We start from the raw sequence: 72,089 nt of genomic DNA, 5'->3' as shown, positions 1-72,089 counted from the left end.
TGCGTTGTGGCTATTATCAGCTGCTAGTTATTGTTTTTTATATTGCAGCAGTGAAAAAAATTAAGCGTATTTCAGTCACACTTGCAATTTTTCGATGACTCTGTTATAATTGATGCCTGTGCTCCAAGTTCCAAACATTGTGGACATTGTCTTTGCACTGGGAAATGGGAAAAAATTGAAAATTAAAGAGCAAGTCAGTAAAATATCTCAGCTGTCATAGCTAGATCATAACGCTCCAAAATATTTAAATGTGAACTGTTACGGTTTAAGATGTCAGGTTGCCTCAGTAGCAAAGAACCTGGAGTACAAATGTCTGGAACTTTCGGGAGAGTACTGATGATTTGTATATATTTGTTTAGCCAAAGCTTTATCCACATTCAATCGCAGGGTTTGTTCAAATTGTTGGACATGACAACATAACCTTCTGGGACAGAGCGCTAGGACGATAAAACGACCCGCCGAGAGGTCTGAGGATAGAGGCGGGAAAACATCAAGGAGACGACACGAAGGACATCTAGAGTGAGCAAGCAAAATCGGGAAAGGCAGGGGAAGCGTGCTGGCTTGTCTTTGCTCCATGATTAATGGGTATGGTTCTGAGCCGTTGACCTTGAGCTCTCAGTCATTACAGGTGGCTGCTTATGGGAGAAAAGGCAGAGCAGATGGGAAACATCATGCCTTGCATACTAACATAGTGGGACATTTCACAGTATTAACACATTGGCTCAACTCAGTATTCAACATGTGCTGTTGTAGTCATTTAGAGACACCTGATGAACAATATGCGATTCGGTTGCGAGCTTACGAGCTTAGTTCCAGTGTTTGAACACTAGACAAATGCCCTGAATTTTTGGCAGCAAGGTTAATTTCTTCATTTACGAGAAAATAGCAGTTTGTAAATTTTCGAGACTTCTGTTATATGGCCACCCAATTCCCTTGCTTCATGTCTCCACCTCACTGTTAAAACTACGTATGTTTCTCGAGATACCTTTTAGAGATAAAAGATGATCTAGTTATCTTTTTAAAGCTGGAGGAGGAGCTCATTTCTTGGCCAGAAAAATGGGAATCCTAAAAGAGTCTAGTCATGTTTTTTTAATTGTGAATGAATGGACACTTTTAAAACGAGCTCAAGTACATTGCTCGGAAGGAACGAGGACTTTTTTCTAAATACGGAAACAGATACAGAAACGAACAGGAGGTATGTTACTGATGTTTTGAAAAGCTTGTCATAAAGGTTCACAAAACATCTGATTAAGACTAGAGGTGTGCATTGGGACTCGAATCCTGCGAATCAACAGAATTCAAATTCACATAAACAGGAATATTTTTACTTTCGTGAAGCTGCAGGACAGAAAAAGACCAAACCATGGAACAGAACAATGCATTTATTCATCCTTAGTAACTTCCTGGTCAGGGTCATGATGACTTTGATTTAGGCTACAATTAGGCGATAAACTAGCAGTTCATCTGCATTACAATCCAAAATATTAAGTCAAAGTATTATCAATTCAGTCAGTCAGTCAAGGTCGTAATGATAATTGTATCAAAATACTGTACATTCATCCAGAAAAAGCACATATGGTGTCATTTCTCCCATTTCCCACATGCTGTGACGTCGTCGTACATATTGTACTTGTTCTCTTTTTCACATTCAGGGTAGATTTACAGCATTAATGCAGTTCTATTTTCAGGGTTTTCCTTAGGATATGACATCATGATGCCACCTTTAGGAAACTTCATCATAATTATGCCTCTGAGTCCCCATCATGACCCTCATGACCTCCAGCACAGAACTCGTGGTTCTTTGTAGGTGACTTTGGGGCCTTAAGCAGCACTTTTGTTTCTTTTGTATTCTTTTTTTGTTTTTTTTTCTCCACACCAAATGCAGATGTATGACACGATTGGACAAACCATCCGCAAGATTGAAATTTATATAGTGGGATGTACCGGCGCTTGTACCTCATGTATTATTCAAGTGCTGGCCCCTGATCCTTGCTCGGATGCACTGCTAACGTGGCAGTTTATTTTCCGTGGTGCCCCCTTCAGATACGCTTCACCTTGATATCAGCATGAACAGTGGAAGGGGGGTGAAAAAAGAAAACGCAATGCCTTCTCTGCATAACAATCAGCATTTGAAATGCAAATCAGCCCTAGTTGATGATATAACATCTCATCCTATTTTACATTTCGGTTTTAAACCAGTGATTTTGTTAACTTGTGGGCTGTAAAGCAGCAGAGCTCTCTTGTCCTTCCTGTAATTCTGCGTGGGAGATGGCGACGCGTTCCATTTTTTCTGGCGTAAACACATCCTTGGTATATCATCTCTTTCAGTAACGCACAAGCCCTCTAGGTAAATACCCACCCACAGCCACTCATAGACACACCGTGACACATGGCAATCCTTCGATGTCTTAAATTACACACACTGGGTTTATATTAACAGCATCGATATTGCAGCAGGCGTGGCAGCCATCCATCAATGGGGCAATTTCATCACAAGCCGAGGCCCATTTCAGAAGAAATAAGCACAGCCATTTATCAAAGCGAGTATTGTGAAGTGAAGCCTGGTAGCCTTACGGACGCACATCTTTATTAAAAGTGCTGAAATGACTTGTACCTCCATCTATTGTAGTCAAAGCGAGGCTTTCAATAAAGCTTCAGGAGTTCTACTATGGCGGCACACAACATGAATGTTTCCTTAGACCCCTTTGAGTATAATAATAATAATAATAATAATAATAATAATAATAATAATAATAATAATAATAATAATAATAATAATAGTATGTGCTTGTATACACATGTTAGACTTCACCTGTATAAATCCATTTAAGTGTATTAGCTTTTTACACCCTTATAACCCCCTTAACATTAGTCATGAACTCAATGTTCTGAGTGAACTCAGTAACCCCAGTGAAACAAAATTATGATTCAGAGCTTTTTAGAAATGAAGCAACAGCCAGATATCATGAATGACTCATCTTAGTATGAAATGATTGACTCAGGTCCACTAAATTAGATAAATAAAATAATATGTTAGAATTAATACAATTCCAAACAAAGCATTTAACATCTTAGATGTGCATTATTGTACTATAATTACACTAAGATTTATTTGCTTCTTATTTTATTTGCCATTCCATTTTTTTTATATTATTTTCAATAGTAAGCGATTCATTTTTTCATTAATTTCATTTCTATTATCTGCAAAAAAAAGAGAAAAACCCAGAAATGCATCAGAACAAGTTTCTTTCTTTCTTTCTTTCTTTCTTTCTTTCTTTCTTTCTTTCTTTCTTTCTTTCTTTCTTTCTTTCTTGAAAAGCCTGGGAACAAGTATAACTATTTACTAAGTTATTTATTCATTCTGTTTCTCTATTGTCTGCAATAATAATTAAATATTCACTTTACTCTATTTTACTCAAACTAGCAACAAGACAAAAAAATTCAGAAGCCCTGAAAAACCATCCATTTTCCTCCAGCCCCATTCTGCTTCACCTGCTCACTACCATTTCTCAGTAGCCGGCAGTGAAGACCGTCCATCCCTATAATGCATGTGTAGTGCAATCACTGTCCTTTCTCCATCTGTCTTTGAGCACCTAATATCACCCACAAGGCACTGCAGCACAACCCCATTTCATCTGAGAGCTCTCAGAAAAATAGCTGACTGCGCTTTGGCTCTCATTTGGACAAACATTCGAACGCATTTGTGTTGTAAGTGCAGTGTTACATGAGAGGATGTTTAAAGAGGTTTGAAAATCTGCTCAGGCAGAAGAAACCTCACAAACCTTATTCAGACAAATATCCGCAGTAGGATTACATACTGATAATCTTTAAGACAAGACAAGATAAGACAAGACAAGATGTCATTAGCACTGTAAAAAGAAGTTCAGAATGAACTGCAAGCCAACAACTTAATATCTGTTCAATCCTTCCTCAAGAGAAAATAACATCATTCAGCTAAATCTGGTCTTAAATTGAACAAATCCTTTAAAACGATTTGCAATGAATGAAATTAATAAATTGTATTCTGTGGCTAATATTTGCAAACAAGGTTTCGAATTCGGTTTTATATAAACTCAGTGGCAGTGTGTAAAATCCTTTAGAACAATCTAAATAAGTAAACAGGAATGTAAACAGTGTCAAAATGGACCAAAAAACACAAGAAAGAGAAAATGGTCAGAATTTTGAAGCAAAATGAAATTACAAAACCTTGTGACATGCGAGCACGGTGGATCTTAGGCCAGTGGTGGCGATGGATGGAATTGGGTGGAGAAAATAATAAATAAATAAATAAATAAATAAATAAATAAATAAATAAATAAATAAATAAGTAAGTAAGTAAGTAAGTAAGTAAGTAAATAAATAAATAATAATAATAATAATAATAATAATAATAATAATAATAATAATAATAATAATAATAATAATTGCAGTTTTTGGTGGCACAGTCTTTTACAAAAGTTTACAAAAGTATTTGTAAAAACACTCTTCAAAGTGGCCACTATTTTAGCCAAATAATCTACTGTTTTGTAACTTTTTGTCTAAAATTTTCGAATTTAAAATTTTATTTATTTATTTTTTACAACAGATTATTGTAACATTTTTACAATTTAAATAAAAAAAACATTTGTAGATAACTTCAGATTGTAGTGTCATGTGTTTTGCTCCAGACTTGAACAATGTTTAGAGACCTTGCAGGAAATTTTGTCTTTCTATTCTAAAATTTGTTCATGTTCGTTCATTTCCTGCTTTAATTTAAATTTGGGTAAAAATCTGGAGATTTTCAGCAACACAGCATGCATGATCTCATCAGATCTGTCTTTAAGGTCGGCGGTAATTCTGAACAGAGTAATGAGCGATCTCTGAACATGCGAGATGGTTGAAAACTGCATTGTTTTATGTCTTTGTTGTCTACATATTGTTTCACTTTCTTTAGCTAATTTTTATCCTCCTGCCTGGTCACTGAGCAGAAATGCCAGTGTTGGGTCACACATTATTATCATTATCGATTGGGTTTCGGACAATATGTCGATTGTTGCAGGGGAAGAATTTAAAGCAGCGTCTATCTAATTTTCTTCTATTATGCTTTTTCATTAAAAAAGGTCAATACAATGAGTGCTACTGGTTTTATGGTTCTGGAGAGCTGGAGGTTATTTATGTCACAGTACAGCATTTAGCAGCAACATCAACCACAGCATGCGTCATTCAAGTGGAACAACCAAAATTTAATCACTTTGGGGAGCATAAAAAGGTCAGTAGTGGGATAGTTGAAGCAGATTTATTGAACCATGGACCCCACAGACCCAAATGGTGTCATAGAAAAGGTTAACTATGGGATCGAAACCCAAAATTGGACTATGAGATTTCACTGAGAACAACCCATACATACTCAAGGTAACAATCATTAAAGTGTCAGAGAATTTGCACAGATTTGTGGATTTATCAATTTAAGTCATACATAACATCGATCCTGATCTGGAGAGATCATTTGCAGTAAAATGTTCTTGGGTTTTAATTGTTCATGTCGAGGTCTAATCTTCAATTCATCCTTTGTTAACTCAAAGTGAATCATCAGGGATCTCCTGAAGAGACTTGACGTCACAGATTCTTGACTCAGGCATGTTCAATGTCATCTGGAGTAATGGTTTGTTTGAACATAAATAATTGAAGTCTTTTCACTTACCCAAAAATTAGATTGTAGATTCTGTTGAGTGCCAAAAAGATGTGATGAATTTCAGATGGTTTTGTCAGCGTGTCTTCTTGTTTGCGTGATATTTCAAGGACGAGCGGTTGGATGTTTGTTTGTTATCCAAGCATATCATTCCATTAAAGCAAGGTCAAGATCAAACATCTGAAATTTTGTTTTTTTCTTTAATAGAGCCTTTTCTATTCTCTTTATCTATCCTTTTATCCATCCATCTATCCATCCATTCTCCATTCACTCAATATTTATATTTCATTTTTCATTTTACATGGGAGTGCACACAGGGTGGAGATAGGAAGAGGACCCGAAACCCTGGAGGTAGGAGGTAAATCTTCTAATCAAGTATATTAAACAAGTATTTCAGGCATACAAATTATTCACAACAAGGACTAGACTTGGAAGATGAGGTCTTCACATCAAATTGTTGGCGAGGACGTCCTACCCCTTTCTCCCCAATTTGGTCACCTACCAATTCCCACAAGCTAACCGTCTACTATTGCTGACAGCTACCGAGCAAACGCTGTGAAGAACAACACATGCTCCCTCTGAGACGGTGAAGCCAGCCAGCTACATCTTCTCAAACTGCTGCTCATGCGTAACACATTTGGAGGAAAGCACTGTGAATCCCCCACACATATACAGTATGAGCTCAAAGACTCCTGTGATTGGTTAGTGTTGCTGTGATTGACAGGTGAGCAAGAAAATACCACCCTAACCGGCTGTCCACCGGAAGCTACGGCGTCATCGGGAACTCGTTCGATCTCATATCGGTAAGATGAACACTTTACACTTGCACCGTTTGGCAGCTGATTAGCATCTTACTAATAAACAAAAGTGTATTCTTACATTTTAGGAAATTAAGCTTAATGCTATAACGGATATTCTAAAGTTAATCTAAGTTAATGTGTGAATGGACAGGGGTTAATTTAGCCACTGATGCTCAAAGCAGGTGAGCAACATAAAGCCGGGGTAGAAAAGATGAAAAAGTACTTCAGCTTTGTGTATTTGGTGGAAAAAATACTGCTGAAAAAGAGAACGCTTTGTGATGAAGAGATCGAAATGAAATGGTTCCTCTAACAGAGCCAGAACAGTCACATAGATGCTAAGTTTGTTTTTTAAATCTTTTTTTTTTTGGGGGGGGTTTAAAATTTGGAATTTATTTATTTTTTTTTTAGATTTTCACTTTAATGCCTTATTAATGTTGAACAACCTACAGAAACACTTAAAAGTCAATGTGCATCTTTCACTAAACAACCTTGAGTTTAAATATGTTGTTTCTGTGATATTACTATGTGTTCGTATAAGCGGTAGAAAATGAATGAATGAATGAATGAATGAACGAACGAACGAATGAATATTACTATGTATGTGTTTTATGTTCTATTATGTGTTGTTGTTTGATATACAGTATTTTGAATGTATATGCACTCTGTGCTGAATTTGTGATGTCTTTTGTTTATGACTCCATCTTACAACCAAAATATCCTTTGTTTAAGACCAATGAGTTATTTGTTCTGTTTGAATAAAGAACATGCCAGGCACAGGAGCTCCATTGACAGCCCACCTGTAAAGACATCTAGGGTCTCCACCTCTGCTGACACCTTTAATGGCCATCGTTAATGCCTTTTGTTTCCAATGGACAACGCCTTTTTTTATCATCCCACTGTAGAGATCTCTACCACCACCTCTTTTGACAACTTTATTGCCCATTGCTACGTGCCTTTTCTTATCCATGTCTAACGGCTTTTGTTGCATATAATTTTTAGCTTAGTATATAAATACTCCCTGTCTGTCTTAATAAACTTTGAAGAGCATTGTTAGTCAAACCCTGACCCTGCGTGGTTCTTTTGGTAATTCTTCCCTGATCTCAGCTCAGCGTTAGAGGCAGCATCGAAATCAGACTTCTTTTACAAAGTGAACCCAAAAGAAAATGCTACCTTTGTGTCTTTAAATGTTGTTGTGTCAAGGGCTGCATTTCTTGTACAAAACATTTAATGAGTTTTGATAAGTTTTTATTGTTACTACTGCTTCAATAATTAAACCTATGTGTTCTTTTGTGATGGTCATTTGTGCCCTTACTGATATTTTCATGTTCACAAATTGGCATCTCTGTAAATTTGTCCGTAGTATGTGAGTGTGTGAGTGAATGAGAGTGTGTGTGCCCTGTGATGGGTTGGCACTCCGTCCAGGGTGTATCACTGCCTCGATGCCCGATGACGCCTGAGATAGGCACAGGCTCCACGTGACCCGAGGTAGTTCGGATAAGTGGTAGAAAATAAATGAATGAATGTAAAAGAAATGAAAAATAACACATTCTGTCTTAACCCATCTTAACAACCTTAAAGTATAATCACATTAAATGTCACAAATAGTTGTTATTAAAAACTCACCTCTTTAGTCAGGCGTACACACACATAATACATCCCATAAAATTATGCACCAATACTTTAGACTTGCACCTTTTTTATGAACAGCAGATATGTTAATCCCTCTACACTGCTTTTCTCTTTCTACCCATCCCGAGGCATCCAGACATTGTACAGTACCAGCTCCGATCGTCTTCCGTGCGATGAAGATTTTGGACCTCCACTGAGATGAGGCTGACTCTATGAGAATCCTGAGACATCTACAGATCTACCAGCTCCAGACTCTGTGATACCAAGAGGAGGTCTGAACTCCATGTGATCTTTACACCAATTCAACACTTGTTTGTCTGTATATTTGTAATCACACCCTCTAGTGTCACCCATATGAGGATAAGATTCCTCTTTGAGTCCGGTTCCTCTCAAGGTTTCTTCTTTACCAATTTAAGGGAGTTTTTCCTTGCCACTGCTGCCTGAGTCACCTCAGACTTGCTCATTGGGGATAAATAAATACATACATACATACATACACATTATGAACTATATATATATATATCTTAATTTCTTACTATATTAATTCTTTTTCTCCTTATGTTTACCTTCTGTTCTATGTTTATGTTCTGTAAAGCTGCTTTGAGACGAAGCCCATTGCAAAAAGCGCTATACATATAAACTTGAATTGAATTATTGAATGATTGATTGATTTATTTATTCCATTGAAAAACACATGCTTTTCCGTGAGTCATCCATTATGCGTTATTTTCTTTGTGTCCAACAAACTTGGGATGATTCTTGATGATTCATTACCTGAAGGTCCCTGGAAGAAATGATGAATGAAGGAAAACAAAGTTTCCTAATTTTTCCCTTTTATTTTCAGTAATATTTTGAGGCGGATGAAGTCACATCGAAAGTACAAGCCTGTTACACATATTATGATTGAAAGTAAATGATTAATTATACATCGTCCTCACGCCATAGGAGTGCATCCTAGTTAACCAGTAATGTCACCAGTAATGTGTTAACACACTTTAGGAACGGTTCAATGCATGTTTTCTGAGATTCAGTAGTGTAAATAATAATAAACAAATGATTGAACAACGTGATGAAATTGTACTAATGAGGATGAACAAATTGCTACATACTGAGCTCGCCACTAAACTGCTGTATCTGAATTCACAGTGTTTGGCAAACAGATGACAATTAACACAACAGGTAGATCAACAGAACTCCTCTAGATATGCGATAGGAGGCTGTTTGGGGTTTACAGATGATTAAACAGCATAATTTTGCATGACTTTCAGTCCAACAGCATTACGATAATAAAAGAAAAGGTTTGTGGTTCACTTTAAATTCATGTCTCCAGCTTTCGGGGTCTAAGTTTGGTGTCCCGTTTGTTCTAGGATTTTTATATAATAATTTTTATTAGCATGAAAGAAGGCATGCTTGCTAAGATTAGCGCCATAATCCACCTGAAAGAACTGGCATGTTAGCATAGCTGTCTCAAATCCACTTAAAACCCCACAGAAAAGACTTTATCATGCAGCCGGCCTCATATATAGGCCTTACACAAATGTGACAAATAGACTTACCCACTAACCCCCCTGTGTAATGAATATTTAGCATTTAGGGCGCATTTCAATTTGATCTATCATCATGTATCTCCTCTCATGGGAGCAGAGTGCAGCGATAAACTGCTGTTAAATATGGATGTTCTCCAGGACAGGCAGACAGAAAGAGTGAAAGAAAAGGGAGGGAAGGAGAGTCTCAGGTTTATCGAGACAGTGTTTAAGCAGGCCTGCTGTTCCGAGGAGATAAAGCCTCATGGTGGAGCTCGCTCTCAGAGCTCAGATGGGCTAGTCACTGCAAGTGGGTGACGGCTCAGAGCAGAACCGTCCCTCTGATCCAGAACCGGCTTTCCTTACCTACAGGACAAAGTGGCAAAAGGGCTCTCACAAGCTCTGATTCTCTACTTCTCTAGTTCCTGCATGTCTCAGATACGGATCGTTGTTGTTGGTAAAACCTGCAGTTTTTCAGTCTCATGCTGTAGGGAACGAGAGATTTTCCCAGACCAGGCTTTAGAGGCTTACAGTTCCTCGAGCACTAAAGCTCGCCGTCTGGGGTGAGAAATCAGAGCGGAACTGACATTCAAAAAGCAAATACATCCAGCATTCCACTTAAAGCTGAAATACTGTATAGTCTTGTCCTCATTTCCTGTGTCAGAGACTTAGGGGTTAAGGCTTTCCTGTAGTGATTTAAAAATTGGGAGCTGAAATCTCATACACTGTGTCCTTGAGCAAGACCTTTTACTGTAAGCTACCGTCAATCCACTCGCAGTTTGTTTCTTTTTGCAGATACTAAAGCTAACTCATTAATGCAAAATAATTAACAAGCTAATCAGTCTGAATACTGGTTGTGTGAGTTTTCTGAAGTGTGATAAGTGTTGCATCATCTCACTAGCAGATTACTAGATTTAACTAGAATTGACATTCAAGCACATACATTAAGTTTTCCTGTTAAATATGTAATACTATTAAATTCGTTTGCAAGCTAAAAGCATTTCCTGTGAAGTGGGGGTTTAAGGGTTTCCTGTAGTGACTGGAAGGTTAGCTAAATTCATGCGAAAATGTAACTGTGTGTACATTCTAACACTAGTAAGTCACTCATTTTGCTCGTTGAAATGACAGCTATTAAAGTTATGACTAGTTAAACCCAAAATAACTAAGACGCTAATCAGTATTGTGAAATACTTCGTATTTGGTCAAAAGCAGCTTACTAGATACTTGCACACAAAAGAGGCACCAACTGACATCTTTGCTTCTTTCTTCTGAGCTTTAATATAATAATTATGATTATTCATAAATTCAGGGGGCACGGTGGCTTAGTGGTTAGCACGTTCGCCTCACACTACAAGGGTTGGGGGTTCGATTCCCGCCTCCACCTTGTGTGTCTGGAGTTTGCATGTTCTCCCCATGCCTCGGGGGTTTCCTCCTGGGTACTCCGGTTTCCTCCCCCGGTCCAAAGACATACATGGTAGGTTGATTGGCATCTCTGGAAAATTGTCCGTTGTGTGTGTGTGTGTGTGTGTGTGTGTGTGTGTGTGTGTGTGTGTGTGTGTGTGTGTGTGTGTGTGTGTGAGTGAGAGTGTGTGTGTGCCCTGCGATGGCTTGGCACTCCGTCCAGGGTGTATCCTGCCTCGATGCCCGATGACGCCTGAGATAGGCACAGGCTCCCCGTGACCCGAGAAATTTGGATAAGCGGTAGAAAATGAATGAATGATTATTAATAAATTCTCTATTCAGGTTTATTGTGAGGTCTTAGTCGACAGGGTAATTACTGAGAAATTCAAATGTCACTTGTCACATGCTGTTGAAATTTTGGCTCATTGTCATTCATGTACATAAAACACGGCTCAGTGGAAATGGAAATACTAACAAGTTTCTCAGAGGAAAATGCTATTTGTTTATTACTAAACTTATCCTAATTAGGTTTATCTGCTCATACAGCTGCAGAACATGCTTAGAGAAACGTCTGGACTGTATACCTGAGGTAAGTGATGCTCAGGATTAGCAAGCATCGCTCTGATTAACAGCAATCAAGAGCTTTTTCCGTTCCATCCCCATTTGCTTTTCGGTCACTGAACAGTAGACGCTGTTCAAAATACAGTACGTGTAGCAAGTGGGCAATTTATGGGACATTCTGTAGCAAAATACACTCGCTTTTAAGAGGTAAGAGGTCTGGTTGAAAGGTGTGAGACACTGATTGGACCTCCTCAGAGGCTGAAGTGTGGCACACAGTAGCAGATGATCCCCAGGAGGCATGCGGCTGGGACAAATTGGCCCAGAGGTGGAAAGAGAGCATACATGCTGACTTGAGTAAAAGTGCTGCTACTTCTGGAGCAATAATTCACTTGAATGAAAGTAGGAGTAGAGAAGATAAGAAACAGATCAAAGACGATTAAATATGTTGCGTGTGGGATTTTTTTTAACACACCATCATTATAGACACTATATAAACCAAATGTAACGTAAGCCGACTAAAGCAGAATACCGGTGCAGTTTCAGTTACTTGATATTGATGCTAGCTGATGTTAATTCTTATATGTTACTAGCGATCAGCAAAGACGCCTTTTTCCTGTCAGGTATCTGTTCGGACGTTCTCTGTGGAAATATTAGGGGGCGCTTCGGCACCGTGTTGTGTCACGTGTTTCTCGCCTGGCCATTTTTACAACTCCATATTATACTTAGCAAACTATAGTCTGTAGCAGCATTCATTCATTCATTTTCTACCGCTTATCCGAACTACCTCGGGTCACGGGGAGCCTGTGCCTATCTCAGGCGTCATCGGGCATCGAGGCAAGATACACCCTGGATGGAGTGCCAACCCATCACAGGGCACACACACACTCTCATTCACTCACACACACACACACACACACACACACACACACACACACACACACACACACACACACACACACACACACTACGGACAATTTTCCAGAGATGCCAATCAACCTACCATGCATGTCTTTGGACCGGGGGAGGAAACCGGAGTACCCGGAGGAAACCCCCGAGGCACGGGGAGAATATGCAAACTCCACACACACAAGGTGGAGGCGGGAATCGAACCCCCAACCCTGGAGGTGTGAGGCGAATGTGCTAACCACTAAGCCCCCGTGCCTCCCTCTGTAGCAGCATATTTTAGCTACAGTATATTTAACAGCTGTTATTTGGTCAAACGTTGAGAGCTTTGGTTAGCTGACACTTTGTATATCTCATCTGACTGTATCTTTTGGAACTAAAAACTGCCCAAAATTACACACCCGCACTTTATTTATCACTCATTTACCACTCAGATAGATAAGATTAAAATGTACGAATCTCTACATCGTCATCTTTTTTCATTGGAATAGTTTAAAACCGAAGATATTTGAGAAATTGGAGGAGGTTACCTCATCGTACGTCACTCCCAGGCACTATTTATCCCTTGAATATTTACTATTTAACCCTATTTACCCCTTATTTAAAATGTGCACAGCTTTCAATCGGGTGTCAGATGCATTGTTGTTATTTTGCTTTGTAACATTAAAAAAAAAATACAGCCATGTTGAATAATTTTATTCTGGAAAAAAAAAATGATTTAAGTATACAGAAAAAAATTAGGATCCAATAAACCATGTTACAAGTAGAGTAAGTGGAATGATGGTTCTGTTGGTGATGTCTTTTAGGAACAGAGCACACGTTTTTACACAAAAACCAGATCATGACGCTTATTCCATACGCTTATTTAAGCTTTTATGTAAATTCCACCTACTAAACCTGCCGTAAAAATGCGGTGAGACATAAAGGAAAGTTTTCCTCCTTGTATATGCTGGAATTATGGGTTGCCAGATTGAATCGATGCTTGATTTAAGGTGAGGTGGAAGTACGGTGTGTACTGGTGGGTCGGGTCTCGAGAGTGTCTTTAAATTCAGCTCAGTTATGATGATGTGTGAAAGATGCGAGAGCCGTGTGTCAGGACTTCAAACGGATGGGTTGGATTCGCCCACACTGCTGAGGGAAAACGTGACCCATCAGCCTTTGATGACTCACGTACTCCTACGGTGAAGAGCCAAACACACACACACGACATTTTTATGCCATTCAGCATGAGAACACGTGGCTGATGTACGCAGTGCAGGTTCCAAACCAAACCCTCCATACTTTTTGTCATTCCACAGAAATAAAAAATCATTGTAATTCTCCACCCACCCACACCGCACTAATTTCAAGGTTTCTTTTTGAAATTTCGACTCGAGGAAATGTGTTTACTATTTTGCATATTTCTTTCTTTTTCTTTTGTTCTTTCTTTTTCTCCCTTTGTTTTTCTTTCTCCCTTTGTTTTCTTATATATCTTAATTTTTTACTATATTAATTCTCTATATTTCTCCTTCTGTTTACCTTCTGCTCTATGTTTATGTTCTGTAAAGCTGCTTTGAGACAAAGCCCATTGTAAAAAGTGCTATACAAATAAACTTGAATTGTTTTTCTCTTTCTTTCTTTCTTTCTTTCTTTCTCCCTTTGTTTTTCTTTCATTCATTCATTCTTTCTTTCTTTCTGTCTTTCTTTCTTTCTGTCTTTCCACATCACTCGACTGAACACTTCGCACCGTTTATAGACGATCAAACCATTCTCAGTAAGCGGTGGTTGCCTTTAATAACCAAGAGCTTGTGCGCAATTATCTCCTTCTAAACCACGTTTCTGATCAATCCTCAATACCGTTTCGGATTTATTCCTTACCTTCTTATCCCTAGCTAATTAAACCGACTGGTAGCCGAGCGAGGAAGCAATCACGCAAGGGCTGCAATTACGGCTGTAATTACCCTTTACGTTTGGGATAAAAGCCAAACGGCTTCGACTAATTATCGAGCGCAGATCGTATCTGCGCCGGGAACGTAAGAAATCCAGGCTTGTGATTGGTTAAAATCAGAGGAATGGAATTGACACAAAGATGAACAGTTAAGCGTACCGTTACAGCATTCTGAGCACATGATCGATCGACTCATTGGTCACTTAATTACACAGAAATACAGACACTGAACACGGTAACATTTGACACAGATACAAGTGACATTTTCCACAGGGTCGAAGCGGTCACTTTGTATTTTATACAATGGAGCTAGAAAACTAGAAGGCATTTTTTTTTCTATTCATTTCTTATTTCTTTCCATCGCTTCATTCATTTCATTTACCCAAAATAATTACTTAATTCCACAACGACACCATGACCAGCTGGATACTCAAGACTCGGTCGAGTGTCGACGTCTTCTCTCGAATGGGATGAAAAACAAACAAACAAACAAACAAACAAACAAACAAACAAACACTACAACTGTTCAGACACTGCAATCACATTTTTTTCAAACACATCACAGTCACCAAGATAAACAAAATAATAAAAAGAAACGAAAAGGAAAAATTCGACCAGGAATGAGTAGCATCGATGCTACGTAGAATTAAAGGAAGAAAAAAAAATGCTTTATTAAATTTCCGGTGCTGAAACATTTCCGGTTGAGCGCCTGCGATGTCTTTCGATCGGTCATTAAAGAGTTAGAGGATGCTTGATTTAACAGATAAAGGAGCACACGGGAACATGGGAATCCACCGAAGACGGCACAAGACGAGATTTTTTTGTCCTCCGATGAAGGATAAAATAAAAACAGAGAAGCAGAGAGAGAGTTTTTTTTTTTTTGAGGCGATACATAACCGAGATCCACCGGTCAAGTTTTTTTTTTGTTTTTTTTTACCTTACAGTAATTTAAAAGCCACAGCTTGGCAAATCAGTAGAACATGTTATTGCATTGATTCTGGATCTTAGCGTTAATGTTAATGTTAGAAAAGTTCTGGTAGTGCAGAATGATGATCCACTGCGCTTGTAAATGGTACACGACCTGTCCTTCTGTTTGTGAGGAATTATTTACTTTCAGACAGAAGAATCAATCTTCAACGATTTCTACAAAAGGAGGAAGTTAGAACTCCTTCTGCTATCACACAATATACCGAGTAGGAGACAGAGTGCAAAATGAAACTGCCAGCGTCGTGGATGGTGGTAATCGTGACCAGAACGCTCATCCACGAGGAAGATGTTTGACTCTTCCTCAGGCTTCCTGAAGCCCCACCATGGCACAGCTCTTGGTCCACAGCTTTTCCTGCAGCCGCTTATCGTAGGAGCTCGCAGAGGAGATCTTCTTCTGGCCGTTGTACAGGTACAGGCCGCCGACTCCCTCCAGCTCAGACGCGACGGCTGCGTACACGGTCGTGGATGCTCCTTCGGCCGGGGTCTGTGCGAGAGAGAGAGAGAGAGAGAGAGAGAGAGAGAGAGAGAGAGAGAGAGAGAGAGAGAGAGAGAGAGAGATGCTTTTTTAAGAGCCAGCTTTTTTTCCTTTGAAAGGAACACCCACAGACACGGAGCATTAAATATTGGTTGAAATTAATATAAAATCTGATTAGGTAAAGAAAAAAAAAGTATAATGTGTTTGAGCATTAATGGTGGACTACAAAAACATTAAAAAGCTTTTTAGAGTTTTTTAAAGTGCTGCTTGTTTTTATTCTAACAGCAAAATGACTTGGCAGTGAAAATGTGGCTGATAGATTTGAGGTAAAGTGCTTGGTTTTCTAAAGAATTGCAAATATTTCAGGGCTTTCCTGCCATTATACACTCTATATACTTCACTTTATATGATAATTTACTGTTCTACAATTAGAATGAAACCCTTTACAGCTATAGTGTACGTAAGGAAGTAAATAAAAGTGGTGCTGCATCATAGCATCCGTCCGTCCGTCCGTCCGTCCTTTTTCTGTAGCGCTCATTCTACAGAGCGTCTATAACCACCTACACCTTACAATCCCTATAAACGTACTGATTTAATTATTAATTATTTAGAGCTATGGTGAGTTTTCATTTTTAGAGTCTCGAGTGTCGGCGTCTTTGGACTCGTCCTTCGAGTGAGACGCTTCGGGACAATGTGCTTGAACGCTCGGAAGCTGTTACACATATATAGCTGTTACTATATAAAAAGGGCAAACAGCAAAATTGTTTGGCAAACAGAAGAAAAAATATATAAGAGAAGCGATATTAAAACAGGTTCTTTTTGTCTGTGTGTTTCACCTCAGACCCTGTGAGATCACGACGCAGGCGGTCGGTTAGTTCCTGACCTCGGACGGATCAATTACGGAAGCTGCTCGGCGTCGTGGAACGCCTGTGGCATGGCCTGTGCTTCAAAAAGTCAGCCCTGAGGCTGGGCGAGCACGGGCAAGCAATTTCCTCTCTCCTGCCTTCTACTTTCCCATTTGAGAGAATTTGGATTAGGGTCAGCGAGCCTTTACACAAACTTTCCCTTGGCCAAGTGGAATCAATATGCCAAACAAAAGAGAAAGAAAAGCCGCTTCTGAGGTGGCCGTCGCCACACACACACACACACACACACACACACACACACACACACACACACACACACACACACACACACACACACACACAAACACACACACACACACAGTCTGCATGCCTCGAAAGAACAAGCTGCTAAAATGTCTCCGAGAACACGAACTGTTGCTGAAGTCAATACTTCACCCAAAAGGCAGGCGGAGATTCACCTTATTCTCAGAGAAAAGACACTTTCCTGCTGTTTTCTCCTGGAGTCATGACCAAACGAGACTGGAAACCACTGAGATAACAGTTTATTAGTATTGAATACTGGAGACTTTACTCATTTTTATTGCTAAGACAGGGAGACGAAGAGAGAGACAGAGAGAGAGAGACAGAATAAGAAAGTGAAGGGGAGACAGACGGGGGGGGGGGGGGCAGAAACAGAACGTTTTGCTGAGGCAGACAGACAGACAGACAGACAGACAAACACAGAGTAAATGTGTGTGTGAGAGACAGAGAGACAGAGAGGGAGAGAGAATCGAAGTCAAAACACACAACATAAATAAATAAATAGCATCTTTTTGTACACATTAACGTGCTAAAAAGAAACAGGAGACTTAAAATCGTTTAAAAACGACTTTTCCTTCATGAACAGAGCAGAAAGCTTCATTTTTACACCACCTCATCTCAAAAGCAGCAAGATGGCCCACAGAATTATAAAAACAAGTCAGTCATCACTCTTGATTTGACAAAGGCTTTGGAAAGTGCGGTAACATCGTGACTTTTCTCTAGAGAGCTTTCTCTCTTTTGTTTTTCCATTTCTGCTGAAATCGATGGCCACTTTTGCCTGGTCCCAAAATAACATTTAACAGCTGATAAGTAAAGCGATTCTTACCAACAAACTTAAAACCGAAGATAAAAGTCTCCGTTAAAAATGCTTCCTTAAAGGAGTTAAAGAGTGGGGTCCTGTTGTCCCTGCAGTGTGAGAAGGTTCCATACAAAGTGTCCAGTTTTGCAGGCTGTTGTCTATCTGCAGTCTTTCCACATTGTGCAATAAAGTGCATGCTGTTGCCTGCCAGCTGGAAGCTGTCTGTATAAACAGCAGACGAAAGGCCGCTGTCCTGTTTTGCAGGTGTATCAGTACTTACCCTCCTTCTTCCTTGGGGAGTTACAGCACACTCTGTAGCACCCAGTGCTTGTCCCAGAAGTCGTCCACCGGTACAGCCTGCGTCTCAGCCAGAAGACATGGAAGAGGATCTACACAGGCCGACTTTTGCCAGAAACTGGCAGCTATTAAGTTATTAATGACTAAGGGATGAAAATTCTGTTGTTATCCATTTTCATGTTGCATCACTTTTACTCCAGTTTACCCTTTGTGGAGGACAATACATTAAAATCATCAATTTCATTAGAACTTGCACATTACCTTGTCTGCTAATAAAAACGGTTACATCATCGGGATAACCAGATAGGTGTATTGCATCCTTGTGATTTGGTATGTGAAGGCCATATAAATGTTTCCTTATCTGTTGTAAAAGCAGTTCTATGGCAAGAGAATACAGCATGCCAGATAGAGCGCATCCCTGTCTTACCCCCCCATATTAACCTTGAACGGAGTGCATAAGCTACCATTAACTTTAAGTATGCTCTCCACGTCCGTCGCTGTAAAGAGCCTTTAACGATGTTTATAAAATCCTGGCAAAAGCCAAAGGCTTTTAAAGCTTTCCACAAGTATGGACGTTCAACTGTGTCAAAACGCTTTTTGTTGATCTAATGAGATTTACCCAATGTCAAAGTTCAGCAGCTTAGAGACCACGAGAATGTCCCTAATGAGGGACACGTTGTCAAAAATGTACCTATTAAAGACACAGTAAATCTGGTCTGGATGGATGAAGTGGTCCATTACTTTATTCAGTCTATTAGCTAGAGCTTTTGAGAGCAGTTTGTAGTCAGTACAGAGAAGCAAATCTGGGAGCCGGTTTGTAATGTCGGTAAGGTTAAAAAGGTGAGGACTGCCTTGCGAAATCTCAACGCTAGCCTTCCTTCAGCCAAACTGTTATTAAGTACCTGCAGCAGGTCCTCTCCTAGTACATCCCAGAAACCATCGATCCCTGGCGCTTTCCCTGGCTCCATACCCTGAAAGGCTCTATGCAGTTCCTCTAGGGTTAGAGTTCTACATGAGCTTCTTCAGATACCTGAAGCAAGTTGTTGAAGAAAACACTATCCTGACTGTGTTCTGGCTCGAGTTTGCTCGTGTACAGCTGTTTATAAAAATAAACCGCTCTCTTTCTTATATTCCTGGGGTTATTAACCTGTACCCGTCTTTTTTTTTGTCGACTTTTATCCTGATTATTCAGGTTGGCTTAATTAAGTAGTCTACAGTTTTTTCTTTTTAGCGGCGCTTTAAACACTACGAGCTCTGTCTCCATTTCACCGCCATCATCCCACTGATTATTTTCCAGTTGTTCCATGTCGCTGTTTGTTATCGGTATGCAGTGTTGATGTGTTTTTGCTCGTATCCGTGTTTGTCGGCTCCGTTGAGGTCGGTCCGGCCTTTGCAGGCCCACCAGTACATTCCTCCTCCACAGCAGGTTTGGTCTCAGCCGTGGGCTCTGCCTCGCCCGAACCGGCCCCAGAAGGGCCCGCGTTAACCGGCTCAGCTGAACCGCTCTAATTTTCTACATTCTTTTTAATATTTGTTTTGTTGAGACAAGTGTGAACTAGGTTTCCTGTTTTCCTGCAAATTAAACATTTCATTTTTTAAAAAAGTAATTAAATTCATCCAACCAAAACCAGTTTTGTGAAGCGAGTTTTCCTTGGCGAGAAAGCGTTTGTTTTAAAGTGTCATCGCTAATATCCGGAGGGACATTTGAAATCGTCACTTTTTTGGATGACATTGAAAGAGAGAGAACGAGCGCGAGAGCTCCGTCAATAATAGAGCGTTTAACCGGTTCAGCTACATTTCTCAACCGTGCAGAGTAAAATCACTATAGCGTTATTCGTTCTAGACGCCGACAAAATGGACTCATGACCCACCACATTTAGTACAACTAAACAACACTCTTCTACACTCAGGGATGTCATCACTTTCACCTCAGGAAGCCGCGTGAGAAGCCCTAAACTCCCTGCACCTGGGGCTGCCATATGCATAAACACCAACTATACACCAACCTCAATAAACAACGAGAGAGAAAGAGAGAGAGAGAAAGAGAGTCAAAGAGGGAGAAAGAGAGAGAGAGACAGAGAGAGAAAGAGAGAGAGAAAGAAAGAGAGAGGGGGAGAGAGAGAGTCAAAGAGAGGGAGAGACAGAGAGAGAAAGAGAGAGTCAGAGAAAGAGAGAGAGAGAGAGAGAGAGAGAGAGAGAAAGAAAGAGAGAAAGTCAGAGAGAGAGTCAGAAAGAGAGAGAGAATATAAAAACAAGAAAAAGAAAGAGGTAAAGACATTACAAATCCATGGTAATAAAGAATGAAATGAAATGATAGTTTGGATTCAGAGAGCACAAATTACCCCACAGTTCTTCCCTTTAAACTATTTGAAAGCAATTTAAGGACGCTCATATCAGATGCCACAGCTTCTGACCGGATCTCAGCATGTCTGACAGAAATTTCATCATGGATGACTGCTCATCAGTTAAAGCTCAATCCTAGCAAAACTGAACTGCTGTTCATCCCAGGTGATTCATCCCCAGGTCACGATCTTGCTATATCCTTGCACTACGATCTGATCTCCCCTTCAGCCACAGCTCACAACCTTGGGGTAACCATGGACAATCACCTGTCCTTTTCCTCTCATGTTGCAAATGTGACTCGCTCATGTCGGTTTCTTCTCTACAACATTAGAAGGATTCGGCCATTTTTGTCCACACAGACTGCTCAGGACTGGATTACTGCAACGCACTGCTGGCAGGTCTACCTATGAACGCAATCCGTCCTCTGCAAATGATCCAAAATGCAGCTGCACGGCTTATTTTCAACCTCCCAAAGTTCTCGCATACCACCCCACTGCTGCGATCCCTCCACTGGCTTCCAGTAGCTTCACACATCAGATTCAAAACACTGATGCTGGCCTACAAAGCCAAAACTGGACCAGCTCCCTCTTACCTCAAAGCCCTCATCATTCCTCGCACTGCACCCCGCAACCTCCGATCTACCAGCACTGCTCGACTGGTTCCACCATCTCTCAGGGTAAGAGGCAAGTACACTACAAGACTCTTCTCTGTTCTGGCACCAAGGTGGTGGAATGAACTTCCCCTAGCGGTCCGGACAGCTGAGTCACTGGCTATTTTCAAGCGGCGATTGAAGACCTACTTACTCAGGAAACACTTCAACTAGCACTTCTTTCCTTATCTTTTGCATTTAAAAAAAAAAAAAAAAAACCTTTGACACTTTTTCATTGTAACTTTGAACAAATGTTTTAAACTCATGGTATCTTAAGTATGTAACCTAGTGAGCAGCATTAATGTGTTCAATGTTAGAGATTTAAGCGCTTATGTACGTCGCTCTGGATAAGGGCGTCTGCCAAATGCTGTAAATGTAAATTTAAAATTGAATAGGACACAAAATCGTAGGACAGGTCGCACCGAGTAAAGCAAACGTCTGGATTAAATGGACGTTCAGCCGCAGTAATATTATCCACGATACGCTCTTCCAGAGTCAAGAAGGTCACATAAGGTTACAGTGTGAATGTGGACAGTGAGAAAAAAACCTCTCTTATTTAAATGCTCCGTGGTCAGAATTCCACCCTTTAAGACTCCAGACTTGTTTGGCCTTTAACTTGATTTTCCAACTTCACTGTAGTATAATGTATAATTCATAGCTAACTTAATAATAACCCAAATGACTCAACAATATTACATAAACACGAGACACGTCTTTCTCTGTCTCTCCCCTTCTCTCTGTACCAGAAAATTCTGTCACTGACTGAGACGATGCTAAAAATACCAAATATTCCAAACAACTAGTTACAACTCTGAGCTTCACATTACAGCTGCTGTATTTGTCTTTTATTGTTTTAATGTCCGGATAATCTGTCAGAAATCCCCCCTCCCCCCCTCCGACACCCTTTTCCCCCCCTGATGCCTTTCAAAATAATTTCCTGATGCGCGTCCCTAATTTCTTTGTCTATCCAGTCGTGAAATGATCCCTGATGCTTTACATCCATTATTCATGATCGTGCTGCTCGGTGAGATTTTAAGGTGCATACCTTCCTGCATTGCATGGCGTGTGTCTGAAAAGCCAGAAATGAATAAACAGATGGAAAAGAAACAATTTTGGACTGATCTGAATCGTCAAATGTTTGCTGTTTGCAAGTGTTTACATTTATAACAGCAACAGACAAATGTTTAGATGTAACTGATATTTCAATATTTTTCACATTAATTGAATTCCAGAAAAATTCAGAAGAACTTGTTTATGTTTAAATAATAACACTGAACTCATAGAGGGCCACACCTCCTTCAGTGAGGCCACACCCGTTGACTGAGACCACACCCCCTTCACAGACACTGAGTCACATAGGCCACACCTCCTTCACTGATACTGACTCAGAAGCCACACCTCCTTCACCGAGACTGACTCGGAGGCCACACCTCCTTCACTGAGACTGAGTCACAGAGGCCACGACTCCATAACTGAGGCCACACCTCCTTCACTGATACTGACTCAGAAGCCACACCTCCTTCACCGAGACTGACTCAGAGGCTACACCTCCTTCACTGAGACTAAGTCTCAGGGGCCATGCCCTATTCACTGAAACAAAGTCAGGGGCCACACCTCTTCCTCTGAAACCGAGTCACAGATGCCACGCCTCCTTCACTCTGACTTACGAGATGAAAGCACATAAGGTGTGTTAAATAAATAAATCATATTAGTGAATCATATTGAACTGCTGATTCTTTTTACAGCCATGACTCTTGAGGTTTTGTAATATACACTCTGTGACGCTCAGATACGAACACCAAGATAATATGTAGGGACATGGTAGCCTAGTGGGTAAGGTGTTGGGCTACCAATCGGAAAGTGTGAGTTCGATTCCTACGTCCACCAGGTTCCCACTGCTGGGCCCCTGAGCAAGGCCCTTAACCCTCAATTGCACAGTTATATAGAAATGAGATAAAAAAAAAAAAGTAAGTCACTCTGGATAAGGTCTTCTGCTAAATACTGTAAATGTAAATATGCGAAAGGTTTCACCGCTTCTCCTGCACGTAAGACGTGTGTATGAGAAGGAAAATCACCATGGCAATGAACATCCCAATGAATCAATATCAGCACTCATCATCTTGACAAGAGCAGGAGTTTCACGGAAATTAAATACGGATGAGAAAGATAAGTGTGATTTTTTTTTTGTCTGAAGGCCACTAGAAAGGCTGCCGGTTTTACAAGCCACTCTGAAGGGTCCTTTCATGTCAGCATAATCACCTCAGAGATTCTGAAACCAGGCTTCCGAATATGCATAAAAAAAAACCTAATAAAATGCACAGAGTCACCTGATTTCCAAGCATACCACAAACCACAATATAGAAAATGACCAAATTTGACCATTTTACTATATTTTACCCAATCATTTAAAGCGAAAGCAGCCACCCACGATTAGCCCCCCACCCCCATCCCAACCACACACACACCTACAACCTCTACAAAAACACACAAACACACTTATCTTCTTCTGATGTGCAGACATAAAATAAATGCAATTATCCTTCACCTCGTATACACATCGCGACGACCGACTATACGATTTTCTAGTTAAATTCCAAGGGACCAGCTGGCCTTGTTGACAGCTACGAAAACAAATGCAGCAATTAAAAGACCGGAAAGTGGACAGAACAGTGTCACATCCCAGGTTGAGAAGAATCATTATCATATTACAGCGTATTCCGAACTGAGGGCTGGATCACAGAGATAAATGCTGCAATAACCACACCATTTCCATGTAAGTCATGTCAGTCCAAACACAATATCATGTTATGGATGGCTTGGTTCCTGGTAAAATAAAAATTACTACCACCCTTCATGGAAAATTAAACTCTACCACTGGAGATATACACTTGTACAGGTTATCCGGATGGTTTCTGTGGATGGTTATGGGTTCATAGTTTCTAAAAGGATATTTTTATGTGGAAAATTACCTGATGAGGAAATATACTGAGGAGCGCTACATACTGTAAATATGGCTAAATATATATATACAGTACTGTGCAAAGGTTTTAGGCAGGTGTGAAAAAATGCTGTAAACAAAAAATGCTTTCAGAAATATAAATAACGAGTGTTTGTTTCTGTCGATATACAAAATGCAAAGTGAGCAAACAAAAGAAAAATCTAAATCAGATCAATATTCGGTGTTACTACCTTTTGCCTTCAAACCAGCATGAAGTGATGGCACGACCCCCACAGAGCCCTGATCTCAACATCATCCAGTGTGTCTGGGATTACATGAAGAGACAGAAGGATGTGAGAAAGCCGACATCCACAGAAGATCTGTGGTTAGTTGACCAAGATGTCTGGAACAACCTACCAGCCTGTGTAAGTGTACCTAGAAGAATTGCTGCTGTTTTGAAGGCAAAGGGCAGTCACAGCAAATATTGATTTGATTTAGATTTCTCTTTTGTTCATTCACTGCATTTTGTTCATTTATGAAAATAAATGTTTAACACTTCCATTTTTGAAAGCATTCTTTGTTTACAGCATTTTTTCACACCTGCCTAAAATTTTTGCACAGTACTGTATATAAAAAAAAGTTTCTGCATTTCTCCTGAGAGTTTTCTATGTTTTCTGATAGAAAAGTGTATATGATTATTCCATAGTTTTAACCAGATTAAAAAAGGCAAAATTCCTGGCACCTCACCATTAAAATTTAGCCTCTTTGCGTAATTTCTAAATTAGAAACACCTTCGTATTATTATGTCTGAGATTCCTTTTTAATTAAGATCCCGGTTTTCAAGTTACGACTCAGTTTCATTACATACTGTAGGCTGACATTTTTTTTTTGTCCTGCAAATATTTCCATCTTGATTAGCATTTGCCTTTTGGTTAATTATCTTGTTTAAAGAAATACATCATGTCTTGACCTCACGGCAGAAGCAAATTGCCATTTGTGTTTTAGGAAGAAATATCCTGGTACTTGAAAATACAGGAATTTTTTTTTTAAATCCATTTTGGTTTTAGAGTAAAATCACCCAAAGTGTCGGCCGGTTCTCCTCGTACATGGTGTCTATTCTCAGTTTTATATTTATATTTTCAGTAGTAACAGCAAGCTTCTTGAATTGTTTGTGTAGAAAATCTCCATTCGTCGGAAGGGTGCCAATATTTCTGGAGCTGATGGAATGAACTCGGTTAAAGAGCCATGCCGAGTTCTGTAACCAATCCAAAGTACAAGCGATTTCTTACGGCAGTGATGAAAATTGTGTTCTAGGACAGACGTATATGAACGTAAGCAATATATTAGTGCAATGGGGGTCTCAATGGGAGTATTTTGTCTCAACATGGAATAAACTCTGTCATCGTTAACGGTGATCGTTCGAGCAAAACCGAAAAAATTTATCGCTAATAAAATAAGGCCGTAGCCGAGTAACAGTTTTACACGCATTTGTTCTAGTTATGCTTCATTTCCACTGAGAAGGACAAGAGAACAGCACATAATATTGATGCATATGGACAATATGACTGCTCTTTGACTTTTTTCAAGAGATTTCAGCATTACAATTAATCCAATTTAAAGGCTTGTCCTTTATCCTACCTGTCTGTGCTGTAAAGAAAAGAAAACCTGAATGAAAACGGATGTAGAATTGTGGGATATAGAAAGAAAAAGAAAAAAAAACCAGGGAAATTACCAGCAGGGTGAAGGAGAATTAGGGGAAGAAGTTATGGTATAGAGTTTCTGTCTAGTCGGGAGCTGCTTGTTGGCAGTGGCAACTCTTTAAATACACTCTTTATGTGTATTAGGTTATAATTCAGTAAACAATTGGGAAAACTGAAACTGTTTTTTGTTTTAATAATCCTTTTTAAGTTTCTAACGTGTAATAGGTCAATCGGCTTGACCATGAAGGAGAGTGATGTGGTGCTGCACCAGATGACCTGGCCTCCACAGTCACCGGACCTGAACCCGATCGAGATGGTTTGGGGTGAGCTGGACCGCAGAGTGAAGGCAAAAGGGCCAACAAGTGCTAAGCATCTCTGGGAACTCCTTCAAGTCTGTTGGAAGACCATTTCAGGTGACGACCTCTTGAAGCTCATCAAGAGAATGCCAAGTGTGTGCAAAGCAGTAACCAAAGCAAAAGGTGGCTACTTTGAAGAACCTAGAATATGACACATTTTCAGTCGTTTCACACTTTTTTGTTATGTACGTATATAATTCCACACGTGTTCATTCGTAGTTTTGATGCCTTCAGTGTGAATCTACAATTTTCATAGTCATGAAAATAAAGAAAACTCTTTGAATGAGAAGGTGTGTCCAAACTTTTGGTCAGTACTGTACATATATATATATATATATATATATATATATATATATATATATATATATATATATATATATATATATATAAAGATCACATAGGTGTAATACTCCTGTTTCAAACTACAGGCTAATAAGAACTGTAGAATGTTTTTTTCCCCTTCATCTTACCCTGAAGAGCATTTTAGCCACAGGTTTTTTGGCAAGCTGAGCAGGAGAACACAGGTTCTGGTACAAGTCTGTGTCCACCATGCCAGGGTCCACGGCGTTGGCCGTTACCGGATCACCTCGAGCCCACAGCCGCTCCTGCAGGTTGTAGGTGAAAAGCACCAGTGCCAGTTTACTCTGTGAGTATGCACCATGGGAACTGTAATATGACCTGAAACAGAGCGAGGTAGAACAGAAGAGCCTTTTGTAAAACTGAGCAATCGTAAATACTCCAAATTTATTGCCTGCATCACAGACACGCTACAAAATACATGGCTTTCGACTGAAATAGCTACAAGACGAGCACTATATTCTTCACTGTGCTTCCTAACTCCCTATACTTCAGATAAAAAATCCAATTATTTTACTCTTTTTTTTTTTACACGTTAGCAGAGAACCATCCTCAAATCTCAACACAGGTAAAGGCTTCATTCTCAGAAAGACAGACTCCTCCGTAAGCTAAACCGTCCATTATTCAAGCTCATGCCGCTGCTCACATTCGATGTACAACACGAAGAGTCATTAAACGGATACACAGTGTGCCGCGCTAGCCGTATTTCATTTTCTCCCTCGTCTGTATTTAATGCCGTGTTTGTAGTCGGCTCTGGTTGGAAGCCGACAAACGTCCAGTCAATCAATAGACACATAAGGCTCAACTGTGCATGCTGTGTTATAAGCCTTGTGTCCTTGAGCGGAAAGGAACAACAATATGCAGCTGCAGCGAAGAAGGAAACCTCTCGAACCCAAAAGCAATAAAAAAAAAACATGCACAGGGAAGAACAAGCAAACAGAAATGGTACATTTTGAAGTGCCAGGTCTCCTCTGGCGCCGGTTGTGTCTTGACCGGTGTAGGAATAATAAAGTGTTTGATTTGACACTCAAGGACAAAATCAAAGAGACTAAGCTTTTGGTATGGAGGTAAAAATATTTCACAGGCTACACAGTTCCTTCATTTATAGTGTTTTCTCTGGATGATTATTAAGATATGAGATGAAAATGCAGCGTGTTATTATTTATTTATTTTTTTTAGGTCATGCACTCGTTCATTAATCACCAATCACACACTTAAATAAAAAAAATTGAGAATAAATAAATAAATATATAATTATAAAAGCCAAAAAGTGGGATAATGTATGCCTTTACTTTCACCTCCCTCCTTGTGTTTTAGAGTCGTTTCTGAACCCAGGTTATAGAAGACACGGCTTCATGAAGACAAAATGCTTCATAAATAAAATTCCAGGACTTTCCAGGACTATAAAAGCAATCCTTTATTTCTTCAAGCAATACTTTATTTCTTCTTTATTTAAATTCCCTAGAAAATGACAAATAATGTATTTTACAACTTTGCACATTTGTCATGATATTTACACTTTTCCAGCCATCTCTTCATATTCACTATAAGGTCAGGATACTCCATAGGAGTTAAAGGAGCTGTCAGTTAAAACACGTGGGCGAATAGGGTAAAGAAGGGGAGGGGCTTAAGGGGTGTGTCATATTTCGAGTGATAGGATAGTTTTTGCATTCTATTTACAATAAATGCTTTTAATTTATTTGGGGATTTCTTCTTTATTGACTTTCTTGTAAGTCAAGAATTTTTAATCACTTTTTAAGCTTTTTAGACTTTGTAGGAACCCTGTAGGACTTTGTAGCACCTTGTAGGAACCCTGCCAAGAGCATTCAAATGTTTTGGTAAATCGCTTTGGTAAATGTTGTTATTTCAGTAAATGTTGGGGAGAGTTAACAAACAGAATATTTTAAATGAAGTAAGGCTTGTGTTACCTGCCCTGCAGGTCATTTAGATCAAGTCTTCCTCCATAGTGAGTGGCTGAGGACACTGTGACGATGCGGGAGAACCTCCTGCTCTGCCCAGAATCTCTCAGCATGTCAAGCAGCAAGTTGGTCAACAAGAAGTGGCCCAAATAGTTCAGTCCAAAGTGCAACTCAAATCCATCCTCGGTCTTCCTTTCTGGGACCAGCATAACACCAGCTAGAGATGTTAAAAACACAGAAAAAGGTTAGAGTATTATCTCTGAAAAGCAAGAGCATTACTGGGAGCTCTGTTCCTTTTCATTGGTTATTTCTGTGGGGGGGATTTGCTTTAATAGACCCTAAAACTATAACATGCAGTGAAAGTGAAACTCAGGGGCTGTTAAAACACAGGTTTTCGTCCTGAACAAAAAACGATGCACATTACTAGTGAATATTCCGAGCCATAGGAGGGAAAGTGGCTGACTAAAGTGGCTGTAAAAATGTTTGTCAGATTATCAGAGGATTTCTATGAGGGTACCCGAGGAGCGAAGGCTGGGTCAGGTACAGTAACTCTGGGTGATTGTTTCACTGGCCCTCTCACGTCATTGACCCATTTAGCACATCCAGAAGGACACTTGGGTTGTTCAGTTGCTGAAGCTGAAGAGATTTTGTCCAAAGAAATATAACAAAGCAGCCAAGACTGCAACTTTCTGTGAAGTACTTTTTTCCTTAAAGTAAATTGGTGGTGCCAGTTAAGGCTGTGTCCTTTAAGTACATTTCAAACATGAAGCTCTGGGACTTCTGGTTCCTGAGAAACAAGCCTGCTACAGACGATATTTGAAGTGCTTACAATGCTCATTAAAATGTAATATTCCTCCAATAAAACAAAGTCCTACGTCATCTGGTTGCTGAGAAATGAGCCCCCAGATGCCCCGGTTTGAAGCTGTGTATCTCCAGAATGGCACAATGGACACGGACAAAATTTCAATAGACTTGTGAATATGCTTCAAAAAAGAGCCTGGAACTGAAGAGAGAATTTTACCTCAGCCGTTGCCCTGAAGGTCTAATTATATCCATTATGAGTTTTTTTTCTCATTTTCTAACCAATTTGACCATCTGCCAATTCCTGTCCACCTGCCAGCTCTCCTCTATCACTCAAGAGCTAGTGTTGCTGTGATCATCATCGGAGAGAACATGGCCAATTTTGCTCCCTTGGCCCCCGGCCACAAATTTTCCGTTCCACCAGAGAGATGTGGTAGCTTAAGGCGTTGGACTACAGATTAGAAGATTTTGAGTGTCCACCAAATTTCTCTGTATAAAGGCTTCTGACAAGTACACAAAATTTACCAGGTAAAAGAGAGAACCATTAACCAGGTTCAAGTTCTGTAGTAGCTTTTATACCTTTCTCTGAAAATGTAGAGGTTATGACGAACGAGTGTCAAGCTAACTCCAGGCTACGTTCACCTTGACCCAAACCTCCATGCCTTGACGCAGAAGCTCGCTGGAAACCATCTTGTGCAAGGTTCCATTATGAACAGGAAGTGCTGGATAATTTGCCACACAGGAGAAATCATTATGTCATGGAAATAAATCCGTGCCAAAGATCAAGCTCCCTCCTATTGTCTTTGTGCACAACCCATTCACGGGAAAGAGCATCCGCTTTACGACATATGCTCCATCATAATTGTGCTCTTCAGAGAATTAGCGCCTGGCTCCCTTGAGCACATGGTAATCAGGATTACAGCAGTGCTCTGTCCCATGATGAATATAAAAACCAAAATGATATTGAAGCTTTTTCCTCTTTTTAATTATACAAAGAGCTGTCAGCTCAGATGCACCCGTACCTCTGCAAAATAAAGCACGTGGTTGTGGTAAAAAAAAAAATAAAAAAAAAAATTAAAAAACCCAGAATCTGCATCCATTGACCAATCAAAATTCCTAAGTGTATCGCTTCTGTGTTTCTGATGAGGCTCTCGGGGGTCAAGCGATGGCCTTTCCGCATCATTAGTCCCTCAATGGGGTGGTACAGATGCGTTTGTCCTTCAGCTTTTATCAGCTGGATGGGACGTGTGCCGGGGAAGCAGAGACGGACAGGAGAACGAGAGAGAGAGAGAGAGAGAGAGAGAGAGAGAGAGAGAGAGAGAGAGAGAGAGTGAATTATTAATTCTCCACTGTTTGAAACAGGACAGAGTGTGACTGTTCCTGTCGTCTGTGATGCTCCCTGGGGAGATCTGCTAAATAGGAGCCATCTAGTTAAAAACAGATGACCCCTAAGGCCCCGAGGCCTTCATCAGACGATTCAGAAAAAAAAATAATACATTAAAAAAAAAAACAGGAGAGCTGGATTTCTACTGACAGTGTCAGGCTGAACTGTTCTTAATTGTGATTCTTGCTAATTTTGAAATCTTTGGCACAGTTTGTGAAAGAGCTCCACAGGCACTCTGGACGAGAAGTCTGTATTCAGAATGAAGGGTTAGAAGCTGCCCTGGGGTTTACATCTGGGGTTTTGGCATCAGGTTGCGATGAAGGCCTTAAAGTCACCTGAAACTTGTATGAAGATTTTTTTTTTACGTTAAATATTAAATGTCATGACGTGCTGCTTTTACAAAAAAAAAAAAAAAAGGTACAGACCGATTTCATGTACACTCTTTGGTACGTTTTTTGAATGCTTAATGGATGGTTGATACTTAGAACCATTTTAACAGGTTCTACTTAAAGAGTTCTTTACTTAAAGAGTTCTCCTAAAAGGAGAAATAAAAAAGGTTTCCTTCAATTACTCCCCCTTTTCCCTCGTCAAACAGTGCATGCATGGTCTGCATTTGCATACAGGACTGTAATAAGCTCTTATACTTTATGATATAATAAAAACCTTCAAACTTTCTGCACACAAAGCTTTATGAGCAAGTGGAAAACCCTCTGAGAGAAAAACACCTAAGACGACATGAGGAAGAAACCCAGAGAGGACAAAGATGTCCTCTTCTGGGTGACATGATAATGCTCATATAAATCATTACAGTATACAGGATGACTGTAATCGTTGTTCTTATTATTGACTTATCATTTGAGTGTTCAAGTGCTGAGCCTTATAGTTTGGGGGGAAAATATACATTAAAAATGATAATGATATGATAAAAAAAGGATCTTTCCGGTTGTTCCTGCCCTTAAATGGAAGGCTCTTAATAAAAAAACCTTAATACAAAGAGGTTTTGATTATTTACAAAAGTTTCCAAAAAAAAACCTTAAACTGTCAAAGGCTCTTCAGTTTGATCTTGTAGGAAAACCTCTAATGAACTTCCATGAAAGAAGCTTCAAGCACAGCCGCATGAGCAAGCTGCACATTTTTTGTGTCCCACTGAAGAAGGACTTGGAAACTGATGTGAATGATGAAGCCAATGGTCTTAAACATCCCATAAACAAGGAACATCACAAAGAACCTTTAAACAAACTTCTTTTGTCTTTCTGAAAAAAAAACTGAAGAATTCTTGGGAAACTTTAACTGGAAAATTATAATTATATGCGCATATATATATATATATATATATATATATATATATATATATATATATATATATATATATATATATATATATAAAGACATAACATAGTATACAAAGTACTAAAACTCTAAATTTTTAGAGGTAATAAAAAAATCGATCTTCCACCGTTATCTCTTCTTTTTGATCTTCTGGTGAATCTTCCAATGAACCTCCATGAAAGTAGCTTCCAAGTATAGCCTTGAGCATTTCTTTCAGGCTTTCAGTTTATCTCTCTGAAGAAGCATCGGAAGGTTCTTGAGAAAGTATGAATGATGTATTAAAATGATGTCAAGGAGAAACCCAAAGAAGCCTTTAAAAACGTTTTTTTTCCCCAATAAGTTCCGCTACTTTTCATTTATGATGCCGAGCGATCCGTTCCGGATACGTACCGTTATTGACGAGAATATGTAGAGGCAGTCCCTTGGCTTTAAATCTCTGCACAAACTGTCGCACGGACTGCAAGGAGGCCAAGTCCAGGCACATGAACTCCACTGCAAACAGAAGTGCACCACAAGATCATTACTAACGCAACTACATCCAACCATCGATCATTTAAATCAATATAGTGCCATTTATTATACAAGCTAACAAAGAGCTCAAACAGAAAGCCTGATTGTCTCGACTTCCATATCAACAAGAAAGCATTTGCGTCATTTAACAATGATCTGTAATCAGCTGATTAAGGACATTGTTTTAGATATATTTTAATTCGATGGCGAATTAACACAATCCAGTTTGAAATTGAAATAAATTAAAGCCCTCATAGATTTCTTTTTTTTTTCTTTTTCGACAATGCATGGTTTCGCAAAGTTTTTCCACATTTGCGATGCAACTTTTTTGCATAATTTTTTTTTAATTGGTCTAATTGTAAACACAAGTTTCTTTATTTAAACTCCTATCAGTAAAGACTAAAAAATGTTTTGTTTTGTTTTTTTTTAAAAAAAACATTACTTTTACATTACATTACTAAATTACTTTCAATGAGAGCTGTACTCATGTTCAAAGGTTTGGTTATGACTTCACACGACACACCAAAGTCCAAACCTGCACAAAATCCGAGGCTATTTTAAAATATTCCTCTGAATCTCTCAGAGCTTGCTTGATCACCAAATCCAGACTGAGCAAAAAAAAAAAAATTAAAAAGCACTTAAGAAAAACGCAAGATTCAGACTATTAAAGAAAAACAAGATTCCTATATACCTACAGCTTCATACAGATTCCCATTTTTATTATGTAAATCCAGGAAACTCACTAATATGACATGACACAGAGAGTGGGATTATAATCTTTTTATAACTGTGTACTACTGTATATGGTCTAGTTTGTCGAGTTGTTCACTGATGGAGACTTGAGTGCAAAACTCATCGTATCAGTTGCATCTTCATACTGTATGCAGAGCCGATCGGCCCTATACACTCACTACGTAAGTTTCGTAGGGCCCCGTAAATTACGCGAGGCCCCGCCTCCCCCTGCCTCATTTTACAGCGCGTGTTAATGTTTACTGTGTAGATGACAATATGAAGCGTAGCTATCCATCTGGCCATGAAAAGAAAAAAAAGAAACAAAATGAGAGTGAAATGCGAGAACAGCAATCAGGTAAACTCGTGTTCTCTTCAAGTTTGATGTCAGCAAGAGCAAATAACAGTAAAGTTAAGTTGATGTGATTCTGTCTCTAGTCTCTATCTGACTAGCTAAATTAGCTGTGCCGTGCTGCCAGTGGCTCACGGGTCAGGTAGGAGGGCCCCTTAGCAGAATTTTGCTTAGGGCCCCAAGGAGGTCAGGATCGGATCTGTTCATATGATCCAGCTAGAATCTAGAGCTGGCTAAGATCTAGCCTCTTGTCTTGTCTCATTCTGTTCATTGTTGTCTGGAATATAATATGATTGTGTGTGAGGGTGAGAGGGTTTTCACTCAGGTGTTTAGAAATGAAGGTTGCATTTTAATTTCTGGAAGTGATAACAATGTTCTCTGATAACCTGTTTGCTCATCCTTTTCCTTTATATCATCTGAGCAATGCTATTTAGTAGAAAATACTGGAAATGTCTTCTTTTTAATTTATTGAATGGAGGGATGCAAATGTTTGAACTCGACTGTGCAAGATTCCGCCTTCTAACGGAAAATCGATACAGTAAATTGTTTCTATCAGCAGGCTCTAACAATTTGCACGTCAAATAAACTCTTTACACTGAAGAAACGTTCACCGAGCCTGCTTAATATCGATCGTGCTAAGATCGAGATATTCGCATGGGTGAGAGGGATCCTAACCATCATTTTATGCAATCTGACTACTCCCCCGTGTCTCTGTTGGAAGGTGTGGTGGAGGGGGCTTTTGTTTATTTAACTCTGCACTTCCTCTTGCCCCCTGGTGTCAACTCTAATTAGTCACGTTGTTCATTCCATCAAGCTGAAGGAACCTTTGAGCTAATAACGGCTATGAAAGTTATTACACAATTACCAGAGCGGACACGCCTCGACTGTTCACGGGCACAAAGTGTCGAAAGCTATGACGAGGGTTAACTACGAATAAAAACGGCGAGACAGAAGACGAATAGAAACATGTCCGACTTCTACCTCAGAAACGCATTTGTTCATATTCGCACCTATTTCCTGTTCCATGCATGTTTTTACAGAGAGAAGTCAAGCTGAGTAACATGTTTTTTATTTTTTATATGTTACTGATGCTGACTCTGATTGGTCAGAAGTTGTTGATTAGGGTTTCTTAATTCAAATCATAGGTTTATATGTTATGTAGCTTTTCGAACAACTGAACAGCTTTTCGAATGATTATGTGGTCGATTCTCCACAGAAATGGATCAATACCTAATTTTTTTTGAGGAGAAAAAGATTTTCCTGAAAAAGTCTCAGATGGCTGCAGCTTTAAGATTTCCAACACAGAAAGGTTTTTAGGAAACTGAGGTACTTTTTCCCCCCTCCTTTTTCCCCCTTGGTAACATAATAAGCTTAATTTCTTTGTCTTTTCAACTTTATAAGACTTTTTTTTTTGCAGTTTTAGATTATCTGCTTTTCTAACTTTAAAAATAAATAAATAAAAGATTAATGTTAGCGAATCATGCTAAGTGCAACAAGTTTAATCTTTTCCCTGACAGGAAAATGTTAGCCTAGATAGCAAATGTTTACTAGCTAGCAGGCAACCCATTGCTAATAGCAACTACTTTCATAGAAATGAAGACATTAAGACAAACTGTAATTATGTAAATAGCAAAAAAAAAAAAACAACAACGAACAAACAAACAAACAAAAAAAAAACATGGCAGTAACAAATGACAACTGCTAACAAGTGCTTTTGTCTTAACATAGCGAGCTAACAGTTGGCCCTGCTGCCAAAAAAAATATAATACCCCTTAGCTCAAGCAAATCTATCTACTCGGAAAAGCTGGTGAAATGAAGTTGAATTAATTGAATTAATAAACACCATTGGGATAGAATTTATTTAAGATAAATGCTGTAAATATTAACTACAGTAACTATTTTGACTGTGAGATAGATTTATAGGTAGACTTTCAGGTATAAACAAAAAAAAACAACAACAGCTTGTTCTGTGCTTTATTCAGGGGTGAAATGTTTGTCATGGTCCTTTTAAAAAAATAAATAAATTTTAAAAAGTACACCTCATCACCCCTCCAGTTATATTCACATCATTGCTTTAATTACCTTAGCTATTCATGTTATGCTAATTCTGGTATTTGGCAGGTTCACTCCCCCGGCACACGGCACAAAGGCTGAGGAGAAACAAGGTCGCTTATAACAAAGTGTGCTACGTGGCTCGCCTCTAGACGCTAAGTGGATTATAGGTAGCCTTCGCCTGTAGCGGGCCTCTATGGGCGACGGGGTACGGAGAAGGTTTACTAGCAAATACAGCTGGAAAAAACATACGTGGAAGAAAAGATTATGTAATTTTCTTTGTTTTGAATTTGAAGGATGTTCGTTAGGAATAAAGAAGATTTCATATTACGTAATTAAATAAAAGCAAGTAAAATCGCATCTCAACAGGATAACTGAATACTGAAGATGAATAAATTAATAAATAAATAAATAAAAAACAAAGAAATCCATTAGTAAGGAACCGTACTGGATTCAGATAGACCCTATAACTGTGAGCGTTTTCTTCTTCTTTCTTCTTACATCCAAGGTGTAATTAAGTTACAGGACACTCAAGAGGAGGAAAAAACGGGGCAAAAACAACAAATAAAACAATTTCACTTCTGACTCAAATTCTGCATTGAACAGTTAAGGAATTTGAAAATAATTGGTAGCATTTAAATTTTTTTTGATCATTTTGCAACCAGTGATTTTGTGGAAAAAGAAAATTAAGGTCAATGTCACATTACAGCCTATAAAATTAGAGCTGACTGTAAAAGATGGACTTAACGGCAGATAAAATCCAGCTAAGCTGCAAACCAACGTGGACTATACACACACGTTACGTTCTGTTCTATCAGCCTTGATGGGTTTGTGTTTGTAAATGATCCGTAACAAATGATTTTTAGAAAATTAAAAATCAATCAGTTCAAAAATGGCTTTAAAAAAACCTTTCCAGCCAAATGTTTTAAGAATACACCTCTCTCTCCTTCCCTTGCAGTATCTCTCCCTCTCTTTCTCTGTGTGACTAAAACAACCTTTCTCAGTACGGTTAAACGACCTTGAAAGCCTGGGATCCGAATACGTTACGTTTCTCCTTCTTCCACCCCTGTATGTCAGAGCTACCGTAATTTACACATTAAATGAATTAACCATATCGCTCGCCAGCCAATCATGGAGCACGCCTCGGACTATATTAATTTGCATTTTAATCTGACTCTCAGGTGTTAATTGTCTCCTTGCTGTCTTGCTAAATGATTCAAAATGTCACGTTGAACTTTTGATAGGTAAAGTCAAAAACGATTGGATATGCAGAGGAGCCCGTACAGCCGATGAAGGACAAATGATTATTTCCCTAACAAGATCAGAAAAAAGGTCTAACTGGATTAGGGTTCTTCAAACCAGTAATCTAGCTGTCTGTTAAAAATAACAATAACAACAAAAAGAAAAAGAAAAAACACCACCACATTAACACCCCCATGGGGCGTCCTTGCTTGAGGAGACAATACACTCCCTGGTTGCTTTTTAGCTGGTGGGAACGGCGGGGGCTATCGATCTACTTCATCCACTGCTGGAGAAGGAAGCAATGAAGCACTAAAATATTCGCTGAGAGAAGTGACAGGACTGACAACTCTAGAAACACACACACACACACACACACACACACACACACACACACACACAAACCCAAGACAGTCACACTGTTGATAAACCGTTCAGTCGTAACCCTTTCACACTCTTTATCCACCAACAAACACTATCGCTATCCTCCCATTACTATAATGTATAATCAATACGTTATACACCGGTATTATAAAATCATGCTTCATATTAGCATCATACAGCTGTTTGACTATTTATATTCACGACTGTTCATAATAATGTATCTGAAGTATCAGCTTGTCGACATCGTGCTCAGGGCACGGCACGCACGGTTCCTGAGCCGACTACTCAACCGCATAATTAAACTAATTATAGTCACGCAATCACTGTAATTACCAAGCACATTACACTAATTGCCCTCTTTGCGGGGAGAGATTGACTTCAATCTGGCAACCCTTCATTAGCTCAAAACGCTCAGCCATGTCTCAAACACGTCTGATTATTCAACTTAGTAAAAGCACTTGCACATGAAAGTCCATTAGCTGCTCTTATAAATCCTGTAATAAACGCTTAATAGGGTGATGCCAGGGTTATATGTGTTATAACTGCTGAATAAAGCTACGCTCTGTAAGTAAGCATCCGATATAACACGTGATATAAAAACGGAGAGAATCTTGTGTTTCTAAACCTTATGGGGAAAACATGAGATATTCATTTTTCTCTTACTTTTTCTCAAAGCCATCTTTCTCACTGCGGCTCACATACTTGTGTACTTCTGTATAATCCTCTTAAAATTTGCCAAGGAATCTCTCACACACACACACACAGTCACTCACACACACATAAACACTCACTCACACACACACAAACTCACACACACACACTCACACACACACACATTAACACTCACACACACACACTAACACACACACACACACACTAACTCACACACACACTCACACACACACACACATTAACACTCACACACACAAACTCACACACAAACTCACACACACACACACACACACACACACACACACACACACACTAACTCACACACACACACACACACTAACTCACACACACACACACACACACACACACTAACTCACACACACACACACACACACTAACTCACACACACACACACACTAACTCACACACACACACACACTCACACACACATAAACACTCACTCACTCACACACACACATATACACTCACACACACACACACACACACATAAACACTCACTCACACACACATACACTCACACTCACACACACACTCACACAATTTTAATGTGTCCCTTTCAGAGCCTCTCATCTTGTTCATTTTCCAAGCAACCAGCGAACTCTTTCTCTCATCTCCACACTTTCCTTATCTCTCAAAGCTGAGAGAGATTCCGAGAGCGAATCCTGAACTGGCTTTTATCTGTGAGGCATCAGTGTGAGAAGTTCATGAGTAAGAAAAAGGGACAAAGTTGGATTGATAGCCTGTACAACCCTCATTACCGTATCTTGCAGCTGCCAGCACATTTTAATTGCACATTAAGATGATGTTATAACAAAGGAAAAAAATACGGTGGAATGAGCTGTTAGAGGAAATTAATCAGTGATGTAATGGTGTGAAGTGGCCCAATGCAAAGAACATGAAGGGGTGTTTTGTCCAAATACTACATATAACCTATTAAATATTGCCAATTTTTTTTAAAGCACAACATGCCATACTGTACCATTTATAGTTATGTTTAAACTTTTACCATCCTAAAGTCTTAAAACCTTTATGTTATAGTTTTAGCTCAGGCGATATCGGAGATTCCTTCCAAAGTACATGAAATAAACATCTCAGTGAAAAATGGTAATTAAATCCATGTTCTGTACCTCATCCAACAACGATAATGTATTATAACTTGCATATAATAATAATAATAATAATAATAATAATAATAATAATAATGTGCACACTTAGGAAAAGTACAACAGGACAAAATATGACTTAAAAAAGTATCCTGTCTTGCTTTATTTTCAAGAGACATGTTTAAAACTTTTACTTGAAGTACAAGAGGTTGGCTGTTTGCATTGCTTGTCCTACGGCCTCCTCAAAGGTCAATGAATCATTTTAACTCAAGTCCGAGTCAAGTCTCAAGTCATGAATGTCAAGTCGAGTCTTTTTTTAATATCTGTCAAGCAAGTCTCAAATTTGCGACTTAAGTCTGACTCGAGTCAAGTCGAGTCCCCCATCTCTGAATCATTTTAACTCAAGTCCGAGTCAAGTCTCAAGTACTGAATGTCAAGTCAAAGTCAAGTCGAGTCTTTTTTTTAATATCTGTCAAGCAAATCTCGAGTCTCAAATTTGCGACTTAAGTCTGACTCGAGTCAAGTCGAGTCCCCCATCTCTGAATCATTTTAACTCAAGTCCGAGTCAAGTCTCAAGTAATGAATGTCAAGTCAAAGTCAAGTCGAGTCTTTTTTTAATATCTGTCAAGCAAATCTCGAGTCTCAAATTTGCGACTTAAGTCTGACTCGAGTCAAGTCGAGTCCCCCATCTCTGAATCATTTTAACTCAAGTCCGAGTCAAGTCTCAAGTCACGAATGTCAAGTCAAAGTCAAGTCGAGTCTTTTTTTTAATATCTGTCAAGCAAGTCTCAAATTTGCGACTTAAGTCTGACTCGAGTCAAGTCGAGTCCCCCATCTCTGAATCATTTTAACTCAAGTCCGAGTCAAGTCTCAAGTCATGAATGTCAAGTCAAAGTCAAGTCGAGTCTTTTTTTTAATATCTGTCAAGCAAGTCTCAGGTCTCAAATTTGCGACTTAAGTCTGACTCGAGTCAAGTCATATGACTCGAGTCCCCCATCTCTGGTGTGCAGTGTCTCTTCATCACAGCTTCAGGACACCCAGCAGTTGATGTTCCCAGGGTCCATGTGGTTTCCTCAGGTTCTCTGTTTTTTCCTCACACTGGATTGGTTATAGAAAATTGCCCCTAAATGCCCTCAAATGCAGGGTGATTAGAGCTTGTATCCCCATCCCACAATGAAATAAAGTTATCTTCACTATGTGATGTACTGCCCTACAGGTTAAAAAGTCTGACCTGCAGATTTGACATTTGGAATAAGATTCCAAGGCCTAAAAAGGATGACTTGACCTCACACTGTGTTTCCTCCTGATTATGGTCTGACAGTTTGCCTCGTTATAAAGTAAATATACGGCCCAGCTTGAGGATCAGGACAATCAATCGCAAAAACCCTGCTATCTCTCTCAGGCTCATCAATCCTAAGGTAGGTGCCAGAGACAGTAATGAGAAGCTCAGAAACAGACTGCCAGCGTGCCAGCTGGTGAGAGCTGTGACTGGCGTCCTGCCATCTCTCGACATCGACAAAGACATCTTCTCTCCTCGCAGATCGCCAGCAAAATATACACACACCATTGATGTGATGCCCGTGTGTGTGAGACAGAGCTTCTACCTGGCAACGGGGACGGAACTGGTGGTGACTTTGTCTTGAAAACAAGCCAGATTGGACGGAGAACCGTTCTCCAAGGAGATGGAGGTGGACAGAAAGAAAGAGGAGATGGAGGAGGAGGAGACTGGACATTAGCAGACTGAAGTAAGGATGGCTGTGATCAGATTTATCTCTCTCTTTCGGTGCAAGAAGAGTGAAGTGGAAATCAATGAAAGGCATAAGATACAAGAGAGGACGAAGGGTTTTTTACACTCCTCCCCCTCGTCTCATGATTGCAGTGTCACGGTCGGTATCTGATTAAAGGACGGGAACGGAACATCAAGGTCAGGCTGATAGATACGTCCTTACCGAAGGACACGGTCTATATGCTTCAGACATTCCACATACCATACAGTACCACATTGGAAGGTTGTATAACCACGTGACATATTTCCTATTAAAAATGATGTCTGTGGCTGTGTAGCATCTTTGACACACAGCATGTGATTGATAAGTGTTGGGCCTCTGAAGTAATTGCATCACACACAGGGGTCTCCAACAGCCATTTTCCAAAACACCGGCTCCACCGGGGCACAGGGACAAAGCTGACTGTGCCGAGGTCTGTTCACAGAGTCAACGACCAGATGACTGCTAACAAATACGCTCAGAAAACACACACACTGACTACACACACACACACACACACACACACACACACACACACCAGATGCCTACTTGTGGTTAAAAGTCTGTAGTCATATTCCAGACAAAAGTAAATGTAGGTGCAGTGATATTATTCAAATTAATAGTAAAAATGGGAAACACATATACATTAGTATGTAGTGGGGGAAGTCGTGGCTAATGGTTAAAGAGTTTGACTCCTAACCCTAAGGTTGTGGGTTCGAGTCTCGGGCCGGCTATACCACGACTGAGGTGCCCTTGAACAAGGCACCGAACCCCCCCAACTGCTCCCCGGGCGCCGCAGCATAAATGGCTGCCCACTGCTCCGGGTGTGTGTTCACGGTGTGTGTGTGTGTGTGTGTGTGTGTGTGTGTTCACTGCTGTGTGTGTGCACTTTGGATGGGTTAAATGCAGAGAACGAATTCTGAGTATGGGTCACCGTACTTAGCCGTATGTCACGTCACTTCACTTCACATGCAAGCGGTCTATGTCACATCCATAAAAGTGTTTCAACAAGAACATGTAACATCAAAGTCCTCATAGCCCGAAGCAAAGAAATAAAAGATACGTAATAAAAAAAAGCGCTGTACCTGTAACACAATGACAGGAAATCTATTTACACACCATTATTTCTTGCCTCTGCCTCGCCTCGCCTTGTCACAAAGGCACTTTGATGGTATGGATCTGTGTGTTTGTGTGTCTACAGTACGCTGCCCTCGTTCAGTCACTCACTGCTTTACCCGAAGATATTTCTACAGTGTGGAGGAGGAGGAGGCTAAGCTTTGGGAGCTGTGAGATTTTCAGTGTGACATTATTTCTGTCAGAGAACATCGCAGGATCTAGTCCCAGAGCTGCCAACAATGTTAACAAGGAAATCCTAGTGAATTTTACTTCAAGAATTTTAGTGTATTTCAGTGGATGAGATGACTACATTTTTTGGATTGCGGTAAACCCCCTGACCGTCTTGGTGACGGCGTCTTTACCTCCCAGTTCCATCATGCATCTCCAGGCAATTTTGGTGGATTCCTGCATACTGCTTTTTCCCAGCAAGATCAAGTTTGGTGTCTCATGGACCACAGTACTGCTGCACCATGCTCGCCATTCAATCTTTGTTAGTAACTGATTTCTCCTGTCAGGGTTGGCCTTAATGTGCATAAAGTGGGACATCAGTCCACTGCAGAATACATTCACTGACACGTCCAGCCACGGGTATGGTTTGGAACGAGAGTGGCAACAATGCTGCCTGCTGCGCCAGCATGCCACAGCATGTCATGGCCTAATGGTTAGAGAGTCTGACTCGTAACCCTAAGCTCGTGGGTTCGAGTCTTGGGCCGGCCACGACTGAGGTGCCCTTGAGCAAGGCACCGAACACCCCAACTTCTCCCCGTACTTAGCCGTATGTCACATCACACCATCACTATCACCCAGGACATCTGGCAAAAAACCAAAATGGGATTCTAATGGAATGGAATTGTTTGGTGTTTAAGATGCAGTCAAATTACGCAAATCCCCCAAACCCCTATAGATCTATAGCATAGGTGGATTCGAGCATAACATTGGTTATTTTCCAAAACCATGCTTTTTTTATCACTTGTACACATTCCCAGATTCTTTAATTGAACCCGCTGACTTCTTCACGATGGTCTGGGAGGTGAATATGTAGATGATTTGCAATCAGCATGGCTGATTATTACGCCTGATGCCTTCGATTGTGGTACTGTAACTCCGCAGTCTGTCAAAAACAGCAAGGAAGTGGAAATTGTGATGGTTGGGTACTGGGTGCTAGAGAATATATCACTGTGTGACATCGAATAAAATCTAACCTTCATGTTCCTCATAGAGATCGGTTTGACGGTTCGCAGCCGAAGGTGATGTAAAGTATTTTGCTATTTTAGTAGTACTTTTTCATTTTCTTTGATTAGTACATAGCACTCAGAACCATAGAAGATGGCACTCTCTAGCTCAGGTGATCTCTCTGGCTGGGCCATAAAAACTAGAACACCGCCTATGATCTCTGAGTCACTTTAAGACCCGGTATAGTGACTACTATCAATTCGTCCGAGGTTCAAAGCCGAGGATTTGACTTTGTAGTTAACTGAGAAGTCCTACCAGCAGACATCATTGTCCATTCGACTGCAGGAGCAGCATACAAATCATCTTTTTGCAAGGTCATCACACTCGTTTTCAGTAGCCACGAGGAATATACTGTAAAATCCCTGCATTAACGCGCGTAACTCAGACTTTTTCCTTTTGGAAATTTTTGACTTGCTTTCATCAAGTATCAACTAACTGTTCAGAATCAGTGGCTGAATTGAATCAATGTGCTCGTCCATAATTAAGATCCTGACAGAGTTCCCTACAGATTCTGGATTGACTACACATTTTTTGCTTCGTATTTTTGTCTTGGATTAATCTTTTCAGCCATTATCATACAGTACAACCTTTATCACATAGATCTGCCTTGTTAGAGCAGCAAACACACTCGACCGTACAGAGACCACCGGGTGCTGCGTAACCCATTAACACAGATGCTAATCCCTGTATATAATCACAGTAGACGAGAAACATTAGCATGCCTTGCCTCTGTGTCTCTCTGTAATGAATCGCATCCCTTTGCAAAGGTGATGAGTAGCTCTCGCTGGCAGTTTAAGCACCGTTTCCCGCTACAGGTAGTTTCACCTGACTGAGTGACATCATTAGCCTGTCACCGAATGCCAATGTGATGGATTACACAGCACACAGGGGATACAACACACACACACGCAAAAGGACAGCAGCTGTCTGGAGATCTGCCGTGTCAAACGCAAACATGTTCATTTCTCGTTTAGTGCAAGCTCCCTGCACAGAGATTAAGCGAAGGCTGTGCCCGTCTCACTCTTTGTCTCTGTCTCGGGCGAGTTTGGAGAAATCGGCGGTATGTCGAGGCGCTGACAGTAAATCAGTGTGAAACAAAAAAGTAGGCACAAGGGTAGGAGTTTAAAGAGAGGATAAGGAGAAGCCTTCATCCATATCGCATCTGCATGACAGTGTGTCTGACCGGGGGGAACGTTGTACTTCAGCGCCTGCGCATTTATCAAACGTTTTACTCCCATTTTCTGTCACGCAGACACGATATTCCTGCCTCCTGCTAAGTCTGTCTTCCCTATTCACTTCTTCTAGTAGAAAATTCATCAAATCTGGTTCCCCAGTGAGTTAGAAAGCAAAACAGAGGCAACAAAAATACAGCGATGCCACTTGAAATAAATGAGAATAAATAAAATAAAATCCTTTCACGTTTCCTCGACACAGGGAAATTTAATGCAGGTCTCACTCATTCTTACCAAGTACAGTGTCTGACCTGAACTGTGCAAAGGTACCTTTTCTGTGTCCACTCTCCTTCTGGATTTTCTTCACCGCTATGAGACCCTCCTCCTCTTCATTTCCAGCTGGAGGAGGGAGAAAAAAAAATAGGTAAAAACAAAAATATCCAAACAAAAATTTCACAAAACAATTAACAACAGACTCGCTAAAATAGAAACATTTTAAAAATCTTAGTAATAGCATTTTTTTTTAATGTATACAATTTAGCTTTTTGCTTGAACATAAATTTCCAAACACAAAAATTATCTAAATTTTTATTTATTCATTAATTTTCTACCGCTTATCCGAACTACCTCGGGTCATGGGGAGCCTCTGCCTATCTCAGGCGTCATCGGGCATCGAGGCAGGATACACCCTGGACGGAGTACCAACCCATCACAGGGCACACACACACTCTCATTCACTCACACACTCACACACACTACAGACAATTTTCCAGAGATGCCAATCAACCTACCATGCATGTCTTTGGCCCGGGGGAGGAAACCGGAGTACCCGGAGGAAACCCCCGAGGCACGGGGAGAACATGCAAACTACACACACACAAGGCGGGAATCGAACCCCCGACCCTGGAGCTGTGAGGCGAACGTGCTAACCACCAAGCTACCGTGCCCCCCCCCAAAAGCTCTAACCACTCAAAAAAATCAACATACATACATACATACATACATACACTTTGTTTGTAAAAATTACCCATGTATTTTGATCAATTATTAATTAGTTTTGATGTTTTGCCTGTTTTTGTCCTTTTTTTCAATCAAAATCAAAATACAAATTGAAAAATAAGTAAAGAATAAAAAAACAAAAAACAACTAAAAACATCTGAAAGTTACATTCCATATATATATATATAGACACTGTATAATATATTATTGAATTATAAATTTTTAAAATTCCAAACAAAAAAAGATCAGAAGGATTTCAGACACAATACTGAAAACTAAATAAATACATTTTAAAATGTTTCCACATAGTAAAAAAAATATGTAGAAAAAAATAAGGATAAAAGTGAACTATATGTTATGTCTATATGTTACTGCAATAGGCTATTCAGAGAAAAACAGATAAGGCCCAGATAAGGATCGTTACTGGGTTTGACGAAACAATTGGAAGTTTGGAGAAAAATTTTGAATCTTTTAACAAAGAACTACATTGTATCATTGAATAAATTATTTTTACTGTTTTATGACTTTTCATGGCAAGAGTTTGACTTTGCTTTATGGGTTTTAATGTGAAGTCCCAAGTGCATTAGCTTAAAACCTCAAGGGGGTACTTCCTGTTGTTAAAGAATATGAAATGAACATAAAAATCTGCAGTGCACCCCCCCCCTCTCTCTCTACTTTAAAATGAACAGGTGAGGAGAGGAAATAAATAGTTCATGCACAGACCCTTGTTAGATTTCTACAATGTTTTTCACCTTATGTTATCGAAACCCTCTCTCACATTGGCTGGATTTTTCAGAACAATCATCTGGTGTGTATAACTCCAGTCCTAAATTTGTTTTTCGCTTTTTTAACACATTTGTCATATTGATGAACAAACCTGTGTTAGACTGTAGTCCAGGATAAACACTAAATGCTGCAGTGTGCACTTCTGACCTAGGGAGATAACCAGCATTGACACAATATCCTGCGTGTGAATGAAAATAGGTCACTAACTTCAGATCAGGTAGATAAAATCTCTTGCATTATAGCCGCCGTACACAATCCTCTGTCCTAAAGACTTCAACTTACAGCTTTTTAACAGCTCTGATTGTTACAAACCGCAGACACTGGAGATGTTTTTCAAAAAAATGTTAAGTAAACAAGTCCTTGCTGAAAATGTCACCATGTCAGCAATTGGCCTTTTTAACAAGTATGTGCTTCTGTCACTTTCAAAGCTGTAACTTCACTTTCACTACAACGTTAACAATAACAACAACAACAAAAATAATAACATCAGCTACAACATTGACAACTACAATAGCAACAACATTATCTGCAACAACTACAGATACAACAAGAATAACAACAACAATAACAGTAACTGCAACAACTACAGCTACAACAACAATAACAACAACAATAACAGTAACTGCAACAACTACAGCTACAACAACAATAACAACAACAATAACAGTAACAGCAACAACTACAGCTACAACAAAAACAACAACTACAACAAAAATAACAAATTCGAGTACATCAACTACAACAAGAACTACAACTCCAACAGCCGTAACTACAACACAACAACTACGACAACAACAGCTTCAACAACAAGAGTAACTCCAACAACAGTAACAACAACTAAATCAGCTACAACTACAATGGCTATAAAGAATACAAGGTTTTGCAATAGTACTTTAATGATAATGCTAAATGGTAATATAGTTAATAATGTGAATTAGACCAAATACTTTTGACACTGCAAAAATGAAACTGTTCATCATTCTCACTACAAGCGTTAAATCAGCTCTATTAAACTACTCTAACTATTTACAGCTAGTAAACCTTAACATACAACTTGTAAACTTTTTAAACATTTTAAAGATTTAAACTTACAGACTAACAGAAACAACCTTAGATTGAGTCTTAGAGGGTCTCGTCCAAGTTGGGATAGAGTCTTAAGGGGGTCTAGTCCAAATAGAGATAGAGTCTTAAGGGGGTCTAGTCCAAGTTGGGATCGAGTCTTAAGGAGGTCTAGTCCAAGTTGGGATCGAGTCTTAAGGGGGTCCAGTCCAAGTCGAGATATAGTCTTAAGGGGTCTAGTCCAAATAGAGATCGAGTCTTAAGGGGGTCCAGTCCAAATAGAGATAGAGTCTTAAGGGGGTCCAGTCCAAGTCGAGATAGAGTCTTAAGGGGGTCCAGTCCAAATAGAGATAGTCTTAAGGGGGTCCAGTCCAAGTCAAGATAGAGTCTTAAGGGGGTCCAGTCCAAGTCGAGATAGAGTCTTAGGGGGGTCCAGTCCAAGTCATGATAGAGTCTTAAGGGGGTCCAGTCCAAGTCAAGATAGAGTCTTAAGGGGGTCCAGTCCAAGTCGAGATAGAGTCTTAGGGGAGGTCCAGTCCAAGTCGTGATCGAGTCTTAGGAGAGGTCCAGTCCAAGTCGTGATAGAGTCTTAAGGGGGTCCAGGCCAAGTCGTGATTGAGTCTTAAGGTGGTCCAGTCCAAGTTGAGATCGAGTCTTAAGGGGGTCCAATCCAAGTCGATTCTTGAGACCGGAAATTACCGAACTGTATCAGAGGCCAAGCCTTTGCTTTAGTTTCTCTGCGTTGTTTTGGTTTTATACAGTGATTAGTTTGTTTCTTCTTCTTAAACTTTCTTTGTGGGAAATTAAAAGAAAACAAGCTCTCAGTCAAGACTAAGACCAGATTTAAAATGACAGAAAAATAAAAATACTTTTTTTCACACTCCATAATGAGTACCTACTTGAGAGAGCTACGATTAAGTGCATATCTGAATTCATGAATGAATGAATTCCATCTGTTGGGAGCAAAGTGGTTAAAGTTGTTGTTGTTAATCTGTTGTTAACATTCAGCTTTAATCCTCATTTCCTCCTGTGTCTATCAAGTTAGATTTTTTTGTTAATCTTTTTATTTTAATGTCTAGTGTACAGTCCCTGAATATGCTTTTACTATAGGAAGGACAGCATTTTAGATTTATTAGAATTATTGCCAAAAAGTCCACAGTGCACTGACTAGTGAAAAGGGCATGTCCTAGACACACATGTCGGATGTGAGAGACTGTGAGATTAGAGTGAGTGAGTGTGATGTTTTACCGATGACCACATGCGTGCCCAGGCTCGCCAGGTGTCGAGATGTTTCATAGCCCATTCCTCTGGCTCCTCCCGTCACTATGGCAACCCTCCCATTCTGCCTGGGCAAAACTGATTCAGGGGAAAAGGATCAAAAGATAAAAAAAAAAAAAACATTAAGAGGAAAAATGATGCTGCTTTCTGGCTTCCTGGCGAAGGACACAGTGTCCATCTCACTGGGACTTCTGCAAAAGGAACTGAAAAGTGTGTGTGTGTGTGTGTGTGTGTGTGTGTGTGTGTGTGTGTGTGTGTGTGTGTGTGTGTGTGTGTGTGTGTCTAACATTGCATCATTCAAAAAGAATCATGCAGTAGGCGTCGTCTCAATGAGATTTTAGGGTCAAACTGGAAACAGTAGCTGAAGCCAGGATGTACAGTCGAGGAATAAAGTTTGTGACACTGAGATTCTGAGTAAAATTTTAATGCTTTATGCCAAAACTGAATATCAAGTTTTGGAAGTTTCATTTAAAATATTCACACAATTTTGTGCCTGTTTGGTTATAACCCTGTTCAGTATTGATCGTCTTTGTCATGTTTCACTCCACATTGGTGATTAATATAAAAGTAGCCACATACATTCATAAAAAAGTAAGTAAGTAAGTAAGTAAGTAAATAAATAAATAAATTAATTATTATTAATAATAATAATAATAATAATAATAATAATAATAATAATAATAATAATAATAATAATAATAATAAAAAAATGTTTGTATCTTCAAAGTAAATGTTGATGTTGATATCAAACCCATTTCTCCAAGTTCTTGTTCATAAACATCTAAAATTTGAAGGTGTTTATCATCAACCACTAAACCTCAGTGTAAGATTAACAACAGGGGTAAAAACACACGTCTCACACCGAAAGACAAGAGTCCTGACTCATTATACATCAGTCTCACAGCCAGACAGTCATTCATTTGTTTACACTGATTGAAAAGGCCCCATGAGTCAGTTTCCCTTCCAGCAGGAGAATGAAACTGCAGTGTATTTGTAAAAAGGGTTAAATAACATCATCAAAACCAAACCATCATCAGAAAAATCCATAAAATATGACAGGTTTTCACTTCCTTTAGCTGGATCAGTAACCAGGATTAATTTGATTACATTTGTGAAATGACGTTTCACAGCGTGGATCAAATCGAATAAAGTTCCTAAGACGCTTTTAATGTTTCTGAGCTTTAAACAGCTTTTTATTCATCATCACAGGATAATCATCCTAATATGATGAATCGATATTTCATTTGATTTCTACACAGTTTTCACTTACCCTAGATTTACGCATAGAGATGGATTTATTTTGATATTGTGAAACTTAAGCACAGCCTGAAGTGGAACAGAATTGTGTACTGAGTTCATTACCAATGAATGTGTGGAGAAACAATAAAAATAAAACTACAAATTCTAAACGAAGCTGAGCTCTAAGTGATGAAGAAGACGCTGAGGGACATCCTGTTATCAGAAGTTATGAACGACAAAGCGTTTTATTCCTCTTATACCTCAGCGATTTTTATTCCTCTTATACCTCAGCGATTTTTATTCCTCTTATACCTCAGCGATCTTTATTCCTCTTATACCTCAGCGATCTTTATTCCTCTTATACCTCAGCGATCTTTATTCCTCTTATACCTCAGCAATCTTTATTCCTCTTATACCTCAGCAATCTTTATTCCTCTTATACCTCAGCAATCTTTATTCCTCTTATACCTCAGCAATCTTTATTCCTCTTATACCTCAGCAATTTTTATTCCTCTTATACCTCAGCGATTTGCCGACACTAATAGACAAATTTTGTTTATCGATCACCGGTATTTTCTAACCAAGTACAGTTGCATTTAATGTTGTAGATCATCCACGTGCAAAGTCACACTTACGTTATAACAGCAAGAAACCTCGATGTCATTACTTCAGCGGTGTCGCTTTTTTCATTCTCTCTCATGAAGACGACAAAATACAAAGAGTTTGTCATGTTATGGAAAAACTTAAAAGCATATACTCCTCTATATCTTACACTTCATTGCTGCAAGTCTCTACTCGCTGTACCATAAAATTGTTAGTGGGTGTTCCATTCCTACTACTGGTTGCCATGGTAACAATTCTGATTAGTGGGTGGATCAACAAGTATTCGGTAAAAAGTTTTCCTGTCGATAAATTGAAACGTTCTGCAGGTTAGATCTTGAGTGTGTGTATAAAATATCAGCAGTTTATACTGTATCATTTACATTTACAGCATTTAGCAGACGCCCTTATCCAGAGCGACTCACATTTTATCTCATTTTTGTACAACTGAGCAATTGAGGGTTAAGGGCCTTGCTCAGGGGCCCAGCAGTGGCAGTTTGGTGGACAACCTTCCGATTGGTAGCCCAACACCTTAACCACTAGGCTACCACATCCCGCATCATATCACAAGAGACGAGATGACGGAAAAGCAGTGTTAGCGCTTTCCCACGGATCTCATGCTGTCCATCACGAGGAAAGTTCAACTGTCCTCAACTCTGTCCTGACACTGGACACGCTAACATCTCGTCACGGGAAGCCGGCAGTCGCTGTACGTGTGAAAGCAGCATCGTTGACACTGGAGACTCCTTAACTAGAAGTTTTACTAAATAATTACATCCTAGCATAAAAACTCTAAACAATGAATTGTTTTTACTTAATTTTTTTATTATTTGCACACAAAAAAAAACGTTTTTGATCTGTTTATTACAGTGGAGTATTAACGAGTGCATTAACATACAACCTGTGATTTGACCGATCTGATTCACGAATAAACAGCACGGTTGTGGTATAAACACGGTTCAGCGCTCATGCGTCGGTTTGTCAGCTCCGAGCCAGACATCTATGCAACACAAATCAGAGCGTGTCCGCAGTGCTCGGGGACAACATTTCATGAGTAAGGCAAGTCTAAACTCGAGTTAAAGAATGCTCTGTTGTTCGGTGATAATTGGATATCTCACACCATATCAAAGGTAGGTCTGCGGAGATCGAGTTATTCTACTCCCATCTATACCGCAACAGGATGGAGTCACAAATACAGTATCTGACAGAAGTAAGTACCCCCCTCACATTTTTGTAAATATTTTATTATATCTTTTCATGTGACAACACTGAAGAAATGACACTTTGCTACAATATAAGTGTACAGCTTGTATAACAGTGTTAATTTGCTGTCCACTCAAAATAACTCGACACACAGCCATTGATGTCTAAACTGCTGGCCACAAAAGAGAATACACCTCTGAGTGAAAATGTCCAAATTGCTCTCTGAAGGGAAGGGATCACGCTCTGCTTCAGTATGTCACAGTACATGCTGGCATTTATGGGTCCCTCAATGACCTGTAGCTCCACAGTGCTGGCAGCACTCATGCAGCCCCAGACCATGACACTTCAACCACCATGCTTGACTGGAGGCAGGACACACTTGTCTTTGTATTCCTCACCTGGATGCCGCCACACAGGCTTGACACCATCTGAACTAAATAAGTTTATCTTGGTCTCATCAAACCACAGGACATGGTTCCAGTAATCCATGTCCTTAGTCTGCTTGTCTCCAGCAAACTGTTTGCGGGCTTTCTTGTGCATCATCTTTAGTAGAGGCTTCCTTCTGGGACGACAGCCATGCAGACCAATTTGATGCAGTGTGTGTGGAGTACGGTCTGAGCACTGACAGGTTGACCCCCCACCCCTTCAACCTCTGCAGCAATGCTGGCAGCGTTCATATGTATATTTCCCAAACACAACCTCTGGACATGACGCTGACCATGTGCAGTCAACTTCTTCGGTCGACCGTGGCGAGGCCTGTCCTGTTAAACAGGTATATCGTCTTGGCCACCGTGCTGCAGCTCAGTTTCAGGGTCTTGGCAATCTTCTTATAGCCTACTCCATCTTTATGTAGAGCAACAATTCTTTTTTTCAGATCCTCAGAGTTCCTTGCCATGAGATGCCATGTTGAACTTCCAGTGACCAGTATGGGAGAGTGAGAGCGATAACACCAAGTTTAACACACCTGCTCCCCATTTACACCTGAGCCCTTGTAACACTAACGAGTCACATGACACCGGGGAGAGAAAATGACTAATTGGGCCCAATTTGGATATTTTCACTTAGAGGTGTAGTCACTTTTGTGACAAGGGGTTTAGACATTAATGGCTGTGTGCGGAGTTATTTTGAGGGGACGGCAAGTTTACACTGTTATCCGAGCTTTACACTTACTACTTTACATTGTAGCACAGTGTCATTTCTTCAGTGTTGTCACATGAAAAGATATAATAAAATATTTACAAAAACGTGAGGGGTGTACTGACTTCTGTCAGATACTGTAGCTTCCTGTGCTGATGGATCGCCGTGACCAGCTAGTTCTGTTTTTCTCCTCTGACTAATGCGTGTGAATAAGAGTCCATTGTGCAGCACGTGTAATCCCCGCATGCCACCTAACACTTATCCAAAATCAGTTTCTTCAGCTTTCAGTTTGCATCTTATGTCCTGGGTGACGAAAGAAAAAAGTACAAAATGTCACCAAAAGACATTTGTTCCCTTAGAGACTTAATCAGCTTAACTGCATATTTCTTCAGCATTTGGGTGAGAGGTTGTTCACGCAATAATGGCTACGACACAGTAGGAGCTTTTTCCTTTTACCCCAAATACTGCAGAAAAATGATTTCACATTGTCTGACCTTCATTTCCAACCGAGCTTTAAAGAGAAACAAGAAACAAGAGCTTTAAAGAGCAGTTTTGCTCAAATGAAGATGAAAGGAACATTGTGGAAATATCCAAAATATCCATAAACAAAGAAGAAATTTGGACATGTTGGAAAAATGTATGATGGCTTTGAAAACGGTGCATTGCTGTGGTTGAAGAGGAATAAAATACACCACTGATTCTTCTTCTGTGTCTTACTTTTTTCAGTGTTTTATATATACAATATTACTCATGATACCCATACGATTACGCATAAGCACAGGACCTAAATCTTCAAGCCACCATCATCACCGAAAGCTCAGCTTGGTCTTATTCAGGATGTCAGGCTCTTTACTCTCAGGAGTAAACCCTGGATGGGACACCAGGTCATTCATACATCACACACACACACACACACACACACACACACACACACACACACGCACACGCACACGCACACACACACACACACACGCACACGCACACACACACACGCACACACACACGCACACACAAACGCAATCAAGAACATCCAATTCAACCCAATGTTTCTTGGGAAATGGAAAGAAACCTGAAAACCCTGAAAAAACTCAGACTCACGCTGTACTGATGATTATATCATGCTGAACGTTGCACAGACGGGATTTCAGATTTTTTTAGTCAAAAGTTCAAAGTCCAAAAAGTTTCTCGCTCCCTACGTGGACGTGTACTGATAAGCCCGAAGCACTTAGGGTTTCTAACACTGATCATAAAAACGCAATCTAATTATGGCTCATAATCAACGATACACACCTACGAATAAATAAAATTCCTTTTTTTCTTAAAACAATAGATTCTATCATTCATTCGTTGTGTCGTGGCTTTTCACTTTGTAGGGAATATTGTGACATATAAGAGACAAGCTAGGCAAGTTTACAGAATAAACAAAACAAACCAAAACAAAACAAAAACAACCACGTGATCATTCTTCTTCTGAACTTTCTGCTCTTTATGAAGTAAAGCAACAGGATGTAAACAATAACAACAACAACAATAATGATAACAATAATAATAATGATGATGATAACAACAACAACAACAACAACAAGAACAACAACAACAATAACAACAAGAACAACAACAACAACAACAACAATAATAATAATAATAATAATAATAATAATAATAATAATAAACCTCCGTGGACGGTTTTAAGCCCCTCTAACCTGGTAAAGTGAAGGATCTGTGGAGTAGCTGGTAGATGAGCACTTTGACACCGATGAAATAAAGCCTGATTACCGGCAGGATGAAGGCGAGCAGCCGCCACATTGCGCTCTGTGACACCATGCGCTTTGGCGATCAGTGAGTGTCTCACTGTTTACAGTCCGACCTGGAAACGGCCGCGTCCTAAATGATTCCGCTTTAGAGACACAGTGCACTATGTAGGGTGCTTAAACCCTGCTATACTTTACTTAATAAGCGCACTTGCTTAGGGACTATAAAGGTATTTGGTATACTGTATAATAAAGGTAGATAGATAGATAGATAGATAGATAGATAGATAGATAGATAGATAGATAGATAGATAGATAGATAGATAGATAGATAGATAGATACTAAAAATGAGTGTTTTTTTTCTGCAAAAAGATGTGTATCATTTATATTTTTGAACTATAAACACAAACCTGTATTGACTGGAGGAGAAACATTTAATACCATAATATAATATAATATAATAGGATTATATTTTCAAGTTTGTTCAACTGAAGTAATATCTTTATGTTTTTATAACAGCTCTGAATTCTGGGGTATCGTTGGTATTATTGTGTGTATTATTGGTGTCATTATGGTAACAACGTCAAATAAATCATCTTCACCCTGCACATTCCTCTTCAATTCGATAGACTTAGATAAATTTATGTAGTATTTATTTAATGTTTACACACACACACACACACACACACACACACACACACACACACACACACACGTATATCACGTATATCACGTATATATATATATATATATATATATATATATATATATATATATATATATATATATATATATATATATATATATATATATATATATATACATACCACTTGCTGTAAATATGCTAGATATTTATCTGACCTTCTGCATGACTGCTACATTTTGCACTTCTGGTAGATGCCAAACTGCATTTCATTGCTGTGTACCTATACAATGCAATGACAATAAAGTTCTATCTATCTATCTATCTATCTATCTATCTATCTATCTATCTATCTATCTATCTATCTATCTATCTATCTATCTATCTATCTATCTATCTTTCTCTTAGAAAATAAAGGTACAGAGAACAAAAAAAAACGGAGTTTTCCCACCGAAGTCATAGAAGAAGCATTTTTGGTTCTCAAAACAACCTTCCAGTTAAGGGATGTTAAAAGAGGCTTCTTTTTTTCTTTAATGCCATATAGAATATTTTTATAGTCTAAAAAAAACAAAGAACCACAACAAAGAACCTATCGTGTAATGGAAACATTGAACTTTCCCCCCCAAAAAAAAGTTTCTTTATAGAGACATTATTCTGACCAAGAACCATTTAAGTACCTTTATATGTAATGTTGTGTAGGTGTGAGAGGAACCTCGCTACAGCCTGGTCATGGCTGTTTCTTACATAATTCAATTTTTACTTACAATTAAACAATACAGAATAATCCAAGCCTATGGGGGTATAAAATCATGTACAAAGCACACCGCTATGCCATCTCTACAGATAAAAACACTGTAGAATGGCTGGTCTATATTAATGCCTGGTTTTGGACAAAGGATGTCCAACAAGCTAAACAAGATGTAATAGTCAGGGGTCCACATATTTTTGGCCATAGAGTGTACAAGTGCTGCTCTGGTAATGGACCCCTTTATGTGACTTGTACACAAAGCAGTGGTCTATTAAGCCCCCATTCTTAGCATCCTGCTTGCCAAGTCAAGAAGTCAAGAAGAAGCTTTTATTGTCATTTCAACCATATATAGCTGTTGCAGTATTCTCCAGGATGGTGCTACATAAAACAGGACTTAGTAAATAGTCCTAGCCACATGTGCAGGACAAGAAAACAAGACAGACAAGACAGTGCAGGACAAAAGACAGTGCAGACAAAAAGTTACAAAACAATACAAAAAAAAAGACAATACACAAAAGGCAATAAACAGAAACAGCGCCGATCGGTGTAAATACTGTATGTTCAGACAATATTGCGTGCAGTAATACTAGAATGAACACAGTTTCTCAGCAGCAGGGTCCCTGAGATAATGTATAGGATAATGTAGGATATAGAGATAATGTATAGGATTGTGCAAAAACAGCAAACAACTGAAATATTGTACAGTAAACCTAATGCTAAATGCTAAACCCAATGATAAATCCAATGGGCTTGTACCTAAATGCAATTGTGAGTTCAGGTACCATGACTGCCATAACCCTACTACTCTTATGTAAACGCAAGGCTGTACCATGCTCTACTTCCACATTAAGCTATTTGAAGGAAAAAAATTCATCCTCTAAGGGATCACTAAAGTAAATCAACCAGAATGGTTTCTCTAACAAATTCAATTCACAAAGCAATCAGACAGACCAACAGCCAGAATGGGTAATGAGATGGGGGAGGACAAATTTCTGTTTTCCTACAAGAAGTCCCCTAACTGTGTTATTGTAAGCAATGAAATTATTACAGCACTAGGAAAAGCAGATTTCTAAAAAAAACTCATTTCCCGCCAAAGACAAAAAAACACATACACAAGAAGCTACATACAAGGAAACAATACGGATATAAGGTACTTGTTTATATTTCATACCACAGCGCTGCTGAATTCTTGATTCTGATTGGTCAAAAGGTTTCGAAAAGGTCAGAAGGTTTTAATCGCACGCTTTATTGTTATTTGCTTCTAGAGTCACAACTAACACGGGGTTTGTATCGCAGACAGTTCACATTAAATCCTAAAAAAAAAAAGAAAAGAAAGAAAAGAAACCATGTGTAGTTGTAGATAGTGTGACATTTTCAATAAGCTTTGGTTTATTTTGTATTCGGGGACGGACTCTTTAAGGTGTCAGTGCTTCGGTGCCAGAGATGTTTGTTATGCAGTGCCATAAGGTAGGAATAAAGAGAGGGATAAAACAATTGGCTGTTATTGGAAAATAATGAACGTAGAAATTCAAAATTGAATGACAAAATCATTCAAAATGCTACTGTTGTATATTTCTGTAGGCTCTGGGAATCAATGGACTACATAAAGACTGATTTTGTCCTATTTTACAGTGAAATTCTTTTTCCACATATGAGTGTGCAGGCTTGGATTAATTGGATTCATTTAGGTAAGAATCATGGTTAAAGCATGATGCTAATATTTTTATTTTATCAGTAGAATTTTGACTTATGATTGCGTGAGTGAATGAGAGTGTGTGTGTGCCCTGAGATGGGTTGGCACTCGTCCAGGGTGTATCCTTCCTTGATGCCCGATGACGCCTGAGATAGGCACAGGCTCCACGTGACCCGAGAAGTTCGGATAAGTGGTAGAAAATGAATGAACGAATGAATGAATTTTGACTTATTTTACCAACAATGATCCTGTCGTCTGGATTTAGAAAGGTGCAACCTGAAAGTGTGGGTTTCTAAATGAGAATCGATTACAATGGCTGTAAGAATGACGACTAGATAAGTCAGGCATGTTGGCACCCTGCAAAACCCATTTGGGTGCTTTTAAAAGCTCTTACCTTTCCCCACTGTTTACTTCTGTACATTCAAGCCACAAGCTCATCTTTGGGTTTTTGGCATGATACTTAAAGCCTGGAGCAGCTTGGGTCAAGCATCTTGTTCAATGACCAGCTTAGCAGAGATTAGGGCTTGAAACTTTGATCTTGAACATTCTAAGCAGTTTACTTAACAGTTGAGCTACCACTGCTCTAACTTCCAGCACCTGGTATATCTATTGCAATCTCCAATCCAAGTACGAACCAGCCCTGAATCGTCCGAGCTCAGACAAGACCGGGCATTCTCCTACTGGTCTGGACTTTTTGGTTGGCCCAATTTCAGACAGCCTGTTTTATTGTGATAATTAGCATTGAGCTCCACCTCACAATTTTGGATACGATCCCAGGTTAAACACTTTCAGCCCATTCCAGGTTCCAACTTAGAAAAAATAAGAAATTTCAGCAAGCTTTCCTAATTTGTATTAGCTAGACATTTGGCAAGCTCGTTCTCCAGACGTCCCATTTTCCAAGAGCCACCTGCTGTGATCATGTCTTGTAAGGAAATCAATAAAATGCTAAGTGATTAAGTAATTATCTCTGGCATGATGAAGGCGGCAATGGTGCTTTTCCTTCGGCTGACGATATGAAGAAAAGACTAATTCCATGCCTTCGTAAAGAAGCAATGATGCTCTTAAGACTCTTAAAATATTTCAAAGTCCAAATTAGATAAGATGAGGTTTTCATGTGACTGGGTGATCGACAGGGATGAGTGTAATGCCATCCATTCCTACCTAGAAAGCAGAGCCAATTACGCTCTCTTGGACTCATGGCCATCGTTGACTGTGGCATCAATTTGTATTTGTATCGAATCTCTCAGTGACAGAGTGATATCTGATGTGCCATGATGGTTGCATTTTATACAGACAAATCAGAAAAAAATGTCATCAACCCTGTCATGCATAAAGAAGAAGAAGACTGTTAAAGGGAGGCTGGTATGTGAGAGATATATGAACACACAGAGACCATAACGACAAGGAAAAAAGCAAAGGAAGTTTCTATTTTCTCTTCACCCACCTTGTAATTTAATGAAAAGATCTCGTATTCTGTTTTCTCTTAAAAAAAGACACAAACCTTAATTTCATTACCTCCAGCACAAGATCGGGCAGATTTGCGAGCTGCCATTTTCTATCACTTACTTCCCTCTGCATCTTCAACCCTGCCTTTGCATGCAGTGCCATAATGCTTTCCCGCTCTACCACTCGAGAAGACTCAGATGAAAATAAAATGCTATTTGTTCGTGCACCACTCATACGTTGTCATTCACCCTGAAAGCAAATGTGAAATAATGGAAATAACAACCTTCAGACAAGTGGACTGCTTTTTTAAAACCCACTCCATCTCCCAAAAGAATTCTGCCCGATCCTGTCCACTCAGTTAGTTTTGTTTTGCGCTAATTTCACGTTAAATTCTATGGCTATGGTACCAAAATAGAAAGGAATTAGTCATTTAAACCACCCCAGGATCGGACTCATCCTTTTTGAAGGATGAATGAATGCTATAAAATGTGTTAAATGATTGTGGTCTTTGTTGTACCAAGTGTTTCCACTGGATCCTAATTCTTATGCACATCTCAGCCTCAGACCATCCTGCTCTCTGGGAGTCTTTTTTATATACTGTCTTGTCTGTCTTGTCCTGCACTGTCTTGTCTGTCTTATTTGTATTGTTCTCCACTTTCTTGTCTGTCTTGTCCTGCACTGTTTGCACCAGGTTGCACAGTTGGACTTTATGTTTTTTATTAAAAAAAAAAAAAATGAGATAAAAAAAATGTAAGTTGCTCTGGATAAGGGCATCTGCTAAATGCTGTAAATGTAAATGTAAATGTGGACTATTTACTAAGTCCTTAGCCCTGTCCTTGTTTTATGTAGCACCATGATCCTGGAGAAACGTTGTCTCATTTCACTGTGTACTGCAACAGCTATATATGGTTGACTTGACTATAATTCTCTTTATTTATCACCAAAATGCCTACTGTATTTATTTTGACATATGTCAGTTTTGGAGGAAAGCTGGGGTTAGAGCACCAGAGAACTGGAACCACTGAGGATGTGCCAAATGTGGGTGTGGAAGCAGCTGGTATTGGGAACATAGTGGCTTCAAATTCAATAAATAAAGATCTAGGACTCTCGTGGAGTTTGAGAATCTGGAGGTACCGTATACTGTAGGTTCCAAAAGGCTCTACAAATCATGACAGTGTTCTTGGATTGTTTCTCTGTTTTACTCTTACAAAGGGTTCTAAGAAGAACAGGATTTCATTAAGCTAGCAACGTCTAATTAATCAATCGATGAACCCTTGAAGAACCTTCATTTCTAGGAGTCCAGAATACTGTAATTATTTTCTTCTTAATTCCAAATACCTTCTAGGTGTAAAATAAAGAGCTTCTTAAAGGTTCTCAGCCTCCTAAAAGGGTTCTAGAGAAACACTCTGTTGTGCGGTTCTACAAAAAGTGACAACCCAAGCACCTTTAAGAGTTCTAAATTGTTCAGGATTGTAGATTATATGTAATCTGATGTTAAACTGAACTACCGATGAACACGATTAAAAACCAGTGTTAAGGCTTGACGGATTATTAGGTTCTGCATACAGTAGTAACAGTTCCTTATCTGGTATCAGCTGATATTCGTGTAAACAAATGAACAAAAAAAGAAAAGAAAAAATGCCTTAGTTCTTAGTGCAAGTCTTTGCTAAAGGATTCACCGCCTCTGGTTGTGGCTTAGATATCCCACTTTATTTCACTGAGTGCGTAATGAAGAGCCGTTAAACTGTAGGGAGAAAGCCCCAAGGAGACTGCAGAAATCAAATTCCCACACTGTGCACGGGAGCCGAAGCAACCTCAGATCCCCTCGTGTCTGAATAGAATTCTGCAAACAGGGATTTTCCTTGGGAGATTGCTCTCAGGTCTTGCCGTGACAGGGAGGTGTTATCTGAAGACCAGATGCTTAAAGCTGTCACAGTGGATGCTGAAATACACCTGCGAGATGCTGCTCCGAAGTTGGGAGATGAATCATTTACAGGGGTTAGGACTGTCAAGCTGAAATGATGCACATTTTATATTATTGTTTAGACGAAGAGCAATGCTAGCCCTTTGCCCAGGTGATAAAGCTCTATCTTTGTGAAGATACGCGGTGCTGTAAATATTTGTGCGCTTCGTTGGTCTTCTGTAACATATCTCACCTTTCCAAAACCTTATTTCAGTCGGACGTGAGCGTGTGGTTTTCAAGGCTGACCTTGGTCATGACTCACGAGCAGTGCTTCTCAGAACCGCATGCCCGCCAGACATCTCGCATACACACACACACGCACACTTTGTCAATGCTTTATGGCACAACAGCTGTCGCATCTCTCCCCCTCAGAGTTTGTTTGCATCTAAAGGCTTCCTGTCAGAACGCATTTCCAATAGCACAAACAGAAGGAACACAACTCCAGGGTACACGAGCAAGAAGAGAAAAAAAACCCAAAACTATAACAACTGCTGATTCACTTGCTTTTTTTTTAGACCCCAAACTCACCAGTGCACCAGTTCATTTTGCACAGTTGTCAAGCAAAACGAGCATAATGGCGCAGAAACGGGCGCAATTCCTTTTTGCGTGCCCTCTATTCGTCCTTCACGGCGCAAAATCTATGCGCATTCCCGGTTGTATTTGCGCTCTGTGCTGCGCTCTGGTGTGCTGTGTTGTGTTGTGCTGCGTTGTGATGTGGCGTGCGTAGTGATGCACTGATGTCCGTTCCAGACTCACGCGCCGGGTCGCACAGCTTTGTCCGCTAACTCACGCGCAGACGTAGCCTACATGAAGCGCGTGCGAAAGCGCGTTTGCGATTCTCCTCACGTTCATAGCGCGAGGATTAAAAATCGGTGAGTCACAGCGTTCAACGTTTTCTCCAGCGTGAAGGGGAAACAAATCAATGTGAGGAGGGAAAAACAAACCCGGTTTATCTGATGGTGCGGGGATTTCTTTTTCTTTCTGTACAGAATATAATACTACAGGACCACATAGTATAAAATTGTGCCATGCGTATGCACCATGGCAATGCCAATGCCAATGCCAATATTTAGTGCGCTTCCATGAACCTTAGAATACTAATAAGAAGTGGGAAAGGTACACAAGCTTTCAAATCCTGGGATAATTTATTGTTTTTGTATTATGCTGTGCGCAAAAGCAATGGATGTCCTATAGGTTTGCGGTCCACTTTTACCAGCATCGACCTCTTGTCACCTGTAGGAACGCACACTTGGCACAGAAGAAGAAGCTCGTGGTTAACTTTATGATCAAGCTGCATCAAAAGCGCGCGCACTGCTTCTCATCATGCAGCTTAAAAATAAATAAATGCATGTCTCTAGAATATAGATTTGGGGGAATATTTTGTTGCAATGGAACAAATGTCCCTGACCCTGTTGTTTTGCCTGGCTTGCAGCAACATGTGGGAAAAATGTTGCGCGAGCTCAAAAGGACGTACCGTGCAATAAATGATCATTAAAGCGCACACATGCGTACACAATAAAATATATGAAATATGATTAAATCTGGGGTTTTTGGTTCTGAGCTGTTCTGATTTGGCATGCACTCATGTGTTGGTGGCAGAATGTGAACGGTGCACTCACCACGGCGGGGTCATCCCCGTTCCCACGGCGGCTCGCGTCCTCCAGAAAAATAAGGATGCCGATCAGATGCCGTGGTCGCAGTCCACGTCACGACATATGTACCACAGGATAACGTAGAGGATAAGCAAGATGGCGAAGATGAACAAGGCAACCAAGATCGCTTTGGTCACCGGTGAGATTAAGGACTGCATGTCAGCGGCGCGGACGCGAGCCGTTCACGAGAACCGGACGCACGCGAACCGCCGCCGCCGAGACGCTCGGAGCCAATCCGCGGCGTCCGCATGGGCACGCGCCGAGACGCGTTGTGATCTGCTCGTACTGCAGAGAAACAGGCAACGCGCGCGCGTCAGGAAAGAAAAGAGAGAGAGAGAAAAAGAAAGAAATTCGTCCGGTGCGCACCGCGTCGTCAAGGCTCGAGGTGAGCTATAGCGCTCATGAAGCTCAATCCGGTCAACAAAAAACAAAACAAAACACGTGCGTTTTGATGTTGAGGAAATAGAACTGTCCAAAAATCCGAAGTCAGACCAAGAACTTTCTTTAATCAACTCTTCAGTTCTCAGCGCCCAATGTTGTAGAAATGTTCTTTAGGTCCTCGCCAACGGACAGTCCATGGACTGCTGTATTGGCTTGTAGATGATTAAGTGATTGAGGAGACTGCACCCATGCAAGGTCACAGAGAGAGAGAGAGAGTGAGAGAGAGAGAGAGAGCGAGAGAGAGAGAGAGAATGCAACTAGAGAGAGAGCAAGAGAGAAGGCAACTAGAGAGAGACAGAGAGAGAGAGAAAGCAACTAGAGAGAGACAGAGAGAGAGAGAGAGAGAGAGAGAGAGAGAGAGAGAGAGAGAGAGAGAGAGAGAGAGAGAGGGATGATGCTCAACACACATTTCTGGATCTGGCTCACTGTTCTGTTCTGTGTGTTTGCTTTACCCAAACACTAGGGGTCAGAAGAAACCGGATTAATCAACAGGTCTTTGTGTAATTACACACAGTACAGTGGTGCTAATGTGTTCAAATCAGACCCAGGTCTCTAAATTAACACTCTTAATATCACATACTACTACTACTACCAGATTCAGACCTAATCATGATCCGAATCAGACCAAAACACTAAATCTGATCACTTCTACTGAAATACTGAGACTGGATCATTCCAACTATACAGTTGTCCAGTTAAAACTCCTTTACAAGGAACGTACTGTATTTGGCCAGTGATCCATGTGTGATCCAGGGGTGCAAAACTCTTATCCCGAAAGGGAAGGTATGGGGCAGGTTTTCACCCGAGTCAACTCAAGAGTCAAGAAGCTTTTTTTGTCATTTCAAATATATATAATTGATGCAGTACACAGTAAGACAAAGTTTTTCCAGGATCACGGTGCTACATAGAACAAAGACAGAGCTATAAACACTTAAGTAAGTTAGTCCTAGATACATAAAGTGCATCTGTGCAACCTGGTGCAAACAGTGCAACAGAAAGTGCAGGACAAAAGACAGTGCAAACAAACAATACAAGACAATACACAAAAGACTATATACAAAAACAGCACAGACCAGAGCAAATACTGTATGTTCAATCAATATCATGTGTATTCCTGAAATACAGGAATGAACACAGTATTATAGCAGCAGTTATACGGGGCATTGTAAAGCATTGTGCAAAATAGCAATCAACTGAAATGTGAGACAGCATGTGCAAAGAGCAAAAACAGTGTGTAAAACAGCATATAAACAGTTTGATATGATGGCACTGTAGATATGGATGTAAATTGGTAGAGTGTGTATTTGGTGTGGGTCATATGCAACTGAAACCAAGCTCAACTGATTGAACAGGGTTAAGATGTGACTTGGTTTTGCGTGATTGGACTGAAAACATGCACTCACACTGACCCTTTGTAAAAAAAGATTGGACACCTCAGGTCTGATCTAAGGCTACGACTAGAACTACTACTAATAATACACAAATTTAAAAACTATTATTAATAAATAAAATGTAAGGAGTCGTTTATTTAATCTTCCTTATATTGAAGGATTCTCCACTGTCAGTGTTTTGTAACTGTAACTTTTTATACCACAGGTTATTTTTGGTTCCTCAACAATAGGACATGATTTCCACACTCATTCCTACATGATTTCTACATTATTTCTACCTTTAATTCCAAACATACAATTGTAACATAAACTAACACTAAGAAAATGAAATTCTAATTTTAATTTGCACCAGATGTTTTGTTGTCTATTTGGATCAGCAAAATAATTAAACATGAACAAATGACATAGACAAATGAAATGAGTAAAACACACACAGCTAAGGAGCCAGTGAAGGAGTTGGGATACATTACGAATGCCTGCTTATAACATGAAGTTTGCTCATACTATATATATTGTATATTATATATATATATATACACGCCTTAATATACCTTGTATTTAAGCATGAAATGGAGGACAGATCTTATTAATCTAAACAATAAACTTTCACATGGCACACCCAAACAAGCCTGGGGCATTATGCTATGGACAGCCATATGCTCCCAAAACGCCTGAGTTCAACTCTTGATTTGTCACCACATAATTTAAGGTTTGGCCACAGGTCAGTTTGAGATTGTAGATATTTTTTCTTCAGATCCCACACAGGTTTAATATCAGTAATATGACTATCGCCGAGAACAAATACAAAAACAAATAAATTTAATCATGTTTTTAATACAGTCTAATGCTAATGCAATAACTTAGACAGTACACACACACACACACACACACACACACACACACACACACACACACACACACACACACACACACACACACAAACGAACAAATACTTTACTTAAATAAATGTGCTGACCGTGTTATGAACAAGCCCATTAATATTAGCCTACATGCTATTACGTGTGCTGAATATACAAACACTCTTTCCTGGATTAGCTGCTCCAGTTGTCACCTATTTTCATGTTTTAATCCTTGCCTCTGATAAACATAGTATTTGTGTCAAAGTATTTAAAATATAAATTGAGAAATTATTTGATGTCCTTTACTGGATTTCTGTGTCAGCAGCCTTTCTGCCATAAAGGCATGAACGTCGGGTTTTTGCAAAAAAAAAAGTACAGAGAAGTGTGAATGGACATCTATATATCCATAATTATATATTTATTATAATGCATATCCATAATTAGATATTTATAATTAAAATGTACTATTGGTGATGTTCAACTAATGAGCTTCAAAGATGCCTGAAACATTTTCCGACTGAAATCACTGTTAGCAACAAGCTAGCTGGCTAACCTTAGTGATAACTTTAACGTTGATGATTGCCTTCACAAAACAATGATTAATATGCACAGTGTTATAGATTTAAACAAGTATTGTGTCTGTATATTAGGAATCTAAAGGAAATATTTCACAAATATAAAAATATTGTAAACTTAAATTTAGAGAAAAAAAACTTTACACTGTTTACAGAGCCAGCGGCCATATTGACTTGATATTAATAACAGTGAAGTGATGTGATGTGACATACGGCTAAGTACGGTGACCCATACTCAGAATTCGTTCTCTGCATTTAACCCATCCAAAGTGCACACACACACAGCAGTGAACACACACACAGCAGTGAACACACACACACCGTGAACACACACACCCGGAGCAGTGGGCAGCCATTTATGCTGCGGCGCCCGGGGAGCAGTTGGGGGGTTCGGTGCCTTGCTCAAGGGCACCTCAGTCGCGGCCGGCCCGAGACTCGAACCCACAACCTTCGGGTTACGAGTCAGACTCTAGACATCTAAACGTTGTATTGAGTTAAAAAAGACGATTAAAAAAAAAAACATGATTTAAAGTAAGTGTAATGACTTGGTTATTTGAATGCATGCATTATTGAGCTAGGTATATTGCACATAGTACCTAGTATAAAAATATATTCTCCATTTTAAAGTGGCGAGGTGCACTGTAGTGCATGACACAGCAAAGTAAAGTGTCTTAGAGAGCAGTAGCTAAGGTCCTTTACAGTGTCTTTTTCCCGGATGTACATTTATGAGTTGTAACCTCTCATTGGTTTTGACCCTTGTGGCCTTCCACATTTCCCTGCGTTTAACACTAGTCGTTGCTCCAGTAGGGCGGCTCTTTTTTTTTTAACTCGACACACCCATTTCGACAGAATTGACTCTTTTCGCATGTGGATTCGACTCCAACAGCTCGGATCCAGAACACAGTGTCCAGTGTTAATTTGCAGAGAAAACAGAAATGAATTACTATCTGTGGATTTTACTTTTTGGAGCTCTCCTGATAACTAAAGCACAGGGTAGGTGTTACTTTCACACCTCTGAACTACATCCTTTTTTTGCTGAAACAAAGCTCATGCTGATGTTTTTTTTTTTGCAGTAGATACTTTAAAAAGTATCTAAAGTATCTTTAAAAAGTATCTATAAAAAAGTATCACACTGTAGTTTAAATAGAATTATTATAGAATTATGAATTAGGTCTGTTTATGTTTACTGTGCCATGTAGTAGGAAAAACAACTCCACTGGGGTGGTTCAGGTTTACCTACAGCATTAGTGCAAATGTTTGTACACCCTTAGCACTCATATTGCAGACTTTAAAAGTAATGTTTCATGGATGATCTTTCTGTTCCAAAAATGAGTTTATTTGTTTCTTCTTTGTAAGTACTTTTTTACCCACATAAATGCACCACCAGGATCCACTTGTATAACTTCGATTGTGTGTGTGTGTGTGTTTCTAAAAGGTTGGTGATTGTGTGTGTGTGTCTAAAAGTTTGGTGATTGTGTGTGTGTGTGTGTGTTCGTGTGTGTGTGTGTAAAAGGTTGGTGTTTGTGTGTGTGTGTGTGTGTGTGTGTGTGTGTGTGTGTGTGTGTGTGTGTGTAAAAGTTTGGTGTATATGTGTGTGTGTGTGTGTGTGTGAGTGAGTGAGTGCATGTGTGCATGTGTCTAAAAGGTTGGTGTGTGCGCGTGTGTGTGTGTGTGTGTGTGTGTGTGTATGTATGTATGTATGTATGTATGTATGTGTGCGTGTGTGTCTTAAAGGTTGGTGATTGTGTGTATCTAAAAGGTTGGTGTGTGAGTGAGTGCATGTGTGCATGTGTCTAAAAGGTTGGTGATTGTGTGTGTGTGTGTGTTTTTGTGTGTCTGTCTGTTTAAAAGGTTGGTGATTGTGTGTGTGTGTGTGTGTGTGTGTGTGTGTGTGTGTGTGTGTGTGTAAAACCTCTAAGGCTATTTGTTACTCTCTAGCCTATAATAAGGAACAAAAAAAATAGCATCCCCCCCCCCTAATAATATATATAGTAATTTTGGAGAACCAAAACTAGCAAGAATGCAAGTTCTTTACCCAAAATGTGCCACACCTTGAGAAGAAAAGTCTAAAACCAGTTAAGTTTATTAATAATTCTAAATATAGTTTAGTGGCTTAGTAGGTTTGTCTCGCACATCTGGGGTTGGAAGCTCAATCCCTCATGCTTCATGGGTTTTCTCGACGTATTTTGTTTTCCGCCACCAGAACAAAGACATTTGTTATAGGATGATTGCCACCTTTAAGCTCTCCATAGTGTGTGCAGTTGTGTTTGTACTGCATGCAGAGTGTCTCCCGAATACTATGGGATAGACATATTTGTCAGACTTCAAGTGTTTTCGTTTAGTGAGTCACTTGAGTACCAGAGTAATCCGGTCTGAATAAAGCATGGGAATAAAAAGGCAGCATGTCGATTGTGATCATAATTCGATCTAATTTGAGTAAATGTAAAAAAAAGTGTGAATAAGTAAAAAATAAGTGTAAAGACTAGGACTAATGTGATGATGTCATATTGATATGGAAACTGTGTTATAATAACATCGTAATATGAACAGTGACATAATAAGAAACAGCACAATTATATTAAAACTGATATCTTACTCATTTTAAAAAGTAGCTCATTTTATTAAAAAAATGAAGTATTTTTTTTCTTTGTGTTTTATGACATGCATTTATGATAAAAAAAAATTGGATATTTCCATTTGCAAAAACGTTATCAAGTATTTTTCATCTCACGCTTTTCTGCTCATCGTGGTCGTAAAGATAGTTAAATGAGTTACTACGTACTTCCTATCAGCTAGAAAATAGCAGCTTGGCCATTCTTATCCAATCCCAGGTGTTGTACAGACTTTTGAGTGTCAAAATCCCACATCAGCATTTTCTGAAATACACAAACCACATACTATGTTGGTTGGAAAATTGCAGGTATGCATGTGTTCCTGTGAATGTGATTGGTGAGTGAATATATATTGTGTAGTCTGAAGATGACCTCAAGTATTGTGATATCGTATTTTTATGTCACCCACCTTTACTAAATGACTTACGTTTTCTGTATTTTCTGTAAGGACACAAATTGCACGTACAGTCCTTTGTAAATAAGCCCGTATTGTTATTGGGGGAAGTTTCAGCCTAGAGGTTAAGGTGGTGTACTAGCGTTTTGGAAGGTTAATAGTTTGTACTGCTGGACCCCTGAGCAAGGCTCTTAACCTCGATCGCTCAGTTGTATACAATAGAAGTTGCCCTGGATAAGTCCTTAGAAGAAAAATAAAAAATAGTGGACTCGTCGATTAGTCATCTTTTCCTTTGTCAAAGCAAAAACAGATGAGTGCCCAACGCTTCATGAGTCGAGTGAATCGATGCAGTGAATCACATTCTATTAAAAAGGAAAGGGGAAAAAAATCACAATGTGCGATTAACTCTAGTCTGAAATATTGCAATTTACACATACACAATTTAACTAGTTGATATCTACACGTTGATTGACTAGTTTATGTTAAATCTATAAGCCAGGCCTACTGTATATATTAAAGAAAAGTTGGCACTGTTTGATAAAGTTTATTAGTGTGTAGAATTAAATACTTTCTTCTAGCCTTTCTTCTGTTCCTGTAAACGTCCTGTTCTCATTTTAGTATAACAGTCCGATTTATTATTATATTTTATCAGTCAACATAAAACCAATTATTAAAATGAAGATACATATATGAGTGATACACAGTGTTCTACATTTATGCCTTTGCGTGACTCAAAGCCCCGTACTTCCTGTAATGCCTTGGTTGCAACTAGCAACCAAACCGCAAGCACAAGGCTATGAGTTTTTAGATTTTTAGAAAAATGCCATGAATCAAATTCTCCCTTTTAATCTCTTGGCAGTCTGTGTAGGTTTCACAATGCCTTTTACTTTACTTGCAGAAGGCCCAAGCCAAGATCTCTTAGATTTTTGTGTCATAAATGTCATTTTTAAACTATCAACAACGTCCAGGATGTAGAATTAGCTCGCAGGCTACGTTTACGTTTATTTATTTTGACAAGCGCTTTTATCCAAAGTGAATTACATGTGAAGCACAATTCAATCGAAGGAACGCTGTCACTAAAGATAAATGTTAGCACTCAGTTGTTAGCCTCATATTGAAGAGTGAAAGTGTAATTGACTAGACGTTTCCTACTCAGGAGGAAAATAGACATAAATGTTATCTGTCTGTGGTAAATCCTACCACTTTCCTAGCAAGGAATCCATTTATCATTTAGAAATTGTCCGCTTAAACCATTAGCTATTGTAATTGAGTATTCAGTGTTCAGTGAAGTGTAAATAATCCTCACAGTGTGGTAAATTTCCACAAGTTCAGGCTCAATGGCAGAGTACAACCAAACAACGCTAATAGCTAATATTCAGTAAAACCTTGCCTCACATAATGCTACCCGACTTTCGTTCATTCTTCACATTGTTGAGTTAAAATCCACATTTTCTCTACTTCCTCTGTGCCATTCAGCAGATCGAGCCTCACCCTGTCCTAAAAACCTTTCTTTAGTTTCTGTAGTGAGTCAACGTTAATCACCATGGGGTACAGACAAACAATAACAACTGGCAAACATCACCATGGCAACCTGTTTGTACAGGATACACACTGAGCGTACGTTTAGGGTTTCACGCATGATTCACTCAGACTCTTGCAACCATGTGGTGTATCATAATATCAGACGTGTTTAGACCTACACGTTAATGCAGATCGATGTAAAAATGTGCTGCGAATTTAAAATTTTTTTTTTATGGAAATTATTTCTAATGTCTCACTGTTTTTTGGAAGGTTTTTGTACAGGTATGAAAATTTCAGGGAACAAAATGTAATAAACTTTAAAAATATTAATAAACGGGGGCACGGTGGCTTAGTGGTTAGCACGTTGGCCTCACAACTCCAGAGTTGGGGGTTCGATTCCCGCCTCTGCCTTGTGTGTGTGGAGTTTGCATGTTCTCCCCGTGCCTCGGGGGTTTCCTCCGGGTACTCCGGTGTGTGTGTGAGTGAATGAGAGTGTGTGTGTGTGTGCCCTGCGATGGGTTGGTACTCCGTCCAGGGTGTATTGAGCAAATAGTCGGTTTGTTTTTGTAAGTAAAATTATAGTGGCTATTGTTACTTGTTAGTCTGCTTGGCATATTTATACAAGAGGATCAGCCCAATCCTTTCACACCTGACTGGCCCTTGTTTAAACAGGGGTTCAGGATTGACAAAGGAATGACATAAGAATGCCATTATTATGTTACATGTCTGTCATAGGGTTGCGGTATACAAAACAGGTCTTGCTTTCATCCAGCTGTAGAAAAATAAATCATAATCGTGTTATGAGTCCATCATCGTTTCGGGTTCTTAACTAGATATCATCTTATTTTAAACATCTGAGCTGTCGAGGGTTAAGCGCCTTGCTCAAGGGCTCAGGGGGAGCAGCTTGGCAGTAGATTTGAACACCTAATCCATAGTCCAACATCATAACCAATGAGCTACAACACTAACATCAATCAAATCAATCAATCAATCAATCAATCAATCAATCAATCAATCAATCAGTATACCTATAGAACCATAACTGTGTCATATGTCTATCACAGAAACAAATCAGACCCTCCTTTACTTTACGTACAGAGAAATATCAATATTTTTCCTTTTATCTATCATAAGCACTATTCGGACGGGATTAGTTCTACGTGGGGACGTGGGGGGTAAAGTAATTATTACCAGAGCTTCTCAGTGATTTTAGTCCCGTCCGAATGCGCCATCTCGTTAATCATTACAGACAATGTCAGTAAAGATTACAGCAACTTTTACCTTCTGTAAAAAGGTCCGGAAAAATGACCTCAGGTAAGACTAATCCCGTCCGAATAGACCCGCTGTAAATATGTACGGTAAAATTCCGTCATTTCCTGTTTAAAAGTAGTTTTTGGCGCGTTTTTCAAGCATGGAGGCGCCAAGTTGTCTGTTTGCGCACGTGATAACAGGAAGCAACGTCACATGACGACAAGGAGGTTATTGTGGTGCGTAAAGCGAGTTACCCCTCCCACTTCTGCTAGTTTTACTGAGATGTCTTGTCCCGTTCGAATTGGCCAGTTAATATTACAGACGTCCTGAGGTAAAATTTCATTACTCCACGTCCCCACGTAAAACTAATCCCGTCCGAATAGGGCTATAGTGTGTGAAGATTGTTGAAACAGAATTATTTCTTTCACATACTGAAATAAATGCCAGGATCATCTGTGTGAGTAAAACAGGAGGACCTGCTTTGTTTCAGCTACAGAAGATGATACTCTTATGTCATTGGTTATAAAAAGTCGGTATGATGTGTGTCAAGTGTGATGCCTGTTTTAGAGTGTTAAAATTGTTGTA

General features: G+C 39.5%; 2 protein-coding genes across 9 annotated transcripts in view; one reads left to right on the top strand and one right to left on the bottom strand.

Annotated features, from left to right (window-relative positions):
* Positions 1 to 14,213: 14,213 nt before the first annotated feature.
* On the bottom strand, positions 14,214 to 63,059 carry dhrsx (dehydrogenase/reductase (SDR family) X-linked). 5 transcript variants are annotated; one of them, XM_027161749.2, is made up of 7 exons: positions 62,427 to 63,059; positions 48,354 to 48,461; positions 44,592 to 44,660; positions 32,303 to 32,404; positions 28,408 to 28,615; positions 26,593 to 26,800; positions 14,214 to 15,883 (listed from the first exon to the last, which is right to left on the bottom strand). In XM_027161749.2, the coding sequence occupies exons 2-7, from the start codon at positions 48,406 to 48,408 to the stop codon at positions 15,701 to 15,703; spliced, it is 825 nt and encodes a 274-aa protein (XP_027017550.1). In that variant the 5' UTR covers positions 48,409 to 48,461; positions 62,427 to 63,059; the 3' UTR covers positions 14,214 to 15,700. The 5 variants fall into 5 exon arrangements, with proteins under 5 accessions (XP_027017550.1, XP_027017520.1, XP_047659335.1 ...); XM_027161719.2 differs by lacking the exon at positions 62,427 to 63,059 and adding an exon at positions 54,266 to 54,424; XM_047803379.1 differs by lacking the exons at positions 26,593 to 26,800; positions 62,427 to 63,059 and adding an exon at positions 54,266 to 54,423.
* Positions 63,060 to 66,529: 3,470 nt separating this feature from the next.
* Positions 66,530 to 72,089, top strand: part of cd99 (CD99 molecule) — a 27,726-nt gene continuing 22,166 nt past the window's right edge. The window contains exon 1 of one of the 4 annotated variants that reach the window (XM_047802919.1): positions 66,530 to 66,719. In XM_047802919.1, the coding sequence (XP_047658875.1) occupies positions 66,662 to 66,719 (58 nt within the window). In that variant the 5' untranslated portion in view covers positions 66,530 to 66,661. The remainder of the gene's footprint in view (positions 66,720 to 72,089) is intronic. The other 3 variants (XM_047802920.1, XM_047802918.1, XM_027161679.2) reach the window with 3 other exon arrangements.

This window comes from Tachysurus fulvidraco, chromosome 18 (assembly GCF_022655615.1).
Source record: "Tachysurus fulvidraco isolate hzauxx_2018 chromosome 18, HZAU_PFXX_2.0, whole genome shotgun sequence".
NCBI classification, from domain to species: domain Eukaryota; kingdom Metazoa; phylum Chordata; class Actinopteri; order Siluriformes; family Bagridae; genus Tachysurus; species Tachysurus fulvidraco.
Note: the sequence above shows the minus strand (reverse complement) of the source record. Positions and strands in the feature narration are given on the sequence as shown.

Bases quoted from the DNA above. Each gene is read 5' to 3' on its own strand.
- dhrsx (XM_027161719.2), bottom strand. From the start codon at position 54,386: ATGGTGTCACAGAGCGCAATGTGGCGGCTGCTCGCCTTCATCCTGCCG. The intron at 48,462-54,265 runs GTTAGAGGGGCT...CCCCTGAATCAG, and splicing joins CAGATCCTTCACTTTACCAG to TTTTGCCCAGGCAGAATGGG. The intron at 32,405-44,591 runs GTACCTTTGCAC...TTCTGTTTGCAG, and splicing joins GGAGAGTGGACACAGAAAAG to TGGAGTTCATGTGCCTGGAC.